General features: G+C 35.4%; 3 protein-coding genes and 1 long non-coding RNA gene across 11 annotated transcripts; 2 read left to right on the forward strand and 2 right to left on the reverse strand.

Annotated features, from left to right (window-relative positions):
* The first annotated feature begins 3,199 nt into the window (after window positions 1-3,199).
* LOC141398886 (uncharacterized) lies at window positions 3,200-20,316 on the forward strand. Its single transcript, XR_012411724.1, has 3 exons — window positions 3,200-3,337; window positions 19,723-19,957; window positions 20,047-20,316. It is a non-coding gene; the product is annotated as an uncharacterized lncRNA (long non-coding RNA).
* On the forward strand, window positions 3,785-6,206 carry LOC141398852 (uncharacterized). Its single transcript, XM_073976570.1, has one exon. The coding sequence runs from the start codon at window positions 3,923-3,925 to the stop codon at window positions 6,113-6,115; it is 2,193 nt and encodes a 730-aa protein (XP_073832671.1). The 5' UTR covers window positions 3,785-3,922; the 3' UTR covers window positions 6,116-6,206.
* Window positions 9,533-39,367, reverse strand: Rab11 (RAS oncogene family member Rab11). Of its 8 annotated transcripts, none has more exons than XM_073976620.1 (6): window positions 39,170-39,334; window positions 38,989-39,055; window positions 38,234-38,442; window positions 14,691-14,812; window positions 10,076-10,424; window positions 9,533-10,007 (listed from the first exon to the last, which is right to left on the reverse strand). In XM_073976620.1, the coding sequence occupies exons 3-6, from the start codon at window positions 38,271-38,273 to the stop codon at window positions 9,874-9,876; spliced, it is 645 nt and encodes a 214-aa protein (XP_073832721.1). In that variant the 5' UTR covers window positions 38,274-38,442; window positions 38,989-39,055; window positions 39,170-39,334; the 3' UTR covers window positions 9,533-9,873. The 8 variants fall into 8 exon arrangements, with proteins under 8 accessions (XP_073832721.1, XP_073832749.1, XP_073832684.1 ...); XM_073976648.1 differs by having other exon boundaries at window positions 38,234-38,437; window positions 39,170-39,264; XM_073976583.1 differs by lacking the exon at window positions 38,989-39,055 and having other exon boundaries at window positions 39,240-39,367.
* Window positions 39,368-49,588: 10,221 nt separating this feature from the next.
* On the reverse strand, window positions 49,589-58,469 carry rtet (major facilitator superfamily domain-containing protein rtet). Its single transcript, XM_073976669.1, has 6 exons — window positions 57,744-58,469; window positions 57,333-57,674; window positions 51,272-51,345; window positions 50,370-50,545; window positions 50,132-50,299; window positions 49,589-50,060 (listed from the first exon to the last, which is right to left on the reverse strand). The coding sequence occupies exons 1-6, from the start codon at window positions 58,170-58,172 to the stop codon at window positions 49,828-49,830; spliced, it is 1,422 nt and encodes a 473-aa protein (XP_073832770.1). The 5' UTR covers window positions 58,173-58,469; the 3' UTR covers window positions 49,589-49,827.
* Window positions 58,470-60,948: the final 2,479 nt, after the last annotated feature.

The raw sequence follows: 60,948 nt of genomic DNA on the forward strand, positions 1-60,948 counted from the left end.
TCCGGTACCTCCCCCACAAAAGTTTGAAAATGTTCGGAAAATTTGTACGTACTATAACTCTTGAAGGAAGTAACCGATTTGGTCCATACTTTGCAAATCGTGAAGTGTCTACCAGACTTAGATGAGTTTCCATTATGTACTCAATCGGTCCACTCCTTCTGGTACCTCCCACACAAAATTTCGGATAAGTTCAATTTAAGACCTGCTCTCGAATCGCTTTGATTTTTGATTTAACAACTTTTATTCACTGCCCCCCCATACGACGGTACAAGTTTCATCAGGCGCAAGTTCATACTTCCTGAGAAAGTAGCCTGAAAGTTGCACAAAACCCCTATGACACTGTGTGAGGTGGTTGGAGCGCAAGATAACTCTGGAAGGGATCTGTCGATTGGGTCCAAAATTTGGCCTTAGTAATATTTTGTCCAAACATAGTTTAAGTTCGAAGATAAGCCATATAGGTTCACTCCTTCAGGTACCTCCCCCACAAAAGTTCAAATATGTTCGGAAAAATTGTTCGTTCGTAACTCTTGAAGGGAGTGGCCGAATTGGTCCATACTTTACACATCCTAATATATCCACCAGATATAGAACAGGTTCAAATATGGACTATATTTGTCTACTCCATCCGGTACCTCCCACACAAAATTTCGGATAAGTTCACTTTAAGACCTGCTATCGAATCACTTTGATTTTTGTTGAAGCAATTTGTATTCACTGCCTTAATTTCGATGGTAAAAGTTTTTTCAGGGGCAAGTCCACACTTCATGAGCATACAGCCCGAAGGGTGTAAAAACCCCCTATGGCACCGTATGTAGTGGCTGGAGATCCACTTCCATAATGGTCAATGTCGATCCGTTCCATTAAGTATCTCCTCCGCAAAACTTTTGCTCTTTAATCCTTATCAACATTTTTGTCGGTTTATACGCCGAACATTTTTAAAACCCCCTATATATGTACATACGTTTTTTGGGAAAAAAATTGTTTCAATATACACAGGCTGAGGGTATATCTCTGTCGGCCAAGCCGACTGACACTTTTTTACTTGTTATTTATTTTCTTTAAGATAGCGATCAAAGGAAATTAGTCGTAAAGTTCTACCGATAGTAAGCGTGCTGGGAACTTTTATTGGAACTTTTCATTCATAATTTTGCGTTTTCATTTGACCGATTTCTGTCGGTAACTCTAAAACTGAGTTAGCATTTCAGTTGACACGATGGTTATGTCTGGCGGACTGTGACACTCTTCGTTAATTCTAGTAGGGGCGTCTCATTGACCGTGCAAAACGCAGAACATCCACTAGCTGTCTCTTTTTATCGCTTGTGTTTGTCTCATGGTAGAACAAATATAAGGTAAAGTTAATACTACAACTCGAACAACAACCACAAAGGAATTTGTTTTTGTTTGTAACGTTACTGCCAGTTGTATTTGTAAACAAAACAAAGAAATGTCTATAAATTATTGGAATTTAAAAAACTAATAATTTTTCACATTTCGTTGAATATTTTGGAAAACATGAATGAAAATTCGTTACATTTTCAATTTTTATGGTTCCACATCATTCCACTAAATGCATAAATTCTCGCAGAAAGTAGAATTCTTGCAGAAAAGTTTGGGGTCGCTGGAAATTCATAGAAAAAGGAGAAGCTGTTTCAATGTTTTGTTTTAGAAATCAAAGAAGCACATGTTTATTAGGGCTTTATTTTTTTAAATTTTAACAAAATACCTCACATATTAACAAACGTTGTATCGCCTCTACAAGCGGTGATTTACTGCGCGGCTTATCGTTCGAACTTGGAGGAGGTTACATATCATTGATATGAAGAAGTCTTTCTGGGAAATGTTTTTTTTTTCCGAATGATATATTTTTTTTTTCTCAAAAAATATATGTCCCTAATGTACATCGAAATAGAAATAAATGTATAAAATGTCATATGAAATTTGACACTAACGTTACAACCCAGTTCAGTCAGCTGTGTATTGCTGCTACCTTTTCTTATTCTACCATGTATTTGTCTATAAAGCGAACACATGCTATCTATTAGTTACCGAATCATAGGTTTTTGTTTTGATTTTTCATTACGAATTCCTAGTTTTTTGAAGTTTTAAATTCGATCAGCTGGGCAGACGCATCTACCTAGGTAATTGTGCCATGCAACGAGCTGATTCTGTCCCGACCTTAATGTCGGCTTAAAAAAATGTGTTTACAGACACTGCTAATGCCAATTTATATTTTTGTTATAATTATATTATATATTATTTTTTTTTATAAATATAGCAGGAAATCTTTGGAATTATTTATTACCTTTTATAAAGTGCTTACGATTTTCATTTAAGGATTGTTGGCATCTATTGAACATACCCCCTAGTTTTCTTCCTCTGTGTGAACAATGTTCACTGAACATACATACATCGTAAGATAACATTCATTGATTAAACATATCGTTTGAAATATTCTTCGACGTACGAGGACATGGCGAAAATATAACACAATTCAGGTCAGTAGCAAAGATTAACACGAATCTCTCCGAAATGGGTTTTCGATTTCTATTTTAACTCGTGCGGATTGCACGCAACGGATTAAACGTACCACATGAGATTGCCATGTCATAGATTAAACATACCCCTTAGTTTAACAATGTTTTCTCTTCTGTTTCCCCATGTCTCATTCTAAACAAAATAATCGCCCATTCAATTGTATGTCTATTTTTATCCACCTTCTCTTTTGTCGTCATTCTTTATATTTCTCGGAACGTTTTTAAGTATGTTTGGTTCAAAAACAATACAAAACTAAGCATGGTCTCGCAAACGTTTTTAAATCACAACAAAATCCCACTATTTCCCCTGTTGTTTTTGCTGACAAACAAATATTAAGCAGAGACCAGCGCCGTGGAAATTTGTCGGCGGCGGCGGCTTAAAGTCGACGTTTATTAAATTAAATATTCAAAAAAAAAAATCAGTATTGACATCCCTATTTTCCTATTCAGCAAGGGGCTCAGTGTTGACATCCCTATTTTCACTGTTTTCAACGAATGGAAATACAAAACGGAACAACGTCTGGAAGCAACGAAAATTAAATTCGTTGATTTCCAATTTCCAATTGCCATAGATACTATTCCTGTCTCTCTCTCTCCGTTACGTGATTTATCTATTCCGCAAAGGGAAATTATCTATCAACGAATTTTTTTGGAATTACGGGAATGCGAGAAAAGGACGGGCTATCGGAACAATCGGAGACTGGAGGAAACGGCAAAAATAATTTCTTGTTTGGTTTGTTTGGAGGGAAAAAAATTCTGGAGGATTTTGTGATTGGATTGGAGCAAAATGTTGACGACAGTGAGTAAGTATCGGTAGTTTTTATGGAGCATGGAGAATTGTTACCCTTATTCCTTATTACAACGGCACTTTTCCGTGTTGATGTGTATACTTCCCGAGTTATGGACCTACAAAGGCCGGCCCTAACCACCTATAACTTTGGCCTATATCTCGGAAAGTATACATACCCTTCAACAAAAGCAATACATCATTGGAATCGGGATACCACTATCTGTGGTAATTTTTATACCCTACACCACTATGTGGGGAGGGTTTATAAGTTGGTTTTGGCCAAAAAGTTTGTAACGCATCGAAATAATGGTCATAGACTCATACTTACATATATATACCAAAATGAATGTCTCATAAAATTGCTGTAGTGGGGAATTCGATTTAAGAACACCTAGTTTCATGAAATTTTTTAATGAAATTCATTCTAGTGTGTACCGGGACTATGTTTAAACTACATGTTAACTAAGCTGAAATTTAGCCGCGAGTCGGTAAATAAGTCGGCGCGCCGCCGCCGATTGTCTTGCACAGACGTAAGCGAGCGAGCCGAAAAAATCGGTCGGCTTCGTTGTCTGGTCTGGCATACGTTTAAATCAGAGTCATGTCTTCCCATTCGGCAACAAAAATCGACCAAAAGGAATACTTAAAACGTTATTTATCCGGTGATAAGGTCAAGAAGAAAAAGAAGAAGGATAAACACAAGAAAAACAAGGAATCTGGCGGCGCAACAGTGAAAATAATTGATGACGATTATGTGGAAACTGACGGTATAAAAATTGATGAGGAATTGTTGCTGACCGGAGAAGATGCTCCCCAGATTGTTGGGGAATATACTGAAGAGATACAGAGTGCTGTGAAGAATGTACCCAAGTGGAAAAGTATTGTGATCAAAGATGAACCCGAAGACAGCAATGATAGAGGAGGTGGTGAAAAGGAAGAAGATTTGTGGGGAAAGAAGGCCTCGGACATTAAAATAAAACAAGAAATTCAAATAAAGAAAGAGAGAAGGACACCAGATAATTCACCCGTACGTAAAAAGGAAAAGAAGAAACGTTCAAAACGTAGTCCAAGTGATTCACCGCCACGTAAAAGGCATAGTTCACCCTCACCAGGACGGAGAAGAAAAGATTCAGATGAGTCTCCACCTAGACGCAAAAGAAGTCCATCTCCTGCAAGGAAATCGCGTTTCAATCAATCACCAAGAAACGGCAGGCGTTCCAGATCTAAAGATCAAAGCCCACCCAGAAGTAGTAGAGATATAAAAAGGGAACCCGATCAATCGCCACAACGTAGAAGAAATGACAGAAGCAACTCACCACCTAGACGAAAGAAAAACGACCGTGAAACTCCTCCAAGAAAGTATGGGAAACAATCACCTCCACGACGTAGAGAACGTTCTGCTGATCACTCACCACCCAGAAGAAATATAAGATCTTCATCGCCGCCACAACGTAAGGGAAGAGATTCGGATCAATCTCCACCAAGAAAAAGTAAGAAAACCCCTGATCAATCTCCCCCTAGGCAAAGAAGAGGGTATTCTTCAGATAAGTCACCACCACGACGTAGAAGAGATTCCGATCAATCACCTCCAAGGAAAGGTAAGCGAGACTCGGATCAATCACCACCAAGAAAAGGTAGGCGAACACCTGAGAAATCTCCCCAACGGCGTAGAAGGGATTCCGATCAATCACCTCCACGAAAAGCAAGACGAGATTCTGATCAATCACCCCCAAGAAAAGGCAGACGAGATTCTGATCAATCACCTCCCAGAAAAGGTCGTGGTAGAAGAGACTCTGACCAATCACCTCCAAGAAGAAAAAGAGATCTGTCACCGCAACGGAAAACACGTGATTCTGATCAATCACCCACAAGGAAAGGAAGACGAGATTCCGATCAATCACCTCCCCGAAAAGGTCGCAGCAGACGGGACTCGTCAGACCAGTCGCCACAAAGACGAAGGAAAGATTTGTCACCACCACGTAAAAGACGTGATTCTGATCAATCTCCCGATCGTCGCAGACGTAAAGATAGAGACACAACACCTCCACGCAATATAAAAAGAGAAAAACTCTCAGTTGAACCACCATCATCACCACCTGAAAGAAAGTCACGTTGGGGCAAGGAAGATAGTAACTCTCCTCCGCCCACACATAAACCCAAAGAAACTAAAACTTTAGATGGTAAAAAAGCTGGTCTCCAAAATGCTCAAGCCCTCAAAGAGGAAACTCTGAAACGGCGTAAACAAGAAGATTTGCTCTTTGAAAAAATGTCTTCTGATGTTTCGGGACGTGATGCAGAAATCCGAGTACGTAAAATTGGCCGAGAGGGACGGCGGGCCCGTGAAGCACGCGAAGAAGATCCCGAAGAGCGACGTCTCAAAGAAGAACGTCAACAAAAACGTAAGGAACACTATGAACGTTTGGGTAAAGGCCTGAAACAAATTGAAGACTACAAAAATCGTCAAGCTGAAATGGCTCATGAGGCGAGTAAACCTTTGGCCCGTCATGCCAACGATGAAGATCTTGAACGTTATCTTAAGGAACAAGAGCGGGCTGAAGATCCTATGCTGGAATATATGCGTCAGAAACGTAAAGAAAAAGAGAAAACCTCCAATGAACCGAAAAAGCCAGTCTATGAGGGACCATTTCCCGAGAATCGCTTTGGTATACGTCCCGGTTATCGTTGGGATGGTGTTGATCGTTCCAATGGCTATGAAAAGCGGTGGTTTGATAAACAAAATGAACGTCGAGCTAGACAAGATGAAGCCTATCAATATAGTGTGGAAGATATGTAGATGGAAAGAGTCGATTTGTATGTCTGTAAAGTTATTCCTATAAAACTTTAATTTTTGTAAAATAAAAATATATGTTTTATATATATTTACATTTGGAGCTGTTTTATTGGCACAAATATAGCAACATTCAGCCTCTCGGCTATTAGAATAGATATCCTAGAAAAAATCAGTAGTCGTACTTTTTTTAAAAAGAAAATAATGTTGTCTGTGTGGTTTTCTATACAAAATCTGGTTAACAACAATATTTTCCATAGAAATGATTGTTATCGACAATATTTTCGATAGAAATTATTGTTATCGACAATATTTTCTATAGAAATTATTGTTATCGACAATATTGTCTATAGAAATTATTGTTATCGACAATATTTCCTATAGAAATTATTGTTATCGACAATATTTTCTATAGCAATTATTGTTATCGACAATATTTTCTATAGAAATTATTGTTATCGACAATATTTTCTATAGAAGTTATTGTTATAGACAATATTTTGTATAGAAGTTATTTTTATCGACAATATTTTCTATAGAAATTATTGTTATCGAGAATATTTTCTATAGAAATTATTATTATCGACAATATTTTCGATAGAAATTGTTGTTATCGACAATATTTTCGATAGAAATGATTGTTATCGACAATATTTTCGATAGAAATTATTGTTATCGAGAATATTTTCTATAGAAATTATTGTTATCGACAATATTTTCTGTAGAAATAATTGTTATCGAAAATATTATTTATAGAAATAATTTTTATCGACAATATTTTCTATAGAAATTATTGTTATCGACAATATTTTCTATAGAAATTACTGTTATCGACAATATTTTCTATAGAAGTTATTGTTATCGACAATATTTTGTATAGAAATTATTGCTATCGACAATATTTTCTATAGAAGTTATTGTTATCGACAATATTTTCTATAGAAATTATTGTTATCGACAATATTTTCTATAGAAATTATTGTTATCGACAATATTTTCTATAGAAATTATTGTTGTCGACAATATTTTCTATTATTATTGTTATCGACAATATTTTTTATAGAAATTATTGTTATCGACAGTATTTTCTATAGAAATTATTGTTATCGACAATATTTTCTATAGAAATTATTGTTATCGACAATATTTTCTATAGAAATTATTGTTATCGACAATATTTTCTATGGAAATTATTGTTATCGACAATATTTTCTATAGAAATTTTTGTCATCGACAATATTTTCTATAGCAATTATTGTTATCGAGAATATTTTCTATAGAAATTATTGTTATCGACAATATTTTCTATAGAAATTATTGTTATCGACAATGTTTTCTATAGAAATTATTGTTATCGACAATATTTCCTATAGAAATTATTGTTATCGACAATATTTTGTATAGAAATTATTGTTATCGAACGTATTTTCTATAGAAATTATTGTTATCGACAATATTTTCTATAGAAATTATTGTTATCGACAATATTTTCTGTAGAAATTATTGTTATCGACAATATTTTCTATAGAAATTGTTGTTATCGATATATTTATAGACATTATTGTTATTTTCTAAAGAAATTATTGTTATCGACAATTTTTTTTATAAAAATTATTGTTATCGACAATATTTTCTATAGAAATTATTGTTATCGACAAGATTTTCTATAGAAGTTACTGTTATTGACATTATCTATAGAAATTATTGCTATCGACAATATTTTCTATAGAAATTATTGTTATCGACAATATTTTCGATAGAAATTATTGTTATCGACAATATTTTCGATAGAAATTATTGTTAACGACAACATTTTGTATAGAAATACTTGTTATCGACAATATTTTCGATAGAAATTATTGTTATCGACAATATTTTCGATAGAAATTATTGTTATCGACAATATTTTCGATAGAAATTATTGTTATCGAATATATTTTCGATAGAAATACTTGTTATCGACAATATTTTCTAAAGAAATTTTTGTTATCGACAATATTTTCTATAGAAATTAGTGTTATCGACAATATTTTCTGTAGAACTCTTTCTATAGAATTTGTTTTTATCGAAAAACCTTTCTACAGAAATTAGTTTTATCGGTAATTATTCATTACTATTACTATACAAATTGTTATCTCTAATTATATCCATATAAATTGTTGTTATCGACAACAATTTCTATAGAATTTGTTTTAATCGACAACAATTTCCCTAGAAATTGTTGTTATCGACAACTATTTCTATTGAAATTTTTGTTATCGACAACTATATCTATTGAAATTTTTGTTATCGACAATTATTTCCATAGGAATTCTTAGCGACAACTATATCTGTAGAAATTGTTGTTGTCGACAATTATTTCTATAGAAACTGTTGCTTTCGACAACAATTTCAATAGAAATTGTTGTTATCGATTACAATATTCAGAGATATTATTGTTATCGTCAAATATTTCTAAAGAAATTGTTGTTATCGACAACTGTTTCTATAGACATTGTTGTTATCGACTACTTTTTCTATGAGAATGGTTGTTATCGAGTACTATTTCTATTGAAATCGTTGTTATCGACTACTACTTCTGAAGATTTTATATTATTGACAACTCTTTCCATAAAAGTTTTAGTTATCGATATCCTAAGCTCCCATTAATAATAAATAAATAAAATTTGTGTTTTTTTGTTGTTTTTATTTCATTTGAAATTATATTTAAATTTTATTTGTTGTTCTTTTATTTTTATTTTTACTTTAAATTACGCGCAAATATATATATTTACTTGTTTTTATTTTCTTTTAATTAATATTATATATTTTTGCTTTTTAAATTTTTCATGTTCACGTTTGTTGTTGTTGTTTTTCTTTATAAATTTAAAATGTAAAAATATTAAATTTTTTATATAAAAAAATATTAAGAGGCAAACTAAGAAAAAGTCTTTCAAAAAAATAAATTTTGAATGCAAAACAAAATAGATACTGTATGAATGTCTGTCTGTATGAAAGAAAAGGAGGAGGTCAGGGAAGTTGGATAGAAACAGGGAATTCTCGGCGGCATCTAAATAGAAGAATAAGAGAAAGAACAAGTCTAGCTAAATTAAGAAACATTTATGTTTTTGTTTAATTAGTTTTATGTTATAATTTTGTTGTTGTTAATTGATAAACGTTTTTTTGCCCGCCTGCCTTCGAAGGCAAGCCACATTTTGTTTAAAATCTTGTTTTTTTTTTTCATTAATAATTTTGATTTCTTTCCTTCAAAGAGAGAGACTATTTGTGAGTGTGTACTTGTGTGGGTGTGTGTCTGGATGTTTTGCAAGTTAAGGCAAACTTAATTAAGGATTTGCAAAGAGAACTTAACACGAAACAATAGAGAGAAAACTCATTCATGGCTAATAAATGTATGGAATGAAGCTAATAATTAACAAGTCCTTATTGTTGTTGTTTTTATTTGTTTAATGATGTGGACATATAAAAAAGCAAACACGATGGAAATTTGCTGCTTTATTTTTTCATCTTTTCAATAACTATAATACGAATAATAATTTCTTTTGTTGTTGCTTTTGTAGTGTTATTAAACTGCTTATTGGTTGTTTTCACTAATTAATTAACGCTTCTTAAAGAATAGAAATGAAAAAAGAAAGAAAGAAAATCAGATTTTACACACAAAAAGAAGAAGTAGAAGAAGAAAAATTATAACATGGGGGCTTTTAGCGTGTTTTTGAATAAAGGTGTAATAGTTGTTGTTGTAGGATTGAGGGGCAGCTATAAGGCGGTCACTGACAGCATTGTTTGCGTCCATCATTATTAACAGTCGGCTTAATATCAATGGGTACATCATTGCCAGGACGAATAATATCACCCTCTGGTGGATCACGTATCTGCTTTTGGGAAACAATACGGTAAATTTCTGCAAAAGACAATGGAATAAAACATTAGCATTCAATTTCAAATTAAACTAATGGATTTTATCTTTACCTGTGAGTATATTCTGGAATGCAGTTTCAACATTAGTAGAATCTAACGCTGAAGTTTCAATGAAACTTAGGCCATTACGTTCGGCAAATAATTTAGCCTCATCCGTTGGTACTGACCGCAAATGTCTCAAATCGGACTTATTACCCACCAACATAATGACAATATTTTGATCGGCATGATCGCGCAACTCCCGCAACCATCTTTCAACATTTTCATATGTCAAATGTTTTGCAATATCGTAGACAAGCAAAGCACCAACAGCTCCACGATAATAGGCCGATGTAATAGCACGATAACGCTCCTGGCCAGCTGTGTCCCAGATCTGAGCTTTAATTGTTTTTCCATCAACCTAAGAAACAAAACGTGAGAAAGAGCAGAAAAGAAGTTAGAAATGTTAATATGAGTAACGTTTTTAAGGTGTGTTTTGCCCGCTTAGTAACAGTAAATATGTAATGAGACATACATATTTACCATTTCCTTATACATATGCGCTGTTGTGTTTGTGTGTTGTTGTATACACAAATTTTAAAGCTTTTATGAAAATTAAAAGGAAATGCCAAGGAAATAAAGGTCGATGGTGTCATTTAGTGGCAATAAAGAGTCCATTATATGTTAAAAGAGAAAGAAATTACACTGGCATACAGAAATTTACTCTTAACGTTAATATCAACAACTATTTCTACAGAAATTGTTGATATAGGCAACAATATCTAGTGACTATTTCACTATCGATAACAACAATTTCCATAGAAATACAACATTTTTTCTGGAAATAGTTGTCGATAACAACAATTTCTATAGAAATAGTTGTCGATAACAACAATTTCTATAGAAATAGTTGTCGATAACAACAATTTCTATAGAAATAGTTGTCGATAACAACAATTTCTATAGAAATAGTTGTCGATAACAACAATTTCTATAGAAATAGTTGTCGACAACAACAATTTCTATAGAAATAGTTGTCGACAACAACAATTTCTATAGAAATAGTTGTCGACAACAACAATTTCTATAGAAATAGTTGTCGACAACAACAATTTCTATAGAAATAGTTGTCGACAACAACAATTTCTATAGAAATAGTTGTCGACAACAACAATTTCTATAGAAATAGTTGTCGACAACAACAATTTCTATAGAAACAGTTGTCGATTACAACACTTTCTATAGAAATAGTTGTCGATAACAACAATTTCTATAGAAATAGCTGTCGATAACAACAATTTCTATAGAAATAGTTGTCGATAACAACAATTTCTATAGAAATAGTTGTCGATAACAACAATTTCTATAGAAATAGTTGTCGATAACAACATTTCTATAGAAATAGTTGTCGTAAACAACAATTTCTATAGAAATAGTTGTCGTAAACAACAATTTCTATAGAAATAGTTGTCGATAACAATAATTTTTATAGAAATAGTTGTGGATAACAACAATTTATATAGAAATAGTTATGGATAACAGCATTTTATATAGAAATAGTTATCGATAACAAGAATTTCTATACAAATAGTTCTAGATAACAACAATTTCTATAGAAATAGTTGTCGATAACAACAATTTCTATAGAAATACTTGTCGATAACAACAATTTCTACAGAAATAGTTGCCGATAACAATAATTTCTATAGAAACACTTTTCAATAACAACAATTTCTATAGAAATAGTTGTCGATAACAACAATTTCTATAGAAATAGTTGTCGATAACAACAATTTCTATAGAAATAGTTGTCGATAACAACAATTTCTGTAGAAATAGTTTTCGAAAACAACAATTTCTGTAGAAATAATTGTCGATAGCAACAATTTCCATAGAAATAGTTTTCGATAACAACAATTTATATAGAAATAGTTGTCGATAACAACAATTTATATAGAAATAGTTGTCGATAACAACAATTTATATAGAAATAGTTGTCGATAACAACATTTTTTCTGGAAATAGTTGTCGATAACAACAATTTCTATAGAAACAGTTGTCGATAACAAAAATTTCCATAGAAATAGTTGTCGATAACAAAAATTTCTATAGAAATAGTTGTCGATAACAACAATTTCTATAGAAATAGTTGCCGATAACAACAATTTCTATAGAAACACTTTTCAATAACAACAATTTCTATAGAAATAGTTGTCGATAACAACAATTTCTATAGAAATAGTTGTCGATAACAACAATTTATATAGAAATAGTTGTCGAAAACAACATTTTTTCTGGAAATAGTTGTCGATAACAACAATTTCTATAGAAATAGTTGTCGATAACAAAAATTTCCATAGAAATAGTTGTCGATAACAACAATTTCTATAGAAATAGTTGCCGATAACAACAATTTCTATAGAAACACTTTTCAATAACAACAATTTCTATAGAAATAGTTGTCGATAACAACAATTTCTATAGAAATAGTTGCCGATAACAACAATTTCTATAGAAATAGTCGTCGATAACAACAATTTCTGTAGAAATAGTTGTCGATAACAACAATTTCTATAGAAATAGTTGTCGATAACAAGAATTTCCATAGAAACAGTTGTCGATAACAAACAATTTCCATAGAAACAGTTGTCGATAACAATTTCTATAGAAATAGTTATGGATAGCAGCAATTTATATGGAAATAGTTATCGATAACGATTTCTGTAGAAATAATTGTCAATAACAATAATTTCTGTAGAAATTGTTGTCGATAACAACAATTTCCATAGAAATAGTTTTCGATAACAACAATTTATATAGAAATAGTTTTCGATAACAACAATTTATATAGAAATAGTTGTCGATAACAACAATTTATATAGAAATAATTGTCGATAACAACAATATAACTTTTGTTATCGACAACTATTTCTACCGAAATTATTGTTATTGACAATTATTTCTACAGAAATCGTTATCGATAACTATTTCCATATAAATTGCTGTTATCCATAACTATTTCTATAGAAATTGTTATCGACAACTGTTTCTATGGAAATTGTTTGTTATCGACAACTGTTTCTATGGAAATTCTTGTTATCGACAACTATTTCTATAGAAATTGTTGTTATCGACAACTATTTCTACAGAAATTGTTGTTATCGACGACTATTTCTATAGAAATTGTTGTCATCGGAACAGAAATTGTTGTTATCGACAACTATTTCTACAGAAATTGTTGTTATCGATAACTATTTCTACAGAAATTGTTGTTATCGACAACTATTTCTACAGAAATTGTTGTTATCGACAACTATTTCTACAGAAATTGTTGTTATCGACAACTATTACTACAGAAATTGTTGTTATCGATAACTATTTCTAAAGAAATTGTTGTTATCGACAACTATTTCTACAGAAATTGTTGTTATCTACAACTTTTTCTATACAAATTGTTGTTATCGAAAACTATTTCTATACAAATTTCTATGGAAATTGCTGTTATCGACATGCATTTCTATAGAAATTGTTGTTATCGACATCTATTTCTAAAGAAATTGTTGTTATCGACATCTATTTCTATAGAAATTGTTGGTATCGACAACTATTTGTATAGCAATTGTTATTATCGACAACTATTTCTATAGAAATTGTTGTTATCGACAATATTTTCTATATAAATTGTTGTTATCGACAACTATTTCTATTGAAATTTTTGTTATCGACAATATTTTCTATATAAATTGTTGTTATTGACAACTATTTCCATAGACAATGTTGTTATCGACAACTATTTCTATAGAAATTGTTGTTTTCGACAACTATTGCTGTAGAAGTTTTTGTTATCGACAACTATTTCTACAGAATTTTTTGTTATCGACAACTATTTCTACAGTAGTTGCTCTTATCGACAACTATTTCTATAGAAATTGTTTTTATTAATATCAATTATTATATAAAATTTTGTTATGGGCACACATTTCAGTAGGAACTATTTCTATCGAAAATATTTGGTGCCTTAATCTTCTAATTAACTTGAAAATCATGTCATTATCCAATTCCGTTAGATATTTTCACCTTGTAGCGCTGTGCAACTCATATCCCTCCCATACCAAAAGCTTCCATGATTCCTAGTACTAGCACCAAAAATTAATTGCCTTTTATGCTGTCATTCTTTGCCGTTTTGTTTGTTTTCCTAATATCCCTGACCTAAACAATTTTATTTAACCTTTGTAGTAAGAAGTTTAGTGGTATGAATAATAGGTGGGTGGTTGGTGGGATGGCAATAAAAAAAGGTAAATATGCACGAACATACACACTGCAACATTTTTTTAAATTTACATTTCGATCCTTTTTTCGCTGTGTAATTTTTTCTTTCTCTCTAGTTGACAATGGCAAAAATCAATAAAAATCTCCCTACAACCCACTGATACCATTCTCCATGTATCCGCCACCCACAAGTTATGTCGGGTATGTTTTCTTTCCCAAATAACCTTCTGCTGCTTCGGCTTCAATGGAATACAATTTTGTTCCTTGCCTGCCTGCCTTTTGTTCGCGATTGCTGCTTAATACTTTCTTTTGTTCACATGAGTTTTTTGTTTGTTTGTTGTTGTTATTAAGTTTTTCTCACATCATTTTGCAGTTGTACAAATACACACACTTTTTTTGTTGTTGTATGCATACTTACCTCTATGCTACGTGTGGCGAACTCCACGCCAATCGTTGATTTCGATTCCAAATTGAATTCATTGCGCGTGAAACGTGAAAGTAAATTACTTTTGCCGACACCAGAATCGCCAATTAGAACAACTGAAAGCAAACAAGAATAGAATTGGTTAAACTATAAATATAAATACAACAATTGTTTATTGATAAATTAATGAGATGAGCTTCCTATATTAAAAAATCAGAGGGGATGCAAAATGTTTCACAAGGTGATTATGGTTTATGTTTACCTTTGCCAAGGTCAATAAAAAAGTGCACATACTATTGTTGTACGACGCTACCATTGGGTTTGATTTGCGTAAGAAATTTTGTTGTGGGTTTTAGTGATGCAAATTATATTATTTTTTATTTTGATGCTATATAATTAAAATAAATACAGGTATTTAAATACTTTTAATTTTCTAGCACTTTGTTTTTCAGTATTTTCTTTCAAAATGACTAATTGTCCTCCATCAATTACACCTCAATACTCCGAAATGCTTCTATGTTAACGGTTATTTTACTCAAGGGACCGATTTTTATTTTTGTGATGTTTGTTTGTAGCTAAAGAGGCCATTGGAGAAAATTAACATAAATTTATTAGTCATTTTGGTATGAACTTTGAAGATGGGGGCCGCAATTAACGCAAAAACCCTAATATTAAAACACCTAGGCTGAGATGTGTCAATATTCCACAATAAAAAGAATGAATACATTGACAGAATTCAATGTATTGTCAATTCCATTGCATCAAATGAAAACTCATTTATATTTCAGATTTCATTTAACGTACACATAATGTAATTGACGGTTAAAATCCATCGGGTCTTGTAAATTTAAACGTACTGAAAGTAACTCTTCTTAGTTTAGATTTATCTTCATAATGTTCCAAAAGGTGCAAGAAGCTACAAATTTTTACTGCGACATCAATCCTTCCTTTATGATATCGAAAAAATTATAAAAATTAGTCAATTCTTGAAGTTCTGGAACAGACCTATAATTTTTATATATGGGGAGAACAATTTATTATTAATTTTTTCTTTAGTACTAAGTCTAGTCTAATTACGTTAAAAGTATTGCTTTTCCTTTGAATTCAGATATTATTCTTTTATTCTTAACGATAATAGCCAATTTTATTATCAAATTGTCTGATTTTTTGCCCTATTTGTTCATTGATTAGATCAAAATACACAGTGTAAACCTGGTTTAATAATTTACAATTAATCTGTCGTAACGGAAGTTGTCATACAATTGCCACTCACAGACATTTTCTCATATAACGGCCACAACAATAATTATCATTTGCAAACTCTCAAATTAGAAGGTGACGCAAATGTACGACTCTCTCAACTTCTCATCGTTATAAACAGCTGATTCAAAGCAATGTAAACAATTTGCAATTTTGTGATCTACATCGACTAAATATGTATAAATTAAAATTTAATTGAACTCTTTTGGAACGTTTTAAACGCCACATAATCATCAAGGAGTTAATTAGAAATAAAGATGAAAGTAATATAAGGTTACATTACTCCCAATTATAGTTTATACCAAGGAAGTCTTATTAATGTCATTTGCTTTAACAAAGGGCTGCCAACCTGGGGATTTCTTTAGTACTTCAACTATCGAAAAGTAGTTAACGTCAAAGGTAAAAGGTATACAAAGTAGTAAACGGCATAAACTTTTAAAAATCTCTGTTCATATATGAATTAATTCCTTTCTTTGTATTCCTTTACAGGCATAAATTGATTTTACGAACCTGGCAGAAAAATCTGAAATTTTTACCATGGGTATATCTTCTCGTCCTGATTACAAAAATATAAAGCTTTTCGGGGGGGGGGGAAGTCTATACTTCCCGAGATATGGGCCTCTGAAGATGCAAAAATTGCATTGCTTACGCGGAAGAAATTTACAATTTAAAAGAAAATGTAGTTTCCGTGCCCGAGATTTGCACATGTCCATTGGAGAAAGTCTTAAATACCCGGCCGAAGGGCCGGCTACTTAGAAAAAATTTACAATTAAAAAAAAATAAGATTTTTCCGCCAGCTGTTCGTAAAATCCCTTTACATTAGGTGCGCATCTTTGTATTCCTTTACATTAGGAGGATAGCATCTGATAGATTACTTAATCTCCCAAGACTTCAAAGGGCGATTAACTTTCTTTTTAACTTTCAATTTTACAAATCACCGGAATCAGCAATGCTTCAAAATGTAACGGAACCGGTATTAACAATACTGGGGATGGAAAGAGGTAAATGTTACCTACATATCCCCAAAACGGGGAAGCCGAGTCACACAGCACCTAAAGACTATAGACCAATTAGTCCTTCTTCCTTTATATTAAAAACTATGGAAAAGGGTATTGGAGCTAGAACAAGCACACAGCGACGGGAGTTCTTCGAATTCGGAGTGGCCCGAGACCGAACAACAGAGGCTGCCACCCCAGTGTTTTTCTGTGTTGGGAACAGCATATCCCAAAATGCCTGTATCGGATTCAATTAGTGCGTGCTGGGACGGAGGAAATGCCAGGACCAATATGGATGTGCTATGTTTGTCACATCCACGGCATCCTGCACACTCAAACGTCGTTGAGATACGATAGATGCCAGGAGTGATTAGGGATTTCTCTGGACTAGCTGTACTCCAGGTTATAGGCCCCAACATTATTAGCCGACTTTCAGAAGGTCATAACCGACTGGTCTTGCGCGTAATGAGTTGTGGCATTCGGTTCTCGGGTATAGTGCTAGCTGGCCACATTGATAACAGACCGCCTGATTTCATCACCTCTGAACGCCGCACTTTCATCAATCAAGGGAAAGCTAATTGGCCTACTTTCAGAGAGTTCACTAATCACCACCGCTTCAGAGATGTGATGTTCGGGTAGCAGAGAAGACATTCCGAGACATCATCTTTGGTGCAGACGCCCGCCATATATCTGCTGGTCGAATACCCGAAATGGGACCAAATTTCTCAGCAGAGGCGACGGGATTAGCAAATGAGCGTGACACCGGAAGTTAATAGGTTGGTCTTTGAGCATAAGCGGAACAAGTGGCTAGCTAAATCATCTGAAGAGTTGCAATATTGTAGCCGGAATAAATGAATTGTGGGCACTGGCGCCCTTAAAAAGGAAGGAAGATATGACCTCAGTCACGATTGGCCACGATACGCTGACTGAACCGAAGAGGTGAGAATAGAGTTGAATGTCATGGTCGATGACTGCAGAATTCCGACCACAAACTACCCTTAAATTATAATGGTTGCATTCGACAAGATGTTCATGTCGTTCACGCATGCTACAGCTATCTGTGACAGACTGAGATGTAGAAACTAAGTCCTCAAGTCCCTAGCCGGCAGCTCTTAGGGTGCAGATAAAGAAACCTTGTTGACTACATATAACGAGATAGGTCGGTCTATGCGGTGCCAATTTAGTGCTCGAATGTAAGTGCAACGCAATGGAAAAAACATTGAAACCTGTCAGAATGCCAGCCTTAGAACTACAACAGTGTGCCTCCTCATGTCTTCAGTGGATCATCTACTTGAGGAGACAAAGATTCTTCCGGCATAGCAACACAAAGGCATGCTTTTCGTGCAGTATTTGCTAGGGTGTTACCATGAGAGCCATTCTAATCACCATATGATGGATAGGAACCCGCCCATGTCAGGAGGTATTTTCATGATCTAGAAGGAGAGGTCCAACGTTACAAGAGAGAACCCCTAGTTCAACAACTTATCAAACAGGTCCAAATAGCATTTACATATGCCATAAACAACTATCGTGTGATTGCGGTCCTTGGAGAACATCTTCTATGAGAAGACTTATTTTACAGATGGCAGGCCTCCTAAAGAGGTCATCTATAGATTGAAGACCTCCCAATGTGTTTTTCTATAGATAGAAGGCCTCCCAGAGGGGTATTTTATAGATAGAAGACCTGAAAAAGTGATTTTCCAAAGGTAGAAGTCATCCCAAAGGGGTCTTCTGTACATAGAGAACCTCCCAAAAGGATATTCTGTAAATAGAAAACTTTCCAAATGAGTCTTATATAGATTACAGACCAACCAAAGTATTCTTCTGTTGATAGAAGATTTCCCAAAGGGGGAAGAAGACATTACAGGGCGTTTTTTTATACATAGAACACCTCCCAAGGGAGTTATTTAATACATAGAGAACCTCAGAAATGGGTTTTCTACACAAAGAGGATCTCTCAATTGGGTCTTCTATGGATAGAAGACTTCCCAAAGGGGTCTTCAATAGATGGAAGACTGTCAAAAGGGTGTTCTATATACAGAAGACTTCCCGAAGAGGCCTTCTATAGACAGAATACTTCCCAAAGGGGTCTTCTATAGATAGAGGAGGGTTCTATAACAAAGGGGTTCTATAATTAAAAGACTTCCCAAAGAGTCTTCTATACATAGAGGATCTCCCAACTGGGTCTTCTATATATAGACGACTTCCCAAAGCGGTTCTATAGATAAAAGACTTCCCAATGGGATCTTCTATATATAGAAGACTTCCCAAAGGGGTCTCAATTAGGTCTCCTATAGATAGAAGACTTTCCAAAGGGGTCTTCTATAGATAGAAGACTTCCCAAAGGGGTCTTCTATAGGTAGAAGGCTTCCCAAATGGCCCTTCTATAGATAGAAGACTTCCCAAAGGGGTTTTCTATAGATAGAAGACTTCCCAAAGGGGTCTTCCATAGATGGAAGACTGTCCAAAGAGGTCTTCTATAGATAGAAGACTACCTAAAGGTGTCTCCTATAGATAGAAACATACCAAATTGATTTTAAGTGTTAAAAAAGTGGCCACACCTTGATTCTCTTTTTTACAGAAAACAAAACTAATCACGTGTCTCCTGCATTTAATTATGTTTGCAAGCACTTGGATATAGGGTTCCAGTTGAAGGATCTTTGGAGGCATGTGGAAACAAAAAACAACCCTTAAAATATTTTAAGAGCTTATTAAGTAAATTAAGCTTTAAGTTTTAAGATCACGTTGACATTCACTTTTCTTATTTACAGTTACCAATGTTTAGGTCTAGGATGTTCATTTAAGGATCAATGTGGCCAGACATGGAAGCCCTTGCACTTCATTTTAAAAATCCACAGTAACCATCCATCAAATTGACAAATGTAGACCAAGAAAGCAAATAATCTTAATGCACTTCCCATCCATCCTTCCATCCGCCACAATGAAATCCATGTAAATAGTGAAATTCCGTCCGATTAATGAATACAAAAGCCCAAGAATAGAGAAGTAAGTTATGTTGAGCTTTTTTTTTTGTACAGGAAATGTAAAAAATACAAAGAATTTAATTATTATTATCTATATGTGTGTGTCTATAGAGAGACGAGGACAACAACAATAGCAACAACATGTGATGTGATGTGGGATCGAGCGGACAACAATGAATGGATGCATGCAAAAAGAAATTATACACAAAAAAATACAATGTAGAGATAAGTTGGAAAAAATTAGGGGAGTAGTTGTAGTGTGGATAACAAAAAGAAAATTGCTGATAGTTCGCTCGTTACACGATCACAACTGTCAACTATCATTGGCGGCATTGTTGCTGGCTCTTCTCAACAATTGCCATGGTTGGGCAGGCTGGCAAATGACGAGTAAATAAAATATGGTTAATTAATTGAAAAAAAAAAAAAAAAAAATACCACCCAAAAGGGAATTGTTGTTTGTTGGTTTGCTTTTGGCTTTTGTTGTGTATAATTAAAATGAGATGGTAGACTACTTAATAATGATGAGCCATTTCAGAATTTTACATTATGGGATTTTGTTGCCGGTAATGACCTGACCTATTTAATTAGAGAAAAAAACAAAGAGGATGGGATTTAAAGTAAGTACATAATATTAGCAGCTATTGTCAAGAGTCCCAATATTAAATTTCATAATTATTATATATTTATCTCACTCTTTGGTTTTATTACAAATTACATCAAATTATTTACAGCTTTCATCAATTTCAAGTGGGTGCCTTCTTATGACAGCCTCATGAGGAGGAGAATGTCGCCTGTTTTAGAACTTTCACCAAGAGTATCCCTATCACAATCTTGTCGAAATATCTTCATGACCTAAGAGAGACAGAGAGAGAGAGAGAAGCGGAGAGTTCCCCGAGGTGGTGTGACTGCTTCGAAATCTGCAGACGGCATAGGAGAACTGCAGAAACCTGACCAGGCCGTGATCCAGGCCATCTCATATTTAGTCTCGGGACCAATCCTTGATTACAGAAAGACTCTGTATGATATATGAAATATCGTAACTTCGCTGGGTTCCAAGACATAATATAATAGATATAATAGATAGGGGCAGATGAATTAACTCGGACTGGATCTACGTTGATCTATTTACCAATTTTGAATCTGTTAGGACATCGAGAAACTTCATGATATCGATCTTGAGAAGGCGTAACTGCAGATGGCTTATGGAACCTTTAAATGGGATATCCAAAGAAATTTGGCCAGTGATCTACCAACGTAGGACTACTTGTCTTCTCTCCTTTTTTTGGCGTGTATTAAGACACCACTTGTAGAGAAGTTTTACATGGCTGAAATACTCGGGAAATGTGGCCAACATTACTGAGGTGTATTTTGCCACCGTTGTTGTTGCCTGGCCGAGGAATCGAACCCAGGAGCTTCAGCGTGCAAAGCGGGTGGGCATAACATTGCACCATGGTGGCACCCAGACCCGGAAATTTCTTCATCCTCAATTCAAGAAGCAATAACCAAGGAGGAACCTTCTCATTATTATCTTCAACGTATCCTTGTGAAGCGGTCACTGTTTAATTAGGTGGCTACGCATCCTTAAACCTAACCTAACCCTGTTAAGATCAGAACGTTGCAGGCGCCTCAATTCTTATCGTAACAGAGTTGACAGCACAATACCCCACATGATATGTTGCATGTGGACTAAGACCACCATATATAGTCGTATGTGTTTTAAGCCATGACTGATTAAATAGGAAAGAAGCTCTGCGAACTGTTCAGTAACTAACCAGATTTCAGGCAATCATGCAGCCTATTGTGACATCTTTGGTATCGAATGAGCTTCGCCGTAAGAACCCAAGCGACGCAGAATCATAGTTGACCTTGAAAGTCCTACAGACTTAGTCGGCGAACACAAATGAAAAAAGTGGCTAGAGTATGCTGCAACATTGGAAACCAGACATTGGAACCAGAAGTAATTAAGGTGTTATCGATGACGTGCGTGGCTTTTTATAGCCGGCAATTTATTGAGTAACAAGTAAAAAAGTATCAGTATCAGTCGGTAGACGGAGATATACCCTCAGCCTGTGTGAAGGATACCCTAAAGAGAAGACCGATTTGAACAAAATATTAGGAGATCTTTGGATCCCCTTGGACCAAAACGGAATGTCCGTTTAAGAGATATAGCGCGTACCATTTTAGTGAATTTTTTTAAACTTTTGTGGGGGAGGTCCCCGAAGGAGTGGATCGATATGGCTTACCTTCGAACTTACACCAAGTTTGGACAAAATATTACGAAAGCCGTGGTGTGGGTTTTCACAGCTTTCGGGTCATTTCTTCAGGAACTATAGACTTGTCGCTGAATATAAACTGCTACAACAGAAATCAAAGGGATTCGAGAGCAGCTCTTAAGCTGCACTTTTCAGAAATTTTGTGTGGGAGGTACCCGAAGGAGTTGACATATATAGTCCATATTCGAACCTAATCGATGTCTCGTAGAAATATTGCAATGAGCACAGTATGGACCAACTCGGTTACTACCTTCGAGAGTTACCGTGCGCACCATTTTAGCGAAAAGTTTAGAACTTTTGTGAGGGATGTACAAGAAGGAGTGGACCGCTATGGCTCATCTACGATCTTAAACTAAGTATGGAAAAAAAATTACAAAGTCCAAATTTTGGACCGACTCGGCAGATCCGTTCGAGAGTTGTCTTGCGCTCCAACCACTACACGCTGTGTCACAGGGGTTTTTTGTACCTTTCAGGCTATTTTATCAGGAAGTATGGACTTGCCCCTGATGAAACATGTACCGTCGTATAGGGGGCAGTGAATACAAGTTGTTACAACAAAAATCAAAGCGATTTGAGAGCAGGTCCTAAACTGAACTTTTCCGAAATTTTGTGAGGGAGGTACCCGAAGGAGTGGACCGATTGAGTCCATATTGGGACCTCATCTAAGTCTGGTATAAATTCCCTTCGGTTACTCCCTTCAAGAGTTACCGTGCGCACACATTTTCCGAACATTTTCCAACTTTTGTGGGGGAGGTACCGGAAGGGGTGGACCGATATAACACATCTTCAAACTTAAACTAAGTTTGGACAAAATATTACGAAAGCCAAATTTTGGACCTAACCGGTTGATCCGTTCGAGAGTTATCGTGCGCTCCAGCCAGCCAGACAGACGGACGGTTATGCCTAAATCGACTCCAAATTGTCTGAAACGGATTTCATCCAAACATACTTGGGGTCTAAAACCATTATTTCGATGAGACACATTTTGACCTTATGAAAGTGTATATACCCTCGTTAGCTTAAATGCTGAGAGTATAAAAAGAAGTGTTCTGTTTGCTATCTCTTCCAGCTGAACAGGAACCATCACAGTTTATGATGGTTGTTTTTGCAGATGTTATTAGGCGAAGTTTCAACCAGAACAGGGTGTGTCGAGTATTTCGACTGGCCGAAAAGAAGTGTTTTGCATCGCTTTCGATCTCTTTCGATGTGGGTGGGTGATGTTGCAGATGTTATCGGAGGCACAATTTCAATGATTGCCAACCTAATCAACACGGGTTCCGGAAGCAGAATAGTAGCCGAGGTCTCAACCAATATAGGCCGTTTCACAGAATCAAAACTAACTAAAACCTTTGAAACGGTCAACCATGTTAATCTTTTCGAGGATGTATAAAGTACTACCCTCGGGCCTTGTTTGAAATGTTGGGTCACTAAATTATATGTGTTGTCACCATTCAGTCAGGCTAAAAATGAATGAAATGGTTATGAAACAAGTAAGACAGTATCAGTCAGCTGGGTCGACAGAGATACAACCTCAGCGTCGAAGCTAAAGAAAGATAGTAAACAAACTACTTCTGATGTCTATAGGGGGTTTTTTGAGTTTTTGGGCCAATTTCTCAGGAAGTATGGACTTGCCCCCGAAAAAAATTGTACCTTTGTAGCTAGGGCCGCATACACAACATGTTGCCAAAAAAATTAAAAACGTTCCCAGACGAGTCCTTAAGCAGCACTCTTTCCAAACTTTGTGTGCTGGGAGGTATCCGATGTAGTTAATATTCATAATCCGAGTCTGTAAGAAATAATACGAGGTACCGACGTTTGGACCAAATAGGTTTCTCCCTTCGAGGGTTATCTTACGTACTACTCAGTTTAGTTGGTACCAGCAGGTTTTTTTGAAGCCTTTGGACCATTATCTCAAGGAGTATGGACTTGCTCCTTCGTAGCAGGGCAACCGGAAGAATTTGTTGCAAAAAAATTTTAAAATTATCCAAGAAGAGCTGTTAAACTACAGTTTTCAGACAAGTCAATAAAATAGAGAAATGTATAATTACAGACTCAACCTTCAAAATACCGAAAATCGGGAGGTATCGTTATATGGGGGCTATACCAAACCATGGACCTATGTTGGCGATGTTCGGTGGAGAAGTTTTATGACCACTGAGAACCTCAAATGCCAATTTACAGCTAGTTCGGTTGAAAATTGTAGCTAAAATTCCCAAAATACCGAAAATCGGGAGGTATCGTTATATGGGGGCTATATCAAACCATGGACCTATGTTGGCGATGTTCGGTGGAGAAGTTTGATGACCACTGAGAACCTCAAAATTCAATTTACAGCTAGTTCGGGTGAAAATTGCAGCTAAAACTCTCAAAATACCGAAAATCGGGAGGTACCGTTATATGGTGGCTATACCAAAACATGGACCTATGTTGATGATGTTTGGTGGAGAAGTTTGATGACCACTGAGAACCTCAAATGTCAATTTACAGCCAGTTCGGGTGAAAATTGTAGCTAAAATTCTCAAAATACCGAAAATTGGGAGGTACCGTTATATGGGGGCTATACCAAACCATGGACCTATGTTGGCGATGTTCGGTGGAGAAGTTTGATGACCACTGAGAACCTCAAATGTCAATTTACAGCTAGTTCGGGTGAAAGATGTAGCTAAAATTCTCAAAATACCGAAAGTCGGGAGGTACCGTTATATGGGGGCTATACCAAAACATGGACCTATGCCCATATCCTTTGGAATATAAGTTTGTTGATCACTAGGAACTCTAAACGTCAAATTATAACTAATTCGGTGTGAAAATGTGACTAAAAACTTCAAAATACCTCAAATCGGGAGGTGCCGTTATATGGGGGGTATACCAAACCGTGGACCGATATGGCCAATCATCGAACTTGACCTGCCTGGAAACAAGTGACGCATCTTCCCAAAATTTCAGCGTCCTATCTACATTTTTGTGGATGCTAGAGTGATTACCACAGACGGACGGGCGGACGGACGTGCACAGATCGACTCAGAATTTTACGCTGATCAAGAATATATATACTTTATAGGGTCGCAAATGATTATTTCAATGCGTTACAAACGGAAAAACAAACTTAATATACCCTCCATACTATGGTGGAGGGTATAAAAATAAAGCAATGTGTGCGTTCATAAATGCAGTAAAATGCCATGTCTCTTTATTTTGCAATGTCAGTGTTAGCACACATGTTTACTTTGTCTTTTTATTATGTTGTCAATATTTGCAATGTAAATATTGCATTTATGAAGTCAGTCTATTTATCATTTTTAGCCTAAAGGCCGAGGGTATAAAAATATCCGCCACTATGTCAAGAGCCACATTTTTCACCACATGGTCTGCGGAGATGAAGCAGGTCAAATGGTTAATATTTCCAACCACTAATAACACCGAATTCCTGGTCACATTCGATGCTAAAGATATCCTCTAGATCACCAGGTATAGTAAGCAAATCTGAGTTGTATTCATAACTGATGCAGTTTCGGGAGAGGCTATAAGAGCGAATCTTATGAATACCGTTCTCGAAGATTACCCACCTTCTGTGGTAGTGGATGAACAGCAGTTACTTCGACAAACGAGGTTCGGTTTGGCACAATAAAGATCGAGATGGTGCTGCCGCCTCAATTCCCATTGGTCGAGAATTGATGGTGTAACGCACAAAATATACCCAACAACCCCATCTCAATCCCACGGCAGCGGGTTCTTTCGTACCGGATTGACCCGAAACCATAGTGTTTCGGCCAGCGGCTACCAACCCAGCATCAAACCTATGCTTCTACATAGGTTTTTATGCTGCTACAACAACAACAACAACCCCATCTGATCTATGCTTGTGATAGATAGTACTTGAAGATTGATTTATTAAATCCCCTGAATTTAACATATCAATGCCACTGTGGATGAGTTAATAAATAAATATATGTCAATTAAATAAATCCCTAAAGAGGCAGGTTAACCTCCAAAAAGCAGCAATGAAGACAAGCTCTAAGTAACTTAAATAATTATCAAGTTTACCCAGCTAAATGCAATACAATACTGCACAAAATTCATGAAGCATTTTTCGACGAAGAAACTTTTGTCATTCCCATTATTTGTTTTTTTTTTTTTTTTTGCCTTTTGTTTCTCCAGAAGTTTCGTATAACCAACAGACACTTTATGTACATACTTATTATTAATTCAAATGGTATTCAATGAGTTCACTGATCTTATGACTTTCAAATACAATTGGTTTTTATTGTTATTTCGCAAAAAAAAAGAAAAGAAAAATAATAATTGCAATTAATTTTTGCCTAAGCCAAAAGAAAAAAAAGCATTGTTTTAAGAATTTTTTAAATATGAGCAAATAATTATTTGCTTTTCGTCATTTTTTTTATAACACTCACATTTTGGAATTTGCGGTTGATAAACCACCAAATATTGTTGTTGTTTTGGTGTGTTATCACCATCATCATCATTATTAGGCATTAGCAATGCCAGTCACCATCAACAACATCATCATCATCAACTACTTTTTGCTGATATGCAGATGCTTTTGTATTAACAATTAGGCTGCGGACATGGTAACTATGTTTTTATATAGACTAACTGAATATATTTCACACTGTTTTTCAAGTCGTTGTTGTTTTCGTTTTTTCAAACTTGAGAATAGATTTTGAGAAATGACTCACTTTTCGTTTTATTATTTATATGGGTGGTATTTGTGTTCCACATGGTATGAATATATTTAAAATTAAATCATTTAAAAATAAAAAATGATGATTAATAAAATAAGAAATGCGGAAGATTAATCAAATCCATCTTGTTTTAGATGGCCTTTTTTCTGTACATAAATGTAAGTGGGTTAGCAAGTCACTGTGTAACCACATACATTCTGTGTGACACACTTCCCTCCAGCCAACAACAATTCCGACTACTACGAATTAATAACAGCAGCGACGAGCATTGTTTATATTTTTAGGATTACTTTTTTTTACTTTGAAATATGTCAAGAAGGTTTCAAATATAAATGTTAAAGATGATAAAAAAAGGGCCAGCAACATAATGTAGATATGTATGTAGGTATTGGGTTATTAAATACATTAGTTAGTCACTTTCTTTTGTTTATAAAATGTTGGGCGTTTTATTGTGTATTTTTTTTAAATATTGTCTATTTGTCTATTATCAAATTCTTTTATTTAACATCATTTGAATTGGAATTGTTATTATTTGCAGGGTCTCGAATGCGTTAACAGCTTAATACGATTTTATAGCACTCTGCTGAATGGCTGGCACAGAGAAAGAGACAATAAGTTCGATTTGTATTCACGATGCACAGTGGTTCGGAATCGTTTTTTCCTGGTCAAAAGAATGTAACTTTTTAACGGATAGAAATTTTTTCATATTTTCAGCTTTCCGATGCATCAACAACTCAACAAATTCTGCCTAATAGTTGCAGAAGAATTCAAGGTCAAAGTAAATTTTAGTTTTTTTTATATTTTACAACAAAACCCAAAGGGATTAGAAGTTCAAATTTTACACTGATTCGGCATATCCGTTCGAGCCTTATCGTGGAAGTTATCTCAGGAAGTATCGACTTTCCTCTGAAAAAAAAAACGTGTACTGTCGTAATGGAGGCAGCGAGTACAAGTTGTTACAAAAAAATAAAAAAACAATGTGAGAGCAGGCCTTAAACTACACTCTTCACAAATTTTGTGTGGGAAGTACTCGAAGGGGTAGACCGATATAGTCCATATTCGAACCTGATCTATATCCCGAAGATATATTACGATACGAAAAGTATGGACCAAATCGGTTACTTCCATCAAGAATTATCGTGCGCACAATTTTTCTGAACATTTTCAAACTTTTGTGGGGGAGGTACCTGAAGGAGTGGACAGATATGATCTATCTTCGAACTTAAACTAAGTTTGGACAAAATATTAGAACCGAATCGGCTGATCCGTTCGAAAGTTATCGTGCGTTCCAACCACTACGCATGGTGCCATTGGGGTCTTTTAAACCTTTTGGATTATTTTCTCAGGAAGTGTGGACTTGCCCCTGGTAAAAATACCGTACCGTCGTAATGGGGGCAACAAATACAAGCAGTTACAACAAAAAAACAAAGCGATTCGAGAGCAGGTGCTAAACTGAACTTTTCCGAAATTTTGTGTGGGAGGTACCCGAAGGAATAGACCGATAGAATCCATTTTGGAATCTCAACTATGTCTTGTAGAAATTTTACGATGTCCAAAGTATTGACCAAATTGGTTACTCGCTTCAAGTATTTTTCCGAACATTTGTGGGCGAGGTATCTGAAGGAATGGACCGATATGGCTGATCTTCGAACTTAAACTAAGCTTGGACAATCCTATCTGCCTAACTAACAAACAATGAACACAATATCTGTCATAGTTTCCGAGAAATAGATCTTTCACCAGAAATTTGCAAAAATGGCGTATTTTTCAAAATAGGGAAACAATTGTGGTCTTTAGGAGCATGCCCACACCCACCTTCCAATATTTTGACCTAATTTGTTGGTTTACATAGCTTCAATATTTTTACTATCGAATCCCATATAGAAATTATCCATCGGTGATGACAAAAAAAAATTTGAGTTTTTTTGGTCAGGAAAATAGATTCCTGATCCATTGTGCGACGACAACTTACACAAATTGACATCATTGTCCTGGACTAAGTAGGTAATTAATAAGAATCGCAATCTAAATTATCAACAATCATATAGCAAAAACACACAAAAACAATTTAGAAAGTATTAGTAAAGTTGTTGCCGGAAGTTTTCTTTTTTTTTTTTTTGAGCTCTTGGACCATTGTCCCAGGAAGTGTGGAATTGCCCCTGAACTTGTTGCAAAAAAAAACTTCAAAACGATACGAGACGAGCTGTGTACTATACTTTTTTTTACAAATTTTGTGTGGCAGGTACAAGAGGAGGTACCGGTAGTGGTGGACCGATGTTGTCCCTCTGCGAACTTGAACTAAGTTTGGACAAAATATTACGAAGGCTAAATTTTGGATTCGGAACGTCTGATCCGTTCGAAGGTTATCGAAATGACAGTTTTCTCAGGAAGTATAGACTTGCTCCTGAAAGAATGGGGTAATGGGGGGCAGCAAATACAAGTTGCTACAACAAAAATCAAAGCGATTTGAGGGCATCTCTTAAACTGTGTGGGACAGACAGAAAACCTCTTGAGGTCTTCTAGAGTCGAAAGACCTCTTAAGGTCTTTTACAGACAGATGACCTCTTGAGCTCTTCTATGGACAAAAGACCACATGAGGCACTCTATAGAGGACATAAGACCTCTTGAGGTCTTCTTTAGAGTACAGAAGACATCTTGAGGTCTTCTCTGGGCAAAAGACATACAAAAGTCTTCAATAAACAAAAAACCCCTTGAGTTTTCCTAAAAAAAAGACTTATTTTTCGACAAAAGACCTTTTGAGGCATTCTATAGTTAAAAGACCTTTTGAGGTTTTCTATAGTCAGAAAACCTCTTTAGGTCTTATATATCAGAAAACCTCTTGAGGTATTCTATGCAAATAATACTTGCTGAGATCTTCTATAGAAAAAATACTTCTTGAGGTCTTCTATAGACAGAAGACCTCTTGAGGTCTTCTATAGACAGAAGACCTCTTGAGGTCTTCTATAGACAGAAGACCACTTGAGATCTTTTATAGATAAAGACCTCTTGAGGTCTTCTGTAGACAGAAGACCACTTGAGGTCTTCTATAGACAGAAGACCTCTTGAGGTCTTCTGCAGACAGAAGACCACTTGAGGTCTTCTATAGACAGAAGACCTCTTGAGGTCTTCTATAGACAGAAGACCTCTTGGGGTCTTCTATAGACAGAAGACCTCTTGAGGTCTTCTATAGACAGAAGACCTCTTGAGGTCTTCTATAGACAGAATACCTCTTGAGGTCTTCTATAGACAGAAGACCTCTTGAGGTCTTCTATAGACAGAAGACCTCTTGAGGTCTTATATGGACAGATGACCTCTTGAAGAAACTCTTGATGTCTTCTTTAGAAAGAAGAATTTTTGATGTATTCTATAGCCAAAAGACTTCTTGAGGTCTTCTATAAAGAAAAGTTCTCTTGAGATCTTCTATAGAAAAAATACCGGCATAAGTTGAATGTTTTCATTAAGCTCAGATCGGGACCAAATTTTTTTCGCAGGTAGGTCTCGTCACCCTGATCACAAATAAATATAACATTTATTGCGGAAGTCCATACTTCCAGAGATATGGGCCTCTGAAGTTCCGAAAATTCCCTTGTTAAGAAAATGTATGATTTTAAAGAAAATGTTGTTGCCGTTCCCTAGACTGCCGTTCTTTAATCTCCGGCCGAAGGACGTCTATTTATAAAAAATATATAAATATGATAGTATATTCATTAAGCTTTACAATAGTACCCAATTATCATTATCCGTTCAAAAATAACGAAGTTACATACAAAGGAATCTTCAGAGCTTCAGAGGCCCATATCTCGGGAAGTATGGACTTCCGCAATAAATGTTATATATGTTTGTGATAAGGGTGACTAGACCTACCTGTGAACAAAATTTGGTCCCGATCCGAGCTTAATGAAAACATTCAACTTGCTCCAAAATACCACTTGAGGTTCGCTCGTTGCTTAAAATCATGTGATCAAAACTTATAAATTCCTTAACCAAAAAATGTAGTCCAAGAGCAAGTTACTGCACTGTCATTCCCCCCTTATATTCATAACAAAACTTTTTCCTATAATGAGTTAATTCAATAGTTTGCCTATCTATCTGTGTTGTGTTTGAAATTATACCCTAAATTAATCTATTTGATAACTTCCCAATATCTTTATTGGCCCTTTGGAGTCAATAATCGATATCACTCACACATTACGCACAAAGCTCTTATCGTCTAATGTTAGAACAACAACAACAAAATAATTAACCACAATATGCTAAAGGAAAAGAAAAAATAAGTTTTGATTTAATTTTAGAGTTGAATGATTCATCAAAATGGAATATGTCACAATTTGAACAATTTGATAGTGGGAGATTACATTACTTTGGTGGGGATAGATACTGAAATGCTAAAATGCTTCTTGTAATGTTTTATTAAAGAAAACGCCCATCAAAAAAGTTCTAACGTGACCATAGTAAAACATTAAGGGGCCATAAGGGGAATTAGTGTAGTTTAAGAGCTTCACTCCAATGTCATTTTCTTTAACATCGCATTTTAAGGTAATTCAAAACCGGTCACCTAAAAGAACAGTTCAATTTTAAATTAAAAATTCAGGACATAACATACTATATAAGTACCTGGTTGCATCTGCTTGCATAAGTTGTCACAACCACATATTTCTCCAGAAATTTGCAGTGCCATAAACAAAGAAGTATCTTATTCCCCCATAACAATTTGTGTTGGGTTGTGATCATTGCACCAACACCTATCTGTTGTGAAAATTTCGTAACGATCCGAGTGGTGCTCCCATACTATACATAACTATATTCTTGTGTCAAAAGGTTGTGACATTTCAAAAAGGTCAAAGAAAATGTGCAAGGATTTCATGATTCGCCTCTTGCCAAATGCCTGGCAATCACAAAAAAGTAGGTTAAACAATATTTGGCATCTTTTGAAATAAAATTGACACACATTTCTGGGTAGGTAGTAGCAGGCAGACAGCAGCAGGATATTACAATATCAACAAGCAGCAAATCCCCCTCCTACCACCCTAAAATACAAAAAACACAAATAATAAAACACACCTGTTATAAGTGACTCCGTTTTATAAAAATACCTCTCTCATCTTTATTTGTCGATTTGTTCAGACAATTGATTTAATTTTAGCAAAATCTAATCAATAAATTGAAGATAATGGTCAATGCATGGCCAACTAAAACCCAAATTAAGAAACAAGAGCATAACACAACCGTCACTCATCAGAGAAAAAAGTGAGAAAGAAAAAAAGAAAGTACCAATGACAGACATGGGGAGTTAAAACGTCGTCGCCACCATCATCAAACACACAAGTCAGTCACACACAGTGAGTGGCGAGTGAGTTACCGAGTGAATGACAGATGGCAAAACATCAATAGTTAAAAGAACGACACAATAAATCAGCTGAGTGGAGAAGCAAAGCAGGCAGGCAGCAGCGCCAGTTCAAGAATCCAAACGAGTTTATGCAACGTGTCATAAAAAAAAAAACAAATAAAAATAACTTTTAATAAAACCTACTAATCAAATATTTGTGTGGTGAAGTTACACTCGACACAAAGAGCGGAAGAGAATGTTTTTCATAACCACCAAAAAGAGAGAAACACACAGCAGAGTCGTCATTGAGTGTGGGTGGGTGGAAAAAAATGGAATTAAAACTGATTTTCATCAATAAAAAAGTGCATGGAATTTTTGCAAATGATGGAGGAATGAAAAACTTTAATGAAAGAATGCAAAAATAAAGTCATACAGAGAAATGGCAAATTGGTTAATTAGAAACAGGGGGAGAGGGGGTAGTGTTGTCATCATAGTCATATTAAAATAACGAGAAACACACACAACTCATAAATTGGCTAATGACTTTAACAATTAAACGTACTGTTTTTTGTTTCGTTTTGGGCAAGAAGAATGACACACGGAGAAGAGAAAACACGAAAAAATGTACGTCATCCTACTCTAAATAAAAAACCCTAACAAGTGTTGCCATCGTACTTTGTGCATGCAAATTAAATGGGCAAATGGCCTCGAAAGTCCAAATGGAAATGTGTTCAAATGTGAATTTAAAAGAGGCTGACATAGAAAATTAATTAATTAATTAATTAATACAAAATGGAAAGGAAATTGTTATGGAAGGGACTTATGCTTGGTTTACATTTACGAAATCCACTCGATTTCAACTGTCACTTCTTTTGCGTATACGTCAAGTAGAAACTCATCCGAAATCCATTCGATTTCATTTGACGTTTAAGCATTGGAATTGACGGTTTAAATCGAGTGGATTTCGTAAATGTAAACCAAGCATTATAGCACGTTTATATATACATATAACCGGATTTAACATACCCACTGGGTTTCAAATGTCAATTCGTTTGCGTTTGCCCTGCAAAAGGCTATAATATAAACATGGCCTTACATGGGAATTGTAGACCCCAGCAAATAGCGATCTGTGATGCACTTGACTTCAATGGGATTTAAAAGCGAAGAAAAATGTAAAAACGTTTACATCCCCCGCCCAAGGCCGACTTTTTAGAGAAACATTTACAACTTTACCTGAGATTTGTACCTGTCCCTTGGGGAAAGTTAAAAAACGCGGCAGAATGTTCAAGGCCCATATCTCGGGAAACAGTTCCCAGAAGAATCTGTGGTAGATTTTTCAATTTTTCAAAGAGCGGTAGCTAAAGGAACGAAGTTCCAACCGGTTGAAGAAATTGTTTTCAGAAGAGACTTTAGTACGTGTAGTCGGTTTTGGTTCTGTTCATAGTTATAAGACAAAGCCCAGAAAAATTAAAAGAAAATTTAAATCAAAAATACCCAGTTTTTGTTGTTGTAGCAGCATAGAAACCTACGGGAAGCACAGGTTTGATGCTGGGTTGGCAGCCGCTGGCCGAAACACTATAGTTTCGGGTCAATCCGGTACGAACGAACCCACTGCCGTGGGATTGCTGTAGCATATGTTTGATGCTGGGAAACGCTTTTGGTTTCGAGTCAATCCGGTACAAAGAACCCACTGCCGTGGGATTACGTTGTCATGGTGTTGCAGTTCAATGCTACGATGGACTGCTACGATGATAATATTACTTCTAAAACCTTTTAACATCCTGAAATTGTATATAAACCGAACCCAACCAGGTTTTTTTCGATCCCGTGTCACAGGCTAAAAACAATGTAGGATTGGTATTTCGGGAATTGATTAGAAGTTTTGAGTGCGTGAATAAAGTCTGAAACATCAGAGTCTTCGAACGAACATGAGAGCCCAAGAACAACCTTCGACCAGAGGCATCCAATCCCATTTTCTGACAGATTTTGGTGTGAAATAACTTGAAAAGTGAGAGGGGAGTCTCACTTAGTTGGTTTTGGAGGAAAATTATACAGAAGCTTGACTTTGTGAGCAAAAATGAGTCTTCTTACAAACAAAAGTACTCCTTAAGAGGTATTCTCTATAGAGAAGACCTTCTACAGATGTATTTTCTAAACAGAAGACCTCCATAAGTGGTCTTCGGTAAACAGAAAACCTTCCAAAGGGGGGCCTCTGTAGATAGAAGACCCACCAAAAGGTTCTTTTGTAGATAGAAGACCTACTACAGATGTTTTCTCAGGAGAGATGACCTTCTAAAGAGGTGTTTTATAGACAAAAGACATCACCAAGTGATCAAGAGGCATCCAATTCCATTTCCTAACAGGTTTTGGTGTGAAATAACTTGAAAAGTGAAAGAGGAGTCTCATTAAGTTGGTTTGGTTTTGGAGGAGGAGGAAAATTATACAGAAGCTCGATTTCGTGAACAACAAAAAGGGTCTTCTTACAAACAAAAGAACTCGTAAAGAGGTATTCCCCACAGAGAAGAATTTCTACAGATGTATTTTCTAAACAGAAGACCTCCACAAGTGGTCTTCTGTAGACAGAAGACCTTCCAAAGGGGGACCTCTATAGTTAGAAGGAGAGACGACCTTCTAAAGAGGTGTTTTATAGACAAAAGACCTCACCGAGTGGTGAAGACAAAAGACCTCCCCCAAGGGGTCTTTATTAGACAGAATACCTCCCCAAGGGGGTCTCTATAGACAGAAGATCTTCCAAAGGGGTCTTTTATAGACATTAGATCTTCCAAAGGGGTCTTTTATAGACATACGATTTCCGAAAAGGGTCCACTATAGACAGAAGATCTTCCAAAGGGGTCTTTTATAGACATAAGATTTCCGAAAAGGGTCTTCTATAGACCAAAGACTTCCTAAAGTGGTATTCTGTAGAGATACGACCTCCTAAAGAAGTATTCACTAGAGAGACGAGCTCCTAAAGAGGTATTCACTAGAGAGAAGAGCTCCTAAGGAGGTATTCTCTAGAGAGATGACCTCCTAAAGAGGTATTCTCTTGAGAGACGACCTCCTAAAGAGGTATTCCCTAGAGATACGATCTCCTAAAGAGGTATTCTCTAGAGAGACGACCTCTTAAAGAGGTATTCTCCTCTAAAGAGACGACCTCCTAAAAAGTATTCTCTAGAGAGACGACCAACTAAGAGGTAAGAGAGGTCTTCTATAGACTGAAGACTTCCGAAAGTGGTCTTCTATAGACAGAAGATCTACCAAAGGGTCTTCCAAAACCTCCCAAAGAGATACTTCTATAGGTAGAACACTTCCTAAAGAGATGAGAGGAAGAAGATCTCCCAAATGGCTCTTCTATATGCAGAAGACCTCCCAAAAGGGGTCTTCTAAAGGCAGAAGATTTCCCAAAGGTGCATTCTACAGACGGAAGATCTCCCAAAGGGGGGGTTTCTATAGATAGAACACCTCCCAAAGTGGTTTTCTATAGATAGAAGAGCACCCAAAGGGATCTTCTATAGACAGAAGATCTCCCAAAAAGGTTATTTATTAAAATAAAACCACCAAGAGCAGTCTTCATATAAACAGAAGGAGGTATTCTCTAGAGAGAAGACCTTCTAAAGAGGTATTCTCTATAGAAAAGTACTTCTAAAAATGTATTCTGTAGAGAAAAGACTTCCACAATGGGACTTCTATAGATAGGACACTTCCCAAAAAGTCTTCTATAGATCGATAACCTCCTAAAGAGGTATTCTCTAGAGAGGCGACCGCGCAAATTCTATAGACCGAAGCCCTCCCAATGGGATCTAGACAGAAAGTCTCTCAAAAGGGACTTCTATATATAGAATACTTCCTCTAAAGAGTTATTCTTTTCTATAGACAGAAGATCTCCCAAAGAGGCCTTTAATAGACAAAAGACCTACCATAGGGCTCTTCTATGGACATAAGCTGTTTCAAATGGGTATTTCCTAAAAAGAAGACTTCCAAATTGATTCTTATATAGACAAAAGATCTCCCAAAGGAGGCTTCTATAGATAGAAGACCTCCTAAAGAGGTAGTCCATAGAGAGATCTCCAAAAGGGTTATTCTATAGACAGAAGACCTTCCAAAGGGGTCATCTACGGATAGAAGACTTCTCAAAGGGGTCTTCTATAGACAGAAGCCCTACCAAAGGAGTCTTCTACAGACAGAAGTTCTCACAAAGGGGGCTTCCGTAGATCGAATAAATCCCAAAGGGGTTGTCTAAAAAACGAAAACCTCCCAGCTACCCAACTACCTACACATTACTCGCAAACTTGTGAGTATAGATCAGGTGGAATGCAGTCTATAGGGTCAGGAAAAATCAACCGAGGCAAAGAATCTTCGATAGAGACTACTGGTAGTGCTTACCACCCTCTAGTCTTCGAAAGAAGGTAGCGGGTACTACTACCGCAGGTGGGCAATATCTTTGTTCATAGCTTCAGATGGTTACCTGGATACCAATTCTGCTAACTTCAAAACTTTGGTCAGGTACACCAAGCCGTCTGGACCAAGATGGATGGGTTTACTTGGTGAAGTAAATTGGTCTGAGATTTGTCCACCTTGGGACAGAGCTTTGTTTTTAATATACATACGTATTCTGAATCTTAATGAAGGCAATTGCCGAGACATCTGTATTTTTTCTTGAACCCATATAGATTTTTGATTAGCAACGTAAGCTAATCGGAAATGATGTAGCCGTGGGCACTTAGCTGCACAACTTTTGGTCATCCGGGCTGTCATGATGTAATTTGTAGCATGGTAGTATGCAACGCTCTAAAACCACGAAAAAAGGAAGATTGGGTGGTACGATTTTCCATTGATTTTCAATTTGTTTGCTTTCATCAGTGCAGGAATTTTACGAAGTACCTTCCAAATAAATAATTCTTCTCCCGGTGTGTTTGCTGATTAACTCCAGATCTCAATCAAATCTTCAACGATATGATACTTTAGCTCAAAGTACAATATTTTCGGAGGATGTTTCACATTTTGTTCTACAAAAAAAAAGGTTAGATATATGAAAAATACTTGTAGTTGGATAGCTTCAATTGAAAAGTTTTTTATGTAGGTTGAGATATAACCATGTTAACGGCAGGTTCGAATAACCACATCTAGGGAATTATATGAAGTTCCCCTCTTGGCCAGGGAATCGAACCCACGACCTTATGTGCAAGGCGGGTGTGTATACCTTTTTTGCACCACGTTGGTACCCACTAAGAATGCAAAGACTAAAAATACATTGATGTTCTTTAGGACATATCTCAGGGTCCAGAGAAGCACTATTTTGGAAAGGTTAACGTGTGAGCTACAATCTGGCTTACAGTAAATGAGGCTCCATAATCGACACATTTTCGAATGAGGGTTTTATGGAAAAATCCTGGTCCACAAATAAGTTTTTGGGCTATATCGCCTGAAAATAACGCCATCATATGACCACTTGTTGGATAGGTATTTCCATAAGCTTTCCATTGATGTAGGGAACAAGACGGGTTTACACGCGCACGCCAGATTTTTTTGGAACTTTAAAGGCCTATATCTCGGGAAGTATGGACTACATATAGACGATATATATATTTTTGTGATCAGGGCAACGAGACCTACCTGTGGGCGTGCGCGTGTAAACCCGTCTTAAGCCAAAACTTCTTTTAAAAAGCAACAAATATTCTTCATTCCTCTAATTTATCTCCTTCGCAATTTCCCCATAACATTAGCATATCATATGGCAACTCCATTCAACGATAATCGTACGTCAGTCAATATCATTTGCTGGAATGTTTTTTGTTCACCTTTTTTGCATTAGAAATTCAGAAATTCAATGAATAAACACACACGAAAAAAAGAGAAAATATGAGTAATAATTAAATATGAAAGGAGCGAAAAAATGAAGAAGCAATAAAGATAAGACATTTTCACTTTAAACGAAAACTAAACTTTAAACTTTAACAATAATTAACAATTAAAAATAGAAATTATTTAATATTTACCTTTGAATAAATAATCGTATTCATCTTCCCTTGTGCCCATTTTGTTGTGTGTTGTTGTTTTTCTCTATTAGAAGAAAGCTTTACGAAGTTGAAGAACCAATTACAAATTCTTCTTCCTTTTTTGTTGTTTCTTGTAGTTTATAAAATTCCTTTTTATATTGTTTTATTTGTTTATTTTACTACCTCTTTGTGTTTCTGGATATTCTTCTCTAAACAAAAGAACAAATTCCCACAAAAATGCAGTTCAATTCGTTCGTTGTTGATGTTGAACAAAAAACCAGAAAAACCAAATCACAACTCACACACCAATACCACCAGCATTACAAGTCATCACATCAGGCAGCGCAGAGCAGCACAACAAAGGGAATCAGGCACAAACACAAGAGAAGTAGTACGTTGTTGTTTTTATTGTAGATTTGTCGTTTTTCGATGGTTTTTTTTGTATAGAGCGTAGTTAAGTAGTTGTTACAAGTGCAGCACAGCCCCAAATTAACAAAAAAAAAGAATAATAATAAAATTAACAGAAGAACACCGCAAACGACAGGGAGCGAGTGAGCAAACGATGAAGTCAATGATTAACATAAACGACCATCATCATCGTCATCACCGTCAATAAAAAAATTCCGTCAAAGAATTAAACGAAAAAGAAAGAAGAGAAAAAAATTGCTATGTTAATTTTTTGTTGTTATTATAACAAAATAAAAGACCACTATGTGAACCAAAAAAAAAGCTGAACAAGAATACGGGGCGGTTACTTTTTTTCTTTCGTTCGTTTGTTCCTCTTCGTCGTTCCTTTGTAATCGCACTTTTTTACACTACTTTCTTTTGCAAAAAAAATGAAATGAAAACCAAAAAAATTGTATTTCTTTGTTTGTTGCTTTTCCCGTTTATTTTCACACAATTGAAAACACTCGCTTAACAATTTGTCAAATATACCATTTAAGCAACAATTTTTAATTGGATTTTTCTTAATATTTATTCAAAAACTCTTCCATGAATTAATCACCTCTTTTTTTCTTTGAATTTTTTGCGACTTGCTTTTTCGCGACGACACACAAGAAAAAATTCGCTGTACAAGAGTTCGTCGTATTTAGTTCGTTGCTGTCATCCCACAGAGTTGTATTTGCTGCATTTGTCACGGCAGAGATGTAAATTTGAGGAATTAGTAGGAATTTTGTCAAATGTCAGGGATGGGAATGTTGTCGGGTATGGTATTTTAATTTGGGGAGTGAAAGAAACCGTTAATAATTTGAAGTATAGTAATAAAAAATTAGATTAAATTGTTAACAATTATTCTTATTTATTGTTATAATTTATTTAATTAATTCATAAATTCTATTCTATAAGTGCATTAAACTCGGTTTAGATTAAACGGCGTTTGCACTACAGCTTTTTGCCGGTTATGCTTGGTTTACATTCGGCGTCGTTTCGTGATTTCGCGCGGAATCAAGCAAAATCTATCATTTCCCATTTCGTGATTTCAGCGAAATCAACATCGAAATTAAATTACAGTACACATGATATACAACCCTGTTTTTGCCTAAAAAAGTTCCAAAAGTTGCAACGCTTTTCACGTATCACAATAAACAAGGTAGAAGGTCAATTGATACAAAAAATTTTAGTATCAAAATTTGTAAACAATTGGTCTGTTCCTTTACTTTTAAAAATGGTAAAACCGGCAGAAGTAGTAAAAGTTGCAAACTGCTCCCATATGAATTATATGGTGTCAGAAGTTAAGGAACGCTTTTCGAGTAAAAAGTGGTAAAACTTGAAGATTCTTACACGTAAAGGAACAGGGCTACAGTGAATTGTCAAAAATTGCTCCCCCATACAAATTTTTTAAAAAATACGGGAACTGGAAAATGACGGAAATTGCAAAAACTCCAGCAAAAATGTCAAAATCAACGTATCAGCTATCATATTAGATGCCAATGTACATGCTTACTGCTAGTTTCGACTAGGCCAAAATTGTAAGGCAAAAGACAGGAGAAAGGGTGCTATTTTTGTTTAAAGAGAAGTGCAAGTTTTGCTAGATTTCGGAGTACGGGAACGTATTTTTAGAACTAAACGGAAATCTACTGCAAGTACTAATATTGTGCAGGTTCTGAGCACAACTTTTATCTATCAAAATTTATTATACCCTACACCACTATGTGGAGAGGGTATTATAAGTTGGTTTTGGCCAAAAAGTTTGTAACGCATCGAAATAATGGTCGTAGACCCATACTTATATATACCAAAATTAATGTCGATCTGGCTATGTGTGTCCGTCCGTCTGTCCATCTAAACCTTGTAATCACGCTACAGGTCACGATCGTCACGAAAGAAGCCTATTGATTTTGGTGATGGTCGGATAGTATTTAGGGGTTGGAATGGGCAAAAAACTTATTTGGATAAAAAGACAACGTTTTTTCCCAAAGCGAATATCTCAGCTTCTATAACGGGTATACCAAAAGCAAAACCTGGCAATGAAAGTAAAAAATATTACCTTTCTACCGATCTTAAGTAGGTTCTCGTAGGTGATCAAACAACGAAGATATCACGATAGTCGCAAATAAAACTCAACTTTTAATTTTTGCGATTTTAATTACAATGACGAATATGACAGTTTTGGTTGGGGACTTTCCAAAAGCAAAGTCTGACTATGAAAGTAGAAGATCCCATCTTCACAACGATGCAAACTAGGTTGGCGAAGGTGACCAAATAACGGGGATATCGCAATAGTCGGTTATACATCCCATTTTTCATTTTTTTTTTTTTTTGAAATCACGCTACAGGTCGCAATTTTGATCGGATCGTCAAGAAATTTTGAGGGTTAATGTGGGTCTCACAGATGAAGTAGCCTATTGATTTTGGTGATGGTCGGTGATCAAACAACGAAGATATCACAATAGTCGCAAATAAAACCCAACTTTTCCTTTTTGCGATTTTAATAATAATGACGGATATCACACCTTTGGTTGGGGATCATCTAAAAGCAAAGCCTGACTAAGAAATTAGAAAATCCCATCTTTAAAATTATGTAAGGTATGTTGGCGTAGGTGGTCAAGTAATAGAGATATCGTAATAGTCGGTAACACATCACTTTTTTCCCACTTTATCTGCAATCGCACTACAGGTCGGAATTTTGATCGGAACATCACGAAATTTTCTCACAGAGATAGAAGCATATTGATGTTGGTGATGTCGATAGTAGTCAAATATAAAATTAAATATTTATTATTTTGGTTCAGTTTGCCTTAAGTCATTTGGTATAAAAGCCAGATAGTTGAAAACTTTCGTATCTTCCTAAAAGAAATGTTTTCGAGTGAAAAGATAATGCACAGAGGTAGTGGTGTAGGGTATCACATAGTCGGCCTCGTACCGACTATAGCCTTTTCTCACTTTTTATTATGATGTCTCAACGATAAAATCACTTTTTTTATTTTTTCATTTGTTATATGCTGTTTATATTAGAGCTTTTTGCAGGGTTAACCTTCTTTGAGAGGATTTGTTTGAAATATAAGCAATGGAATTGACATTTAAAACCCAGTCGGTTTGTTAAATCCGGTTATATATAAACGGGGTATTAGTACGATACATGGTATAATAAGAAAGGTATGGCAGAGCTCACAGCTGATTATAATTTTTTTTCTTTTGGTGACCAACTTGTGTCAAAGTCATTTTATTACGTTTTGTTTTGAATATTCCAATTTTGACAAATTCCAACAAATACATTCACACATAACTGAATATTCATTGAAAAAAGAAACAAAAACAATGAGAATTTACGACAAATGGACACTTTTTAAATTCCTGGGGACTATAACCGTAACTCTGAGTGGTCTGCTGGATGTGATATTAAATTTAAATTCAATGGCTCCATATGTGAAGTCCAGTTTTTACAAAGACACTCAATAAAGCGAAATATGGAACATGAAGATGTAAGAGAAACATTACCTACATTCAGGACGGAAATTAATTGATATGGGACAAGTCTCCGCTGCTCTCCCAAGTACACAAAGTTTTGTCATGATATAACCTTCTATTTAACAATGTAACTTGAATATAAAATAAAGAAAAAAGGTGAATCTTTCGCTAAATTCCTAATATATTTTGGTTCGGATTTATTATTACAATGTGATCTTAACGTCCAATAAGAAGAATTTCAATTTCTCCATTCTCTGGCGTACTTTTGAGGATTTAATTAAATGGTAAGCACGCCTGTAGACTACATTTCTGAGTATTGCAGCAAAGTGTGGTCGCTAGACAGCCATTAAGAATCGTCGATAAAAAAGATGTGAGAGAAGTCTCCTTGTCACTTCTGGAGTTTCTGTGGTAAATATACATACATACATACATACATGCGCGCATATGTATGTTGTGGAAATGTGAAAGCTGCTTTTCTTGACATTTTTCTTGCTAATGTTCTGTATTCTTACAAGGACTCAAATTTACAGATTGATAATGAACAGAATCCAATCTTTCACTTTATAAAACGAGGCCTTCTGCTGACTTCATTGATACTTCTTCTTATCTTCGAATTCGCCGACAGTTACGATCTTTAGCAGGGACATTTCTAGTAGATCCGCATAAAATTTATTGTCTTGTCCTGTAAATAAATCTTTATGAAATTTAAAAACCGATTTCGAAAACTGAATATATCCTTCCATTCATTTTTTAATACATTTCATTAATTTTAAAAGTTGAATAAAATATGAAACAAAACAAACATTAACAAAAACAAAACTTGACGTTTGTCACCATAGACAATTTTGAAAGGAAGCGGGCATACGTGTAGGGTTGATTTTCCATAGTTTTTTCGAACCTGTTCTACCTTCCTTATTGTACCATGAGTACGATACAAAATTAATATAGATAATTTTACGATTATTTTCCAAATAAAGTTGTTAGGTTCTATATTGTCGTATATTTTTGATGATTAATTCAATTTACAACAACTTGTTTTGAAAGTTCATGTTCGATCAGCTGCTGATGTGTATCTACCTTGATCATTGTGATATGTTGAAATCAATAAAAAAAATACGTGTAAACCAAGGCACATTCATATAATGCCGGGCATACACTATGGGCATGCAGGACAGCAACCGATGAACCCTTGTGTAAGTGTGTGATTGAATAGTGTGTGGCATTCCTTCAATCCATATTGCAAAAATGATGAATTTTCCTCCAGAACTCGATTTTGGGTTGAAGTTTTCCAAATTTTTAATTTCCTCACAAATAATATTTGTTGCTTTCAAAAATTATTTGTTGGTTACTTGGAAAATAAACAAAATTCATCGGATTGAAAGGGTTCATTTACAAAATCAAAACTATTTTGATTTCAATCCTGCCAAAACTACTCCCAAATACATTGACAAAAACTTCAAAATTTACTAATACTATTACAAATGCTGTCCTGCATGCCCATAGTGTATGCTCGGCATAAGGTAGAAGTGACAATCAGCTATACTTTTACTTTTTTGTAAATTTGGTTTTCAAAATGTAATAGGGTCTACTCATGAAATTTGGAACTTCGAAATTTGCTACCATAAAATACTTTTTTTATCCTAAACGTGTAATAAAAATGACCTTCTCACCCTTATTACTGTTGGCGTAGTCGTAGACTAGGGGTGAGCACGCCTGTGTGCTAGCACACAGGCAAATTGAGAAAACGTACTCTTAGTTTTTTGTGAACCATAAACAATTAAAAGTTTATGCAATTTTTTATTTATATTTTTTAATAATTTGCATTGTGGACGATTTTAGACAACATTAACGTTTAAAAAATTTTGAAATAAGTAATGAAACATCAAGAAAAATTAAATATTAATTCTCTCTTAAATTTGTCTCTCTCTCGATTTTGCTCACCATTGTCGTAGACGTTCAAGTGACGTAGACGTTGTCGTAGGCGTAGACGTTGGCGTAGTCGTAAGATACATTTTTATATGATGAAAAATTATATACAACGACATTTTTTGTCTTTTATAGCATTTTATATCCTTAAAAATCGAAAGAAATACATTTGTAATTCCCAGAACGCATTTCTTGGTTTAAATACAACATTTATTTTTTTTAACACGACAAATTGGTCTTACGTATGGCGTTGAAATACGAGGAAAGAGTCGTGACCGATTTTGTAAACGACAGCATATAAAAATTAAAACAAATTAATTTCAAAAGAATTTTTTGGCAATGATTATTAAAATATATTGGAAAATAACTATAATAAATACAAATTTTACTACTTTGATTCATTTGCATAAGACAAATGTCGTGTCTTTATCAGATGACAAACTTTCTATTGAAAATCTGTTAAGAGTCCTCGTATAACGATTGATGCAATGTAGATTTCTTAGTTCTTGCTCAAAAGATGATTTCAAACGAATTGTTTTACAATTAAAAAAATATATAATTTTTAAATTTTGTATGAGAAAAAAAATTGTCGTTGTCTTAAATGTTACGTGGTACCAAAAAATATCCCTACGACTACGCCAACGACCACAAAAACGTCTACGCCAAACACTTATTTTGATTGTAAAAACTGTAGGGTTAGTTTTTCTCTTGAATTAAAAGTTTAAAAATGATCTACTAATAATTCTAATTATGTTTGTTATGGGGTTTCTACACGGTATGTTTTTTTACATATTCATACATAGCAAATGTCACTTTTTTCGAACATATGTAATTCGTTCTGCACGGCAAAATTTTATTTTTCATTCGTTTTTTGTTGTTTTCTTTATTTATATCGTGTACAAACAAAACAACTGTTAAAAGCTGTTCTACACGGTATGTTTTTTACATATTTGTGCATACCAACTGTCACTTTTTACAAATCTGAATTTTGTACACATGGTGTGAACCATACAGAAATTTCAATGGATGAAGGTGTTATGTGCATACATATGTATATTTTTTCGAATAGAACGCGCTCTATTCTCGTCTGTACAACCAAAGGTAAACAGCTGTTTTGTTTGTACGCGGAATAAATAAAGAAAACAACAGAAAACGAATGAAAAATAAAATTTTGCCGTGCAGAAGGAATCACATATGGGCGAAAAAAAGTGACAGTTGCTATGCATGAATATGTAAACAACATACCGTGTAGAAACCCCATTATCCTTGGTTGTACAGACGAGAATAGAGCGCACTCTATTCGAAAAATATACATATGTATGCACATAACACTTTGATTCATTGACATTTCTGTATGGTTCACACCATGTGTACAAAATTCAGATTTGTAAAAAGTGGCAGTTGGTATGCACAAATATGTAAAAAACATACCGTGTAGAAACCCCATTACCAAAAATTGAAATTTTTGTATAATACCAATTAGACGTTACGACACGTCAGCTTGCAATTTGGATACGACAACGCCAACCGTAAAAAGGGTGTCTATTTTAGAGGATTTTCAAAAGAGCGACCCTATTATTCAATATATTCTTTGACTGCTAAACCTAAATAACGACGGGACGTACACAAATATTTCACCAACCTACCAAAACAACGCTCTCTGAGCGTCCGTATTACCCAAATACGTTGAGTCCCAAATCACATTTAACAGCAATACCTAATTTAAGTCGTGACGTACAAAAAATATTCACCTACCTATAACAACAACGCTCTCTGAGCGTCCGTATTACCCAAATACGTTGAATCCGAAATCTTATTTAAAACACAAAAACCGCGACTGAAACTTTATTAAATGTTTTCATTCGTAAAACAAACATTTTTTCTTTGCAATAAATTGTATTTCATGTTTTGTTGGGCTTTTGTTTTCAAAATACAAAACACACACATACATACATTCAATAACATATCGTACGTTCTGTCAAAGTTGAAAATGTTCAACTTACAAAAAGTATACGCTCGACGTATTTCGGTAGTTCTCATAAGAATACATGTGTTCTACTTTTTTCACCACACACGCCCTGGGAATACGGTCGTATTTAGTCATAGCAGTAAAACACAAAATCCGCTACCGAAACTTACCCCCTGTTTTTGTAAAAAAAAAAATTATGTTCTCACACGAATTGTCAAATTTTGTAGATCCATTTACTCGCCTTAGCGTAAATGTGGTACGCTGATTTTTGATTGAGGAATTCTTAACTATATATAGAACGTGTCTACGAAGAATTAGATCTGTATGTCATCTAGGGGCTGAGCTATGGATGCCAAAATTATTACGAATATAGACGAACGAACAAAAAATAGTTACAAAAACAGGGGGTTATTTAAATGTTTTCATTCGTAAAACAAATAATTTTCCTTTGCAATGAATTGTATTTCATGTTTTGTTGGGCTTTTGTTTTTAAAATACAAAACACACACACATACAAACAATAACGTTCTGTCAAAGTTAAACTTTTTCAACTTACAAAAGTATACGTTCGACGTATTTCGGTAGTTCTCATAAGTAGAGTTGTGTAGTTCCGGAACGAACTAGTTCCAAGGAACTATTCCGGACAAGGAACTATTGGAACTATATCCAGCTCTTGCGTTTATATAGTTCCTTTAGTTCATATAGTTCCTTTCGTTTTTCTCGTTCCTTCAGTTTAACGCCTACGTCGATCTCTCGTTGTTGCTGTTTGTTCGCTTCAATTTAATTATTTTTATGTCAATTCATCCACCAAGCAATGAAAACATTTCGGTCTCGGAACTATTTGGAACGAAAAACAAAAAGAGCGACGAAAGAGAAAGATTCGTTAAACTATTCCGGTCTCGGAACTATTTGGAATGAAAAGAACGATGAAAGAGAAAGATTCCTTGAACAATATCGATCTCGGAACTATTTGGAACTATGGAACTACTTTAAGGAACTAGTTCCTTTTGGGAAAAGGAACTAGAAAGATCGATCCGTTCCGGGAACTAGAATGGCCAACTCTACTCATAAGAATACATGTGTTCTACTTTTTTCACCACACACGACCTGGATATGCGTCCGTATATAGGTATGGGCCTGACATTAAATTTTCAATAACAAAAATAGCTTCGTTCCCGTACTTTTTAATGGTAAAACTCGTAAAAGAGAGAACTGCAAAAAATTTGTTCTTACACACAAGTTTTCTGAAATAGTTCGGGAACGCAAAAATGGAAAATACGTCAAAAAAACTGGAACAAATGTCAAAGTCGGCGTATCTGCCAATCAGACGCCGGCAACCATGTTACTATTTTTTTACTCGCCCAAATTTGTCGTGTAAAAAGTTTTTAAAGAGAGCGTCATTCAGCGCCATTTTTGTTCAAAGAGAAGTGAACATTTTACAACTTTTTTGTGTACGGGAACGCTTTTTCGAGTAAAATGTGTAAAAGTCGTAAAAATTGTAAAAACTTTTTAGTTCTGGAACACAGCTAATGTTGTTTTTGTAAATTTGTTAGTTGTTGTAATTCATGCATATACCTTATGTAAATATGCCTTGGTGTAAACACCGGGGTGTATTTCAGGATTTCGTGATATCCAGTGGATTTTGGAGCGCAAGTGTAAACTTGGCATAATACTATGTTTACATTTAAGAAATCCACTCGATTTCAACGCTCAATTCCATTGCTGAGTTTTCATTTGGCGTATACATACATAAAGGAATTGACAGTTGAAATCCACTCGATATCAAAAATGTAAACGTACTATAATTCGGGTATACACGCGACCTCCCGATTCATCTGAAATTTTTACCACAGGTAGGTCTCATTGTCCTGAACACAAAAATATATTCTTCCTTCCCGGCCTTAGAAACCTTCAAAGTTCAAAAAAATCTCGTAGCCATGCAATCTTAAATATTATAATTTATGAGAAAATTTAGTTCGCGTATACCATAGTTCTGCCCATAGGAGAAAAATTTATATGCCCGGCCGAAGGCCTGCTATTCGGAAAATATTCTTTATAAGAAAATTTTAGGGTCAAGTAGGGTTTAGGTGCGACCCTGCGATTTCTTTGGCATTTTTTTTTATCACAGATAGGGGCTATTGTACTGAAATCCATACTTCCCGAGATATGAGCTTTGAAAGTAAGAAGAAGTCATAATGAGACATCCCAAAGGGGTCTTCTATAAATAAAGGACCCTCCACGAGTCTTATATAGAAAAAGACTCCCTTTTCTATAGATAGAAGACTTCCTAAAGGGTTCTTATATAGACAGAAGACACCCAAAGGGATCTTATTACAAACAGAAGGGCTCCAAAAACGTGTTTAATAGGAAGGATAGAAATGCATACAATGTCTCCCAATATCTTTATATAGTGGACCTCTCAAAGGGGTCCTATTCTATATATAGAAGACCCACCAAAGGAGTCTTCTATTGATAGAAGACCACCAAAAGGGTTATTTTGTAATGAGGAGACTTCCTAAAGGCGTCTTCTGTAGAAAGAAGACCTCTAATGGGTGTTCCATAGAGAGATGACCACACAAAGTAGTCATTAATAGATAGCAAACCTCCCAAACGGGTCTCCTATGAATAGAAGACCTCTTAAAGGGGTCTTCTAAAAATAGAGGACCACCCCAAGGGGTCTTCTGTACATAGAAGACCTCTTAAGGTCGTTTTCAGTAGATAAAAACCAACCAATAGAATGTTCTATAGATCAAAGACTAGCAGAACCCCCTAGATAGAACCCCTACTAAAGGGGTCTTCTATAAATAGAAGACCACCCAAAGGGGTCTTCTATAGACAGAAGACCACCCAAAGGGGTCTTTTATAGATATATAGACAAAGATCTCCCAAAAGGATCGTCTGTGGATAGAAGATCTGCCAAAAGAGTCTTGTATATATAAAAGACCTTCCAAAGGATAGAAAGACCTTCCAAAGTATATAGGATTTCGGAATGGCGTATCCTATAAACAGAAGACCTCACAAAAGTGGTATTCTATGGGTAAAGGGATCGTCTACAGACAGAAGACCACCAAAGGGGGTCTTTTATACCTAGAATACCTCCTAAAGATGTATTCTACAGCTAGAATACCTCCTAAAAGGTCGCCTATAGATTTAAAACCTCCCAAAGGAGTCTTCTATAGAACGAAGTTTTCCCAAATGGTCTTCTACAGTTAGGAGACCTATCAAAAGGCCCATCTATGGATAGTAGTCCTCCCAAACGGAACCCCCACAAAGAGAAGACCATCCAAAGTGACTTTCTATATGTAAAAGTCGTCCCAAATGTGTTTTATATACAACAAAAAACCTCTCAAAGGTGTCTTATATAAATAGGAAGCCTTCTCAAGGGGACTTGCTATAAATAGAAGACCTCTCAAACGGGTCTTTTAAGGTTCGCGACCTACTATAGATAGAAGACCTCCAGAAGGGGTCTTCTATAGACAGAAACCCTTTTTTTCTTTATAAAAAGACTTTTCCCATATCCTGCTTAATTACATTAGAACAAATATAGGTTATGTGTACAATAAATATTTATTTATATAAAAAAATATCTATATATAAAGTATATATAAAAAAGGCATTATATTGTTATACATATGTAGTTGTAAGTACTAAGTAATACATTTTTGAAATAGTTTCTATGCGCAGATATAATACAGAGAGAAATATTATTAAATAATTTCAAGACAGTTACAACCTCCGATGGAACGAATACAATGGAAAGGAAGACACAGAAGCACTTATACAAAGACGTTTATGCAAGTTGTGTTTTTTGCAAAACATAGGCTGGTATCAGTAATAAAAGTCCACCCGTAACATAGGTCATTTTCGAGCCGATACACCAAAAAGCTATGCAACCTACAACGGGGCCAAGAGCACGGGCTAAAGCACCCAAAGAACGGAAAATACCCAATACCGAACCTTTTTGATCATCATTGCCATATTTCGAGACTAGGGTGGTGAGGCAGGTGACAGTAAAGGCAGTGGCTGTAATTTAGAGAGAGTGGAAAAAAGTTGTTAAAGAGCATATCCTCCATAAGCTGAGGTCATCTACTTACATATGGCATACAAAATCATGCCAATATACAACAAACATGTACAATAGGCAATACCAACAATGGCAAAGGCTGGTATCAACAGATATAAACTAAATACGGCATAGTTCTTTATATCCTTTTCCGGTAAACGTCTGACCACTGATCCTTGTAATATTGTCATAATGATGCCTGGAACATGGTCGTGAGTGTAGGATTTTTCAAAATCATTTTAAAATAGTAATTTCGAAATTATTCTCACCTGTTGTTAAAAACATTTTAGCCTGATCCATGGAAGTGTAACCAAACTTGTGATACATTAAAAATGTAACAGTAAATTCCAATGCCGAATATAGGAATAAATACACAAAGTATATTAGGCCAATAGTTTGCAGAGATTTGATTTGTTTTTGGGGAACATTTTTAATGGAAGCAAATCTGTAAAAATAAAGCAACAGAAATATTAAAATATTATGGTGGTATGGAAATCGTAACAAGTTGGAAAATGTCATTGAAGCATCACATTACAATACATTTCTTTTCTGCTTCATTAGATTTCCAATACAAAGTCATTTTTAGCCATATGAATATGAAGCAACCAATCCAAACACCCCGTTAATAAAGTTAACATTGTAAACATTTGTCAACAATGATTGTCATCTCTTTTTTTTTTGCTTTGTAGAGCAAATATGACGTCGTGAAAATGTCATCGTAATTCATTGAAATCATAAATCAAGTCCCTCCGTAACATTTATAAACCAATAAACAGGTGGCCAATATTAAAGTATAATCAGATTATTAACTTCTTGAAATTAATTTCAAAAAAAATGTTCAGAGATAAGAAATACAAATATGCGTTAGGGCAAAGTAGAAACTATTTACAAAATACCGGTGAATGGCTTGACCAACATTAAAAATAATTTGTTGTTGGTAGTACGTAATCAATAATTTAAATAATATTTTCTTCTTTCAAAAATTAATATTCACAATTGCTGTTGTTGTTGTTTCATGACTGTAGAATGTAGGTTCTTTAGATAACAGAAGACCAAAGTTAAGAATTTAGGAAAAAAGACATCAACATGAAAACGTGCTACAAACCTTGCAGTAAAGATAATTGAATTAAATGAAAAGATTGATGATAAACGGCACAAAGATATTACTCACTTAAATATGGAGGAAACGTTGATCAGTTGAAAGGCGTATGATAGGGAGGAAGAGATTTCTTTAACACGCTTTTCCTGCAAGAAAAATAAAATTATAAAAATAATTAATAAAATAAACAATTAGTTCTTCTATACACTCCCAAAGGGATATTCTATAACCTCTCAAAGGGTTATTTTATAGATAGTGACCGGCTGAAAATGTCTTCTATAGCTAGAATACTTCCCCAAGGGATCTTCTACACACCCAAAGATGTCTTCTATAGGCTCCCAAGGGGTCTTCTATAGATAAAAGTCTTCCCAAAGAACCTTTTTATAGATAGAAGAAATACCAAAGAGTTTTTCGATATATAGAAGATCTGCCAAAGACATCTACCCAAAGAGTCTTTTTATAGATAGAAGACATACCAAAGAGTTTTTCGATATATAGAAGACCTGCCAAAGACATCTACTATAGATAGAAGACCTCTTAAAAGGATATTCTACAGTTAGAAGACCTCCTAAAGGGGTCTTTTATAGATAGAAGAAATCCAAAAAGGGTCTTCTATCGATAGAAAATGTCTTAAAGGTGTCTTCTGTAGTAAGAAGACCTTCTAAAGAGTTATTTTATAGATGGAAGCCCGCCTAAATATTCCTCTATAAATAGAAAACCTCCCAAAGGGGTTATCTATAGATAGAAGACCTACCAAAGAAGTCTTGTATATAGATAGAAGATCTGCCAAAGGGGTCTTCTGTAGACCGAAGACATCCTAAAGAGGTATTATTTATGGGAAAAAGTTCCTAAGAGGTATTATGTAGAGAGAAGGCTTTCCAACAGGGTCTTTATAGTCCAAAGATATCCCAAAGGCTCTTTTATAGACAGAAGATCTCATAATGGGCCTCCTATAATTAAAAATACCTTCTAAAGGGGTCTTCAATACCGTAGACCGAAGACATTCTAAAGAGGTATTATTTAGCGGAAAAGGCTCTTAAAGAGGTATTATCTAGAGAGAAGACCTTCCAACAGGGTCTTTATAGTCCAAAGATATCCCAAAGACTCTTTTATAGACAGAAGATATCATAATCGGCCTCCTATAATTGAAAAGACCTTCTAAAGGGGTCTTCAATACCGAGAAGGCCTTTTAAAAGGGTCTTATATCCTTAGCAGACTTCTTAAAGGGATAGTCTATACTTAGAAGACCTCTTAAAGGGGTATTCTGTACTTATAAGACTTCCTAATGTGGCCTACTGTACCTAGAATACGTCTTAAAGATCTTCCATACTCAGAAGACCTCCTAAAGATACCTTGTATATCAAGAAGACCTCATAAAGGGGCTTCTATACCGAGAATACCTGTTAAAGGGGTCTTCTATATCCAGAAACCTCTTAAAGGGGTCTTCTATATCTAGAAAACATCCTAAAGGGGTATTTTATATGTAAAAGACCTCCTAAAGGAGTCTTCTATATCAAGAAGATCCCCAAAAGTGGTCTTCTATATTCTATACCTAGAAGACCTTCATAAGGAGTATTCCATTCCTTAAATACCTCCTAAAGTGATCTTCTGGAAGACATCCTAAAGGGTCTGTTATACCTACAACACCTCCTAAAAGGGTCTTCTATACCTAGAAAACCTCCCATAGAGGTCTTCTATACCTAGAAGACCTTCTAAAGGATTTCCTATGATTAGAAGACCTCATAAAAGGGTATTCCTAAAGGGGTCTTCTATACCTGGAAGACATCCTAAAGGGTCTGTTATACCTACAATACCTCCTTAAAGGGTCTTCTATACTTAGAAGACCTCCTAAAAGGATTTCCTATGATTAGAAGACCTCCTTAAGGGGTATTCTACACCTAGAAGACCTCTTAAAGGCGTCGCCTATATCTAGAAGACCTCCTAAAGGAGTCTTCTATATTCACAAGAACCCCTAAACGGGTCTTCTATATTTATAAGACCTTCTAAAGGGGTCTAAGAAGGTCTTCTATACCTAGATGACTTCTAAAGAGGTCGTCTATATTTAGAAGACTTCCTAAAGAGGTATTCTATCTCTAGAAGACCTTCTATAGGAGTCTTCTATACCTATAAGACCTCCTAACGGAGTCTTCTATATTTAGAAGACCTTCTAAAGGGGTCTATTCCTAGAAGATCTCCTAAAAGTGCCTTATAGGTATATTTAGAATACCTCTTAAGGAGGTCTTCTACATTTAGAAGGCCACCGAAAGGGGCCTACTATTCCTATAAGACCTCCTAAAGGTGTGTCCTATACGTAGAAGACCTCCTAAAGGTGTTTTCTATACGTAGAAGACCTCCTAAAGGTGTGTTCTATACGTAGAAGACCTCCTAAAGGTGTGTTCTAGAAGTAGAAGACCTCCTAAGGGCGTGTTCTATAGGTAGAAAACCTCATATAGGGGTCTTTTATGGCTACAAGTCCTCCTTGAGGAGTCTTTTATGTTTAGAAGATTTTCTAAAGGAGTCTTCTGCATTTAGAAGACTTTATAAAGGGGTCGTATATACCCCAAAAGGGGTCTTCCATTCCTAGAAAACCTCCTAAATGTGTCTTGTAGTCCTAGAAGACCTCCTAAAGGTGTTTTTTATGCCAAGAAGACCTCCTAAAGTGGTATTCTATTCTTAGAAGGCCTCCTAAATGGGTCTTCTATGAATAGAAGACCTCTAAAAGGGATTTTCTATAGATAGAAGACTTCCTAAAATATTCTTCTATAGACAGAAGACCTCCTAAAATGATCTTCTATAGACCTCCCAAATTAATCCGGTATACATAGAAGACCTACTTTAGGATGCCTTGTATCTATAGACGACCCTTCTGCCTGTAGAGTACCCCTTTAGAAGACCAATTTGGAGACCTTCTATCTGTAGAAGACCCCTCTGTATGAGGTATTTTACCTATAGAAGACCTCTTTAAGGCTTCCCTTTAGGAGGTCTTTTATTTTTGGGATACACTATTCGGAAGTCCACTATGTTTCGAAAACTACTGTTAGGTGGCCTTCTTTCTATCCTTTCGAAGGTCTTCTATCCATATAAGACCCTGTTTGGGTGGTCTTCTACCTATAGAAGACCCCCAAAGGGGTGTCTTCTGTCTATAGACGATCCCTTTGGAAGGTATTTTTTCTACAGAAGACCCTTTGGGAGCCCTTTTATCTATAAAGGATACCTTTTTGTGACTATTGAAGACACTTTTGGAACTTTTATATTCCATAGAAAACCCCCTTGGAAGGTCTTCTAACTATAGAAGGAGGTTTTTTATGTAATGATGACCCCTTAAGGGATATCTTCTTTGTATAGAGGACCCCAAAACGTCTTCTTGTAAAAGGTGAAAAAGTTTTCTTGTGTAGACCAAAAGCTCTTCTTTCAGAAGGCCAACATATTGTCCTAGAGATATCCAAGAGGTATTTCTATGGAAGTGTCAAAGAAGTCCTTATAGAAAATCAGGTGGTCTTCTAATAGAAGTCCAGAAGGTATTCTTAGAAATGATTTCGTAAAGACCAAAATGTCATCTTTTTCCATACCTTATAGGAGGTACAAAGGCCTCCTTATCGAGGACCCAATAGGTTTACTAATAATATATCAAAATATAACCGTTTAGAAGATCAATTACTTCCATTAGAGAAGATCAAACGATCTTATCAAGGACGCCCAAAATTTTTTCTCAAAGAAAATCAAAAAACTTCCAAAAGTTATCTTTATAAAATAACAAAAGTCTTCCTAAAGAAGTCAAAAAGATTTCAAATGGTCCTCATAAAATTCGATTAGGTCCTCTTATGAAAGTGCAAAGTTTCTTCGTATAAAAAAGCCCAGGGGCTGGATTCTTGTTCTATGAAAAATTGAAATGAAAAATATTTCCTTTATAATTTTTTCATTTGACAGTTTTTTCCTTTATAAAAGTTTTCATTTCAAATTTCCATAGAAACAGAATTGAGCCCCAGGCCGCTTAAAAAACACCAAAAAGGCATGGTAGAACAAGAAAAGGTAGCAGCAATACCCAGCTGACTGAACTGGGTTGTAGTGTTAGTGTCAAATTCCATTCGACATTTTATGTATTTATTTCTATGTTCGATGTATATTAGGGATATATATTTTTCAAGAACAAATTTATTCATCAGAAAAAAAACTATTTCTCATAAAGTCGGCTTCATATCATTGACATGTAACCTCCTCCAGGTCCAAACGCCATGCCGCACACTAAAACACCGCTTATAGAGGCGGTACAATATTTGTTAATATGTGTGGTATTTTGTTAAACTTGAAAATAATAAAGCCCTAATAAACATGTGCTTTTTTGTTTTCAAAAGCAAATGATTGAAACAGCTTCTCTTTTTTCAATGAATTACCAGCGACCCGAAACATGTTTGCAAGTATTCTACTTTCTGCGAGAAATTATGCATTTAGTGGAATGATATGGAAACATTGATATTGAAAATCTAACGAGTTTTCATTCATGTTTTCCAAAATATTCAATCAAATGTGAAAAATTATTAGTTTTTAAATTCCAATAATTTATAGACATTTCCTTGTTTTGTTTACATTTACGTTGACACTAAGGTTTACAAACAAAAACAAATTCCTTTGTGGTTGTTGTTCGAGTTGTATTTGTTGTAGTATTAACTTTACCTTGTATTTGTTCTACCATGCCAAAAAGGCTTTAAAAATTTCAAAAGTTTTCGTAAAAGATTACAAAAAGTCGTTTTAAGGAAGTCCAAAAAGTCTTCTGTCCCAAAAGACTCTCCTAAACACGCCAAAAAGTATTCTTTTAAATAGAAGACCAAAACGGACTTCTGACAGGTGTCTTCCTTTAAGGGGTTACCCCGGAGCAAGTTGAATGTTTTCATTAAGCTCTGATCGGGACAAAATTTATTTCACAGGTAGGTCTCGTCACCCTGTATAGCTGTTTTTGGAACCGCTCATGGCCCTATGGGCTAGGTTACTGTGTTTGTCAAATAAAATTAAATATATATAACATTTATTGCGGAAGTCCATACTTCCCGAGATATGGGCCTCTGAAGTTCCGAATATTCCTTTGTGTGTAACTTCGCTATTTTTGAACGGATAATGATAATATGGATACTACTGTAAAGCTTAAGGAATATACTATACTATTTTATACATTTTATTATAAATAGACTGTCTTCGGCCGAGGATTTAAGACTTTTTTCTATGGACAGGTGCAAATCTAGGGAACGGCAACAAAATTTTCTTTAAAATCATACATTTTCTCTAAATAGCCGGCCTTCGGCCGTGTATTTAAGACTTTCTCCTATGGACAGATGCGAATCAAGGGAACGGGAACCAAATTTTCTTTAAAATCACAAAAGTTTCTCTAAGTAGCCGGCCTTCGGCCGGGGATTTAAGACTTTCTGCTATGGACAGGTGCAAATCTAGGGAACGGGAACCAAATTTTCTTTAAAATCACTAAAGTTTCTCTAAATAGCCGGCCTTCGGCCGGGGCTTTAAGACTTTCTCCTATGGACAGGTGCAAATCTAAGGAACGGGAACAAAATTTCCTTTAAAATCATCGTTTTTGTCTAAATAGTCGGCCTTTAACAGGGGAATTTTCTGAACTTCAGAGGCCCATATCTCGGGAAGTATGGACTTCCGCAATAAATGTTATATATATTTGTGATCAGGGTGACGAGACCTACCTGTGAAATAAATTTGGTCCCGATCCGAGCTTAATGAAAACATTCAACTTAAGCCATCTTGTCTTTAAGCGAAACAGATTTTTAAAAGATCTTTTTTAAAAAAATAGTGGACTGCCAAATTCAAAATTTCGTTTTTTTTGTCAAAAAATCGGGCAATTTTTTTTAATCCGTATCGCTTAAAGGTTCGATTTTTATGTATTTAATAAGCTCACCAAATCATATGAAGATCTGCCAGTACGTTTTCATACAAATCACAATAAATTGTTCAATTCCAACGCTTATACATATGTATGTATGTATCTCAGCCAATTTTGTTCCGACTTCAAAATAAGAAAATATTTGTTTCGATTTTTTGAAACTGATAAGTAGAGGTAACCCCTTAAGTGAACCATTCATATAAATACTAAAAGTAAGGATTCACCATAACCACTTACCTTTGGTAAAGTTTCCTTTAAGCAAAACACCAATATCAGCAGATCTCCCAAAGCCAATGCCAGGGCCAGCAGTGATGGCAAAACAAACCAAGGTCCGGTGGATTTATTTGAAAATATGGCAAACAGGGCACCAATCATGGGCCCCACAATGAAACCCAATGAAAATGCCACGCCCACTAAAGCCATGCCTCGACCACGATTTTTGCCACTAGAAACATCTGTAATAATGGACATACTAAGCGATATATTTCCCTTACTTAAACCACCAACAAAACGAGCCAAAACAAAAACAGCAAAGTTACGGGAAAATGCCCACAACAAATATGACAATGCGATGCCGACCTAAAGATAAATAAACAAATTAATTTAAATATCTCAAAGAAATGACCATTTAGTTTTTAAATTTCTTACCGCACACATTATAATAACCGGTTTGCGACCATAATAATCCGATAGACCGCCAACCACAGGACTTGCCACAAAACTACAAAAACTAAACATGGAACCTAGTAGACCCCCAAACAGCACCGAATTATAACGGTCGGGTGCACCCACAAGCTCTTGAAACCATTTGATGCGATCCGTTAGCACCGCATATAAACCGGAACTGTCATTCTGTTTAAAATATTCCAACAGCGACGGCAACAGTGGCAAGATGATTGTAAATGCCAACAAATCAAATAGCAAAGATATGAAAACAATGTAAACCATTGGATTTGTACGTTCCTGATCTACATTTTTCTTATTGGAATCTGTTGCTTCATTGTTGTGGGTGCTGTCCGTGGATTCTGTTGCCGTTTCCTTATTATTATTATTCGAGCGCTGCCTTAACGACGACATTCCTGCTGTTGTCGTGCGTAGGTGGGGGGATCTTTGATGAAAATTTGCTGATGCTTTGCAATGAATGTACTCCCGAGCGAGCTATGTACGTGCTGTTACTTGTTTATCGTGCTACTAGTAAGTGAACTCTTTTTTTGCCCAATTCATAGCGTCTTCAAGTACACTGCTTGCTTGTTCAAGAAGTTGCTTGCTAATCAAACTCACATTTCTACATTTCTATACAATTCAATTGTGAGAGGTAGAGCCATTCAGCGGACAGACGACACAACAAGTGAAAGTTTGAGAAACAACAAAAAATCAACATTCACAAACAAAAACAAACGAGTGTGGAATGGGGGGGGAGGTTGTTGGTTACTCAATACTTGATAACCACTTACTTAATGTTCGTGTTGTGTGGCTTATAGCAGGTTTACATGACTAAATGTTAAATGTTAAAAAAATATGGCAATATATAAGTAATACCCCGGTTACACTTAAGGGGATTAACCCAGTGGGTTTGGATTTAAAATGTCAATTCCATAGAGCAAACGTCAAATAAATCCTCTCGAATTGTTGCATTTTATGTGGTAATACTAGGGTTACCCTAATATTAGGTCTACTATAGATAAAATAACTCCTAAATGAGTCTTTTATAGATAGAAGACTTCCTTAAGGCTGCTTCTAAAGATAGAAAATCGTTTGGAGGCGATTCTATTAGGTAACATATGGCCTGTTCCCGTACTTTATAAAGTGGTAAAAGTCGTAAACGATTTTCATATAAATTTTGTGTACGGGAACGCAAAATGTGTAAAAGTGGTAAAAATTGTAAAAACTTTTTAGTTCTGGAACAGAGCTATATTTATAGAATACATCTTCAACGGTATCGATATCAGTAGTCGAATTCTGTAACTAATTTTTTGGGGTTACCGACAAAAATCGGTAACATTAAAACGCAAAATTATGAATGAAAAGTATCAATAAAAGCTGAAAACACTGTTTAGTCCGGTCAAAACAGACATTGAAATAACAAAAATTCCCACAAAGCTGAATTTTGGTGGAGAGCTAGGGTTTGCCATTAGAAGCAACGTCCTAAAAGTCCCCATCGATCCCATGTGTGCAAAAAAAAATATTCGGGGTCAAAGGTCAAAATTTAAGGATTTTTTTGTTTTCGGATTTATTTTTGGAAAACGGTTGATCTAATCAAAAAGTGACTAAAGTAAATATTGTAGACAGAAAAATTACCTACAAGTTTGACCCTTATAATTTTTTTCTGAGAAGGAACCATTCTTGAGATGTAGCTGTTCTAAAAAACACATGATTTTTATGCACTTATAAGGGAAATATGCACATATTCAGACGAACCGGCTAAAATAAGCGAAGTAATCGCGTCTGTCCCCCAAAAAATATATATATTTTCTTGAAGAGCGAAATTATAGCTATCTTCTAAAAAAAATTCCAACAAAATCGGAGTGTGTTTAGTAGAGTTATTCAATGTTAGAGTCATTTTATGCAAAAATAGGCCATTTAACCCACATGTGAAATCGAAAGCCCATCGGGAACGACCCCAACGAAAACTCTCCGATTTTTTTCAAGTTTTGTCCAAAGATAGGGTTTGTTGCGCTGATTACGGAAATGTATAATTTTCAACGGTTGCGGACCCGGTTCGCCGGTTATTAGACCCGAAAGGCCAAATTTAAAAACCGGGTTAGACCCGGTTCTACTGAACCGATTACTGCAAAGTGGATATCGTTTGAAAGCTTACGGAAGTATCTAACACATAGTGTCGTTACTTTAACCGGTTCGCCTCATAATGTACTTACGCGGCTAATTTTTTATTTGACCTTTAGATCGAGATATCTCGAAAATGGTAAGTCTTTTTTAAGAATCATAAAGACCAATCTTATAGAAAATTATTAAATCTACAACTTTTACTTTAGCGAGCTTTTGCTTAGTATTACCGTTTTTGAGAAAAATTAAAAAAACTGTATAATGCCTCCAAAAATGACCTTTGACCCCGAATAACTTGTTTTGCACACATGGGATCGATGGGGACTTTTAGGACGTTGCTTCTAATGGCCAACCCTAGCTCTCCACCAAAATTCAGCTTTGTGGGAATTTTTGCTATTTCCCCCTTATACGCATGTCTATTTTGACCGGACTAGTTGCTATTGTTAGGACATAGCGACAGCTTTATTTTGGTTGATCACTTACCGAAAATTTTCGTTTATTACCGAAATTATAAGCATTTTAATTCCACTGCAGACCTCTTAATGAGGCTTTAAAGGCCTGGGAACATAAGCCGCCTTGATTTCCTGTTTCATTTCTGACATAACATAAAATAAAAGAATAAAGAAGAAAAGGGCAACCTATAGTGTTATCCTCTAACGCATTTTTTGGTTATCGACAAAAATCGTTATATAATAGCCTTTTGCAGGGTTAATAGTACGTTTATATATAACCGGATTTAACAAACCCACTGGGTTTCAAATGTCAATTCCATTGGCTATATGTCAAATAAATCCTCACAAAGAAGGTTAACCCGGCATAAAGCTCTAATGTGTATGGCGTTTAAACTTCTTTTTGAGGATTTAATTGAAATATAAGCAATGGAATTGACATTTAAAACCCGGTGGGTTATTGGTTATTGAAAATTAATTGTCAAAGAAAATATTGAACAATAGGGTCGTTCCAAAATTTTTTTCAGGAAAAACGTTTTGAAAATCCTCTATAATAGCTCATTTAGACCAGCCGTAAATCCTCAACTGGATTTAATAAATCCAGTACAAATCTCATTGCA

This window comes from Musca autumnalis, unplaced genomic scaffold (assembly GCF_047663935.1).
Source record: "Musca autumnalis isolate F117 unplaced genomic scaffold, ASM4766393v1 scaffold_1, whole genome shotgun sequence".
Lineage (NCBI taxonomy): Eukaryota > Metazoa > Arthropoda > Insecta > Diptera > Muscidae > Musca > Musca autumnalis.

Coding starts and splice junctions, on each gene's coding strand:
- LOC141398852 (XM_073976570.1), top strand. CDS start 3,923: ATGTCTTCCCATTCGGCAACAAAAATCGACCAAAAGGAATACTTAAAA.
- Rab11 (XM_073976583.1), bottom strand. CDS start 38,273: ATGGGCACAAGGGAAGATGAATACGATTATTTATTCAAAG. Junction 14,813..38,233: donor ATACGATTATTTATTCAAAG/GTAAATATTAAA, acceptor GTTTGCTTTCAG/TTGTTCTAATTGGCGATTCT. Junction 10,008..10,075: donor ATTCCAGAATATACTCACAG/GTAAAGATAAAA, acceptor TGTCTTTTGCAG/AAATTTACCGTATTGTTTCC.
- rtet (XM_073976669.1), bottom strand. CDS start 58,172: ATGTCGTCGTTAAGGCAGCGCTCGAATAATAATAATAAGGAAACGGCA. Junction 57,675..57,743: donor CGGTTATTATAATGTGTGCG/GTAAGAAATTTA, acceptor ATTTATCTTTAG/GTCGGCATCGCATTGTCATA. Junction 50,546..51,271: donor AACGTTTCCTCCATATTTAA/GTGAGTAATATC, acceptor TTATTTTTACAG/ATTTGCTTCCATTAAAAATG.